Source organism: Ranitomeya imitator, chromosome 1, assembly GCF_032444005.1.
Source record: "Ranitomeya imitator isolate aRanImi1 chromosome 1, aRanImi1.pri, whole genome shotgun sequence".
Taxonomy (NCBI): domain Eukaryota; kingdom Metazoa; phylum Chordata; class Amphibia; order Anura; family Dendrobatidae; genus Ranitomeya; species Ranitomeya imitator.
The window spans coordinates 28,776,349-28,848,437 of NC_091282.1; the positions used below are offsets into that span (position 1 = coordinate 28,776,349).

Sequence of the window (72,089 nt, forward strand, 5' to 3'; positions counted from 1 at the left end):
GTAAATTTTGGCTCCGCGTTAGCCTCATTGCAAACGTTTGCAGAACGATTTTTCACAATGGCAGGAATAGGAGAATTTAGACCAAAATCGTTCATCTCAGCGTTACACTGAACGATGCTGCACATCTTCGGACCCATAATTGGACGAGGATCGTCAGATCTGAGATCCTGACCTCAAATCTGCGATCAGCGATCCAACGATGTGTTCGTCCGGTATCTTCACGTTACACGCAACCATGTGAAAACGACATTGCATGAACGACGTGATCACGTGACGTTTTCAAACGATATCGTCAACGAGATCGTAACGTGTAACTGTACCTTTAGGCCTCAATCACACTAACGAAAAAAAATCGCAGCATGTTCATTCTTGTGCAAATTTGGCGCGAAAAAAAATTCGCACAAGAGGACTGAAATTTTAGTGTGAAAAATATACAAAAGAACAACTGTTATTTGTTTTGATGCTTTTTATTTTTTTTTTAAAAAGCCAATAAGATTTTTTTTTCACTAAAGGGTTATTTCACACCAACATCAAACAAATAGTCACATTTTCAAGATGAGCAGTGTATAAGCGGCATGGCCAAACAAATGCGATCAAACAGTGAACAAGAAAACAATATAATCAAATTATACAACAGGGAGGGATGTTGGTGGAGGAGTGGGAAGAGGGGAGGGGCGAAAGGGTAAAGACAAATACATGGGGGTAGGGGAGTAAAGGAGCACGCATCAAAGGATGCTTTTTATTTTTGTTATAAAAATGTTAAAAAAATACAAGGAATAAAACAATTCCACACATATTTTCCATAGGCTGCAGTGGGGGGCTGTGTGTGTGTGAGTGGCATGTCCTTGTGTGACTAGCATGTCTGAACATGTCGGAACATACCTGGCACTGCCTGGGTATGTCCCTGGTACATTTGCCACACGTGCATTTGTAGCAGTCAACCAGGGGCAGATTATCAGAGGGTCAATATGGGCGGTAGCCCAGGGCCCGGTGGTCTGGGGGGGCCCTGGGCTACCGCACAGATTGACCCTCCGCTAATCGTCTGTGACTGCCCGCCGGGCGGCGTTTATGTGCCCCCGGACCTGGTGGCGGTGGGCAGAGAGAGGGGGCCCGCATCGGGCCCCTTCTCCTCTGCTCACCGGGCCCCTTCCGGCGCTGCGGCGGTTTCCTATTGATGTGCGGGCGCGCGCGCACATCAATAGTTAACAACAACAGCCGCCAGCCAATTGGAGGCTGGCAGCTGAAGTCGGCCGCAGCGCACACGTCGCCGGCATCTGACGTCATTGTCAGTCGCCGGCGAGTGTGCGCTGCTGCAGGGAGCTCGCCGCCTGGAGCGCGGACAGGTGAGGAGAATGCTTGTTTTTTTTTTTTGTTTTTTTGTTTTTTTTTGGCTCAGTTATCGGTGGACACACTGGGGGGGGGGGGGGCAATGCTGGAGGACACACTGGGGGGCAATGCTGGAGACAGTGGGGCAGATTGGGGGACACACTAAGGGCAATGCTGGAGACACTGGGGGGCAATGCTGGAGGACACACTGGGGGGCAATGCTGGAGGACACACTGTGGGGCAATGCTGGAGGACACACTGGGGGGCAATGCTGGAGACACTGGGGGGCAATGCTGGAGGACACACTGGGGGGCAATGCTGGAGGACACACTGGGGGCAATGCTGGAGACACTGGGGGGCAATGCTGGAGGACACACTGGGGGGCAATGCTGGAGACACTGTGGGGCAATGCTGTAGGACACACTGTGGGGCAATGCTGGAGGACACACTGGGGGGCAATGCTGGAGGACACTAGGGGGCAATGCTGGAGGACACACTGGGGGCAATGCTGGAGACACTGGGGGGCAATGCTGGAGGACACACTGGGGGGCAATGCTGGAGGACACACTGGGGGGCAATGCTGGAGGACACACTGGGGGGCAATGCTGGAGACACTGTGGGGCAATGCTGGAGGACACACTGTGGGGCAATGCTGGAGGATACTAGGGGGCAATGCTGGAGGACACACTGGGGGGCAATGCTGGAGGACACACTGAGGGGCAATGCTGGAGGACACTAGGGGGCAATGCTGGAGGACACACTGGGGGGCAATGCTGGAGGACACTAGGGGGCAATGCTGGAGGACACACTGTGGGGCAATGCTGGAGGACACACTGGGGGGCAATGCTGGAGGACACTAGGGGGCAATGCTGGAGGACACACTGGGGGGCAATGCTGGAGGACACACTGGGGGGAAATGCTGGAGGACACTAGGGGGCAATGCTGGAGGACACACTGGGGGGCAATGCTGGAGGACACTGGGGGGCAATGCTGGAGACACTGGGGCAGATTGGAGGACACACTGGGGGGCAATGCTGGAGACAGTGGGGCAGATTGGAGGACACACTAAGGGCAATGCTGGAGGACACACTGGGGGGCAATGCTGGAGGACACACTGGGGGGCAATGCTGGAGGACACACTGGGGGGCAATGCTGGAGACACTGGGGGGCAATGCTGGAGGACACACTGGGGGGCAATGCTGGAGGACACACTGGGGGGCAATGCTGGAGACACTGGGGGCAATGCTGGAGACACTGGGGGGCAATGCTGGAGGACACACTGTGGGGCAATGCTGGAGGACACACTGTGGGGCAATGCTGGAGGACACACTGTGGGGCAATGCTGGAGGACACACTGTGGGGCAATGCTGGAGGACACTAGGGGGCAATGCTGGAGGACACACTGTGGGGCAATGCTGGAGGACACACTGGGGGGAAATGCTGGAGGACACTAGGGGGCAATGCTGGAGGACACACTGGGGGGCAATGCTGGAGGACACTGGGGCAGATTGGAGGACACACTGGGGGGCAATGCTGGAGACAGTGGGGCAGATTGGAGGACACACTAAGGGCAATGCTGGAGGACACACTGTGGGGCAATGCTGGAGGACACACTGGGGGGCAATGCTGGAGGACACACTGGGGGGCAATACTGGAGACACTGGGGGGCAATGCAGGAGGACACACTGGGGGGCAATGCTGGAGGACACACTGGGGGGCAATGCTGGAGGACACACTGGGGGGCAATGCTGGAGGACACACTGGGGGGCAATGCTGGAGGACACACTGTGGGGCAATGCTGGAGGACACACTGGGGGGCAATGCAGGATGACACTAGGGGGCAATGCTGGAGGACACACTGTGGGGCAATGCTGGAGGACACTAGGGGGCAATGCTGGAGGACACACTGGGGGGCAATGCTGGAGGACACTGGGAGGCAATGCTGGAGACACTGGGGCAGATTGGAGGACACACTGGGGGGCAATGCTGGAGACAGTGGGGCAGATTGGAGGACACACTAAGGGCAATGCTGGAGACACTGGGGGGCAATGCTGGAGGACACACTGGGGGGCAATGCTGGAGGACACACTGGGGTGCAATGCTGGAGGACACACTGTGGGGCAATGCTGGAGGACACACTGGGGGGCAATGCTGGAGGACACACTGGGGGGCAATGCTGGAGACACTGGGGGGCAATGCTGGAGGACACACTGGGGGGCAATGCTGGAGGACACACTGGGGGGCAATGCTGGAGACACTGGGGGGCAATGCTGGAGGACACACTGGGGGGCAATGCTGGAGGACACACTGTGGGGCAATGCTGGAGGACACACTGGGAGCAATGCTGGAGGACACACTGGGGGGCAATGCTGGAGGACACTAGGGGGCAATGCTGGAGGACACACTGGGGGGCAATGCTGGAGGACACACTGGGGGGCAATGCTGGAGGACACACTGGGGGCAATGCTGGAGGACACACTGTGGGGCAATGCTGGAGGACACACTGTGGGGCAATGCTGGAGGACACACTGTGGGGCAATGCTGGAGGACACACTGGGGGGCAATGCTGGAGACAGTGGGGCAGATTGGAGGACACACTAAGGGCAATGCTGGAGACACTGGGGGCCATGCTGGAGGACACACTGGGGGGCAATGCTGGAGACAGTGGGGCAGATTGGAGGACACACTAAGGGCAATGCTGGAGACACTGGGGGGCAATGCTGGAGGACACACTGGGGGGCAATGCTGGAGGACACACTGGGGGGCAATGCTGGAGACAGTGGGGCAGATTGGAGGACACATTAAGGGCAATGCTGGAGACACTGGGGGGCAATGCTGGAGGACACACTGGGGGGCAATGCTGGAGGACACACTGGGGGGCAATGCTGGAGGACACACTGTGGGGCAATGCTGGAGGACACACTGTGGGGCAATGCTGGAGGACACACTGGGGGGCAATGCTGGAGGACACTAGGGGGCAATGCTGGAGGACACTGGGGGGCAATGCTGGATGACACACTGGGGGGCAATGCTGGAGGACACACTGGGGCAGATTGGAGGACACACTGGGGGGCAATGCTGGAGACACTGGGGCAGATTGGAGGACACACTGGGGGGCAATGCTGGAGACACTGGGGCAGATTGGAGGACACACTGGGGGCAATGCTGGAGACAGTGGGGCAGATTGGAGGACACTGGGGGGCAATGCTGGAGACACTGGGGCAGATTGGAGGACACACTGGGGACAATGCTGGAGACACTGGGGCAGATTAGAGGACACACTAAAGGCAATGCTGGAGACACTGGGGCAGATTGGAGGACACACTGGGGGGCAATGCTGGAGACACTGGGGCAGATTGGAGGACACACTGGGGGGCAATGCTGGAGACACTGGGGCAGATTGGAGGACACACTGGGGGGCAATGCTGGAGACAGTGGGGCAGATTGGAGGACACACTGGGGGCAATGCTGGAGGACACACTGGGGGGCAATGCTGGAGGACACACTGGGGGGCAATGCTGGAGGACACACTGGGGGGCAATGCTGGAGGACACACTGGGGGGCAATGCTGGAGGACACACTGGGGGGCAATGCTGGAGGACACACTGGGGGGCAATGCTGGAGACAGTGGGGCAGATTGGAGGACACACTAAGGGCAATGCTGGAGGACACACTGGGGGGCAATGCTGGAGGACACACTGGGGGGCAATGCTGGAGGACACACTGGGGGGCAATGCTGGAGGACACACTGGGGGCAATTCTGGAGGACACACTGGGGGCAATGCTGGAGACAGTGGGGCAGATTGGAGGACACACTAAGGGCAATGCTGGAGGACACACTGGGGGGCAATGCTGGAGGACACACTGGGGGGCAATGCTGGAGGACACACTGGGGGGCAATGCTGGAGACACTGGGGGGCAATGCTGGAGGACACACTGGGGGGCAATGCTGGAGGACACACTGGGGGGCAATGCTGGAGACACTGGGGGCAATGCTGGAGACACTGGGGGGCAATGCTGGAGGACACACTGTGGGGCAATGCTGGAGGACACACTGTGGGGCAATGCTGGAGGACACACTGTGGGGCAATGCTGGAGGACACACTGTGGGGCAATGCTGGAGGACACTAGGGGGCAATGCTGGAGGGCACACTGGGGGGCAATGCTGGAGGACACACTGTGGGGCAATGCTGGAGGACACTGGGGCAGATTGGAGGACACACTGGGGGGCAATGCTGGAGACAGTGGGGCAGATTGGAGGACACACTAAGGGCAATGCTGGAGGACACACTGTGGGGCAATGCTGGAGGACACACTGGGGGGCAATGCTGGAGGACACACTGGGGGGCAATACTGGAGACACTGGGGGGCAATGCAGGAGGACACACTGGGGGGCAATGCTGGAGGACACACTGGGGGGCAATGCTGGAGGACACACTGGGGGGCAATGCTGGAGGACACACTGGGGGGCAATGCTGGAGGACACACTGTGGGGCAATGCTGGAGGACACACTGTGGGGCAATGCTGGAGGACACACTGGGGGGAAATGCTGGAGGACACTAGGGGGCAATGCTGGAGGACACACTGGGGGGCAATGCTGGAGGACACTGGGGCAGATTGGAGGACACACTGGGGGGCAATGCTGGAGACAGTGGGGCAGATTGGAGGACACACTAAGGGCAATGCTGGAGGACACACTGTGGGGCAATGCTGGAGGACACACTGGGGGGCAATGCTGGAGGACACACTGGGGGGCAATACTGGAGACACTGGGGGGCAATGCAGGAGGACACACTGGGGGGCAATGCTGGAGGACACACTGGGGGGCAATGCTGGAGGACACACTGGGGGGCAATGCTGGAGGACACACTGTGGGGCAATGCAGGATGACACTAGGGGGCAATGCTGGAGGACACACTGGGGGGCAATGCTGGAGGACACACTGGGGGGCAATGCTGGAGGACACACTGGGGGGCAATGCTGGAGGACACACTGGGGGGCAATGCTGGAGGACACACTGGGGGGCAATGCTGGAGGACACACTGGGGGGCAATGCAGGATGACACTAGGGGGCAATGCTGGAGGACACACTGGGGGGCAATGCTGGAGGACACTAGGGGGCAATGCTGGAGGACACACTGGGGGGCAATGCTGGAGGACACTGGGAGGCAATGCTGGAGACACTGGGGCAGATTGGAGGACACACTGGGGGGCAATGCTGGAGACAGTGGGGCAGATTGGAGGACACACTAAGGGCAATGCTGGAGACACTGGGGGGCAATGCTGGAGGACACACTGGGGGGCAATGCTGGAGGACACACTGGGGTGCAATGCTGGAGGACACACTGTGGGGCAATGCTGGAGGACACACTGGGGGGCAATGCTGGAGGACACACTGGGGGGCAATGCTGGAGACACTGGGGGGCAATGCTGGAGGACACACTGGGGGGCAATGCTGGAGGACACACTGGGGGGCAATGCTGGAGACACTGGGGGGCAATGCTGGAGGACACACTGGGGGGCAATGCTGGAGGACACACTGTGGGGCAATGCTGGAGGACACACTGGGAGCAATGCTGGAGGACACACTGGGGGCAATGCTGGAGGACACTAGGGGGCAATGCTGGAGGACACACTGGGGGGCAATGCTGGAGGACACACTGGGGGGCAATGCTGGAGGACACACTGGGGGCAATGCTGGAGGACACACTGTGGGGCAATGCTGGAGGACACACTGTGGGGCAATGCTGGAGGACACACTGGGGGGCAATGCTGGAGACAGTGGGGCAGATTGGAGGACACACTAAGGGCAATGCTGGAGACACTGGGGGCCATGCTGGAGGACACACTGGGGGGCAATGCTGGAGACAGTGGGGCAGATTGGAGGACACACTAAGGGCAATGCTGGAGACACTGGGGGGCAATGCTGGAGGACACACTGGGGGGCAATGCTGGAGGACACACTGGGGGGCAATGCTGGAGACAGTGGGGCAGATTGGAGGACACATTAAGGGCAATGCTGGAGACACTGGGGGGCAATGCTGGAGGACACACTGGGGGGCAATGCTGGAGGACACACTGGGGGGCAATGCTGGAGGACACACTGTGGGGCAATGCTGGAGGACACACTGTGGGGCAATGCTGGAGGACACACTGTGGGGCAATGCTGGAGGACACACTGGGGGGCAATGCTGGAGGACACTAGGGGCAATGCTGGAGGACACTGGGGGGCAATGCTGGATGACACACTGGGGGGCAATGCTGGAGGACACACTGGGGCAGATTGGAGGACACACTGGGGGGCAATGCTGGAGACACTGGGGCAGATTGGAGGACACACTGGGGGGCAATGCTGGAGACACTGGGGCAGATTGGAGGACACACTGGGGGCAATGCTGGAGACAGTGGGGCAGATTGGAGGACACTGGGGGGCAATGCTGGAGACACTGGGGCAGATTGGAGGACACACTGGGGACAATGCTGGAGACACTGGGGCAGATTAGAGGACACACTAAGGGCAATGCTGGAGACACTGGGGCAGATTGGAGGACACACTGGGGGGCAATGCTGGAGACACTGGGGCAGATTGGAGGACACACTGGGGGGCAATGCTGGAGACACTGGGGCAGATTGGAGGACACACTGGGGGGCAATGCTGGAGACAGTGGGGCAGATTGGAGGACACACTGGGGGGCAATGCTGGAGGACACACTGGGGGGCAATGCTGGAGGACACACTGGGGGGCAATGCTGGAGGACACACTGGGGGGCAATGCTGGAGGACACACTGGGGGGCAATGCTGGAGGACACACTGGGGGGCAATGCTGGAGACAGTGGGGCAGATTGGAGGACACATTAAGGGCAATGCTGGAGACACTGGGGGGCAATGCTGGAGGACACACTGGGGGGCAATGCTGGAGGACACACTGGGGGGCAATGCTGGAGGACACACTGTGGGGCAATGCTGGAGGACACACTGTGGGGCAATGCTGGAGGACACACTGTGGGGCAATGCTGGAGGACACACTGGGGGGCAATGCTGGAGGACACTAGGGGCAATGCTGGAGGACACTGGGGGGCAATGCTGGATGACACACTGGGGGGCAATGCTGGAGGACACACTGGGGCAGATTGGAGGACACACTGGGGGGCAATGCTGGAGACACTGGGGCAGATTGGAGGACACACTGGGGGGCAATGCTGGAGACACTGGGGCAGATTGGAGGACACACTGGGGGCAATGCTGGAGACAGTGGGGCAGATTGGAGGACACTGGGGGGCAATGCTGGAGACACTGGGGCAGATTGGAGGACACACTGGGGACAATGCTGGAGACACTGGGGCAGATTAGAGGACACACTAAGGGCAATGCTGGAGACACTGGGGCAGATTGGAGGACACACTGGGGGGCAATGCTGGAGACACTGGGGCAGATTGGAGGACACACTGGGGGGCAATGCTGGAGACACTGGGGCAGATTGGAGGACACACTGGGGGGCAATGCTGGAGACAGTGGGGCAGATTGGAGGACACACTGGGGGGCAATGCTGGAGGACACACTGGGGGGCAATGCTGGAGGACACACTGGGGGGCAATGCTGGAGGACACACTGGGGGGCAATGCTGGAGGACACACTGGGGGGCAATGCTGGAGGACACACTGGGGGGCAATGCTGGAGGACACACTGGGGGGCAATGCTGGAGACAGTGGGGCAGATTGGAGGACACACTAAGGGCAATGCTGGAGGACACACTGGGGGGCAATGCTGGAGGACACACTGGGGGGGCAATGCTGGAGGACACACTGGGGGCAATGCTGGAGGACACACTGGGGGGCAATGCTGGAGGACACACTGGGGGGCAATGCTGGAGACACTGGGGGAGATTGGAGGACACACTGGGGGGCAATGCTGGAGACAGTGGGGCAGATTGGAGGACACACTGGGGGGCAATGCTGGAGGCCACACTGGAGGGCAATGCTGGAGGACACACTGGGGGGCAATGCTGGAGGACACACTGGGGGGCAATGCTGGAGGACACACTGGGGGGCAATGCTGGAGGACACACTGGGGGGCAATGCTGGAGGACACACTGGGGGGCAATGCTGGAGGACACACTGGGGGGCAATGCTGGAGGACACACTGGGGGCAATGCTGGAGGACACACTGGGGGCAATGCTGGAGACAGTGGGGCAGATTGGAGGACACACTAAGGGCAATGCTGGAGACACTGGGGCAGATTGGAGGACACACTTGGGGCAATGCTGGAGACACTGGGGCAGATTGCTGGACACACTGGTGGTAATATGCTGGACACACTGTCTGGGGGCAATATGCTGGACATACTGGGGCAGATTGCTGGAGACACTGGGGGTAATATGCTGGACACACTGGGGGCAGGACTGGAGGCATGGGCAGAATGTAGACACGGGGCATGATTGGAGACACGGGGCATGATTGGAGACATGGGGCAGGATTGGATCATGGGGCAGGATGGATACGATGGAGACAGATGGGGCAGGATGGGGAGATCATATGGTGTAGAATGGATACTCATGAGTGCAGGATTGGAGAACATATGGCTGGAGCCAGGAATGAGATAAACGGAGCCAGGGTGGGGAATATTATTACCATAGGGGCTAATTAAGGGATATTATTACTGCAGTGATGTATTTATTTTATTTTTTGAGTATACTGTTCTAAATGGGGGGGCGGTCCTGTTACTGTGCAGAGTGACACTATATCGCCTTTTTATCTTCATGTGGTGTAATGTAGAAGTTGTGAAAAATTAAGTAATGTGTTCTGCAAGCGGAGCTCGAGATAACTGTGTTATTTCCTGCAGAAACGAGTCCTGGCTGGAAGAAATGATGGCGGTCTGTGCTGGATGAAAGATGAAGGACTTCACCTAGAGACGTCACTGGTGAGTCAGTGTTACCTATACACTGACACTATACACTGTATACTATATACAGCGGTCCTGTGTACAATGTCACCAGTGATCACTGTATTATCTATACATTATATACAGAGCTCCTGTGTATAATACCACCAGTGATCTCTGTATTACCTCTACACAGACACTGCATACTAAGTACAGATCTCCTGTGAATACTGGCACTTATGGTGATAGTATTGTGGTTTTTTTTTTATTACTGATCAGTACTGTAGTATTCAGTCACTATGTGGTGGTAATATGTGGTCTGGAAATGGTGTTGTGGTATTTGTCCCTTGTATGTGCTATTTGGTCACCAAGTGGTAATATGTGGTCTTGACATGGTGCGGTGGTATTTGTCCCTTGTATGTGCTATTATTCGATCACTGTGGTTGTAATTTGTGGTCTGGTCATGGCGCGGTGGTATTTGTTCCTTGTATGTGATATTATTGGTCAAAATATACCTAAATTGTATTGCAGATTTTAACAAATATTTAATAGGTTACAGTAGAGTAGGGCCCGGCCATTTTTCTGGAATAATCTGGTTCGGGTATATCATGACCCCCGTCACATGACCCCCGTCACATGACCCCCGTCACATGACCCCCGTCACATGACCCCCGTCACATGACCGGGGGGGCCCACAGTGTGTGAACAGCCCGGGGCCCTGGCTACCCTTAATCCACCCCTGCAGTCAACACATCTCTCAGTTGCACAATTGTTCGTGCATCGATGGTTGACCTGACACTTCACCCTTTTGCCAGGGCTGGGTGTGGAAGGAAGTTGCCAAAGGAGTTTCTCCTTGCGTGCCTTCTTTTCAGTCACATGACGGCCACCTAACTCTTTTGCAAGCTCAACCAGGAAGTCCACCCGTCTCTCCCGCACCCCAGTGCATGCCTGATAAAGTACATGAGCATTGAGTGCTGCCATGTCAATCATGTTGTAGAACACGGCGACTGGCCATCTCTGTGTTCCTGCACGCATGCTGTACTCCCGCACCATTTTGTCCATTACATCCACAACGCACTTTGTGTGGTTGCATTGTGTGACCGTGTTTGGCTTCCTTTTGTTGGTATCCTCAGTCTCAACCACGCTGTGCATGCTGCTGAGAATGTAGACGGCCTTCTTTTGTTTGGGTTCATACACTGTCAGTGTGGCACCAGTGGTTGAAAACACCTGAGTGGTGAATTCAGTGCGGTCCATCTGTCTAGCGGATTGAGGAATTTCCCGGCGACTCTTGTTGACTGTGCCGAGGATAGTGGTTTCCCGGCTAAGCGGTCGTTGTGCAAGTGACAATGATGTAAAGAAATTGTCCGTGGTTACAGTTCTGCGGTTTCGGGTCATAGTGGCAATGATCCTTGGGTTTCCCAGGTTTGCTGACCAGCTGTCACGTAGTGATGGAACCTTGGTCACCCCCCGCAAGATAATGACTGAAATAAATGCCATTAGTTCCGGGAGACCCATGAACCAATCCACCTGCTCCATGTGACGTACATGTTGAGTAGTCCATTCTTCAACGCTATGAAGCATGTCAAGACTGATAAAACAGAGGAAGCTCGGATGGCGACTCTGGACACTTCGTCTGGCCTTAGCACTTGGCTCTCCATCTGTAGGGTACGGTTCTATTGGGGTCAAATGGAGATGTTTCCCCACTTGTACTTCATGCCACACTGTGCCATCTTTTGCGGTCTCTGTCGGCTCACTCGCCAACCGAGCTCTCTTTTTTGGTAGAGGCAGAGTCTCCTCATCTGCAAGATAAATAATTTCAAATAAGCATTTTGTTTTGGTTCAAAATAAAAAAGATAGTCAGGAAATAAAATAGGTAACTCACACTGCCTTTTTTGGCATCCTGTTCCGTCCGTTTTTGAGACAAGCAGAACAGGATCACCGTGGGTGATTTTCGTGTGCTATCCATGAATCCACAGATAGCGCTGTCTGCAGTCACCACATACTCACCTCCCTCCAGCGCCTCTTCTCCTCTCACTTCCGGTTCACTCTTGGGCTCAGTGAAGTGAATATTCATAGCCTAATGAGCGGCACCGGAAGTGAGAGGAACTGTCCCTGGACTGAGGTGAATATGAAATTCTTTATTTTTAGGCTTTTCACTTTCCTCCGTGGTCCGTGCACACGGAAGTCACACGGATGACATCTGTGTGCATGGACGTTTTCGGCAAAAAGCGGTCTGTGCTTCCGCAAAACAACGGACATGTCTCTGTGTGGAGCAGACGGACACGCATGTGCTCCACACAGAGACACAGTTCGTGCGGAATGGGGCCATAGGGGAACATGTGTCCCGTATGTCCGTGCCTACGGCATGTGTCAGCACAGACCCCACATGTGCTGGTTGAAGGACTATGTCTTCTCCATCTGAGTCTGAAGGGTTTGTGTTGCTCAGAATCAGTTCCAATGCCTCTTCAATGGTGTACCTTCTCTCCATTTTCTTTCCTGTGAACAAAATAGGTTTCTCCCCCACACTCAGGGAGAAACCAAAATAGGTTTTTCTTGTGAGCAGCAACCCCCACACTCAGGAATAGCTTGCATTATTCTGTTTACACACTCTTATCTTAGATAATCCCCCATGCAGATTCCTCAGGCAAGAGCACATTTACAAATGAAAGGATGCTAATTAAGGTTTCAATATGGACTGAGGGTCATTTGACCCTCTCTCAGGACTTCAGGGGGGATCTTGAAATTCCCAGGACTTCTAGTGTTAATATTCTCCATAGTGCTACTATCTACATATTGTTTATCTCAGCGCAGAGCTGGATTCACAGCTATACTGCTCAGTACTGCTGTATAATGTACTCTATACTGCAGCTGTTTCTGAACATGTGCTACAAGGAGGCAGGAGTACAGGAATATCTAATGTCTATGTGTGCTGTGTATGGGAGACATCATAGCAGCTGGTTTTCACCCACTTGCGCAGAGGCAACTGAACACTAGAGATAGATTCTGCGAAGGGTAAAACATGTAAGATAGAGTGTAGTAATAACAAATACTTTATATTCTCCCATCTCTGTCCGGACATAACGCCATCACCTCTGTTTGTCACCAGATGTTTTCCACTATTACATTGCTTATGCATTTCTGAAAACTTTCCTCAGCAGCGCAGATGCTTTATGTTATTATTTACAGGCGTCACGCACCAGTTCTCGGCCATTATAGTCGCTACTGTGCACACAGTCACTTTACATTCACCTGTTCTTAATTGTCTATTCAAATGGCATCGAAACAGTCACTGCCCGGAATACCGGTGACCCGTCTGCTTGTGGTTACTGGTTTACATTGTTCGCTAAAGGGAATTCTGTTCATTCAGAGAAAATGGAAAATTCCTTTAAATGATCCATTATTTCCCCCAAACTAAACCAGATTACCCCAGTTTCCCTGCGCACACTTTTTGGCTGCAGGGCCACCATCAGGGCATTACTGCCCTGACTGGCGTATGGGGCCCAGTGGGCAGAGGGGCCTCACATCGGGCCCCGTTTCATCTGCTCACCGGGCCCACCCTACAGGCGCTGTGGCACGCTATTGACGTGCGGGCCTGGGATGGGAACTTCAATAGTTAACAGCCGCCAGCCAATCGGAGGCTGGCAGCTGACTTGAGCCGCATCGCGCACTTCGCCGGCTTCTGACGTCATTGTCAGCCGCCGGCGAGTGCGCGCTTCAGCTGCGTGGAGGGAGTGAGCTTCGACCGCCGCAGGAGCGCAGCAAGGTAAGAAGTCGTGTTTTTTTTTTTGAGAGCGGCGATCCAGGGGGCCCCGGGGCAGAATGCTGGACACACTGGGGCAGAAATGCTGGACACACTGGGGCAGAGATGCTGGACACATTGGGGGCAGATTTGTTGGACATTGGGGGCAGAGATGCTGGACACACTGGGGAAGAGATGCTGGACATTGGGGGCAGGGATGCTGGACACGCTGGGGCAGAGATGCTGGACATTGGGGGCAGATATGCTGGACATGCTGGGGCAGAGATGCTGGACACGCTGGGGCAGAGATGCTGGACACGCTGGGGCAGAGACACAATGGGGCAGAGATGCTGGACACACTAGGTCAGAGATGCTGGACACTCTGGGGGCATAAATGCTGGACACACTGGGGGCAGAGATGCTGGACACACTGGGGGCAGAGATGCTGGACACACTGGGGGCAGAGATGCTGGACACACTGGGGGCAGAGATGCTGGACACACTGGGGGCAGAGATGCTGGACACACTGGGGGCAGAAATGCTGGACACACTGGGGCAGAGATGCTGGACACACTGGGGCAGAGATGCTGGACACACTGGGGCAGAGATGCTGGACATTGGGGGCAGAGATGCTGGACACATTGGGGGCAGATTTGTTGGACATTGGGGGCAGAGATGCTGGACATTGGGGGCAGAGATGCTGGACACTGGGGGCAGAGATGCTGGACACACTGGGGGCAGAGATGCTGGACACACTGGGGGCAGAGATGCTGGACACACTGGGGCAGAGATGCTGGACACACTGGGGGCAGAGATGCTGGACACACTGGGGGCAGAGATGCTGGACACGCTGGGGCAGAGATGCTGGACACGCTGGGGGCAGAGATGCTGGACACGCTGGGGCAGAGATGCTGGACACACTGGGGGCAGAGATGCTGGACACAATGGGGCAGAGATGCTGGACACGCTGGGGCAGAGATGCTGGACACCCTGGGGCAGAGATGCTGGACACACTGGGGGCAGAGATGCTGGACACACTGGGGGCAGAATGCTGGACATACTGGGGGCAGAGATGCTGGACACGCTGGGGCAGAGATGCTGGACACGCTGGGGCAGAGATGTTGGACACGCTGGGGAAGAGATGCTGGACACGCTGGGGCAGAGATGCTGGACACGCTGGGGCAGAGATGCTGGAGACACTGGGGCACAAATGCTGGACACACTGGGGCAGAGATGCTGGACACACTGGGGCAGAGATGCTGGATATTGGGGGCAGAGATGCTGGACACACTGGGGCAGAAATTCTGGACACACTGGGGCAGAGATGCTGGTCATTGGGGCAGAGATGCTGGACATTGGGGGCAGAGATGCTGGACACACTGGGGAACAAATGCTGGACATGTAATAGAGGGCAGGGTTGAGTATGTCACCACAGAACAGACAAACCAACTGTTGAGGGGTTTAATAACAGGAATCAGGTGCTCCTCGCAGGGAGGAAGCAGTAGGATATAACTAACAATAAAACAGTGCAAAAAATATTGGAGTCAAACAGTGTAACAGAAGCATGATTTCTTGAGAAAAAGAACACTTATCAGTCTGATGAGGACTTGCTTGAAGGGTCGTCTTCTCCAACGTAGGCGCCGAGAAACAGCGGCACTTGTCGTCCCTCTGTTGTCCGTGAGCTGTGTAGTCTCTGGGAACCCGGAGCCTGGGGTTTCGGGAGTTAATATGATAGACAGAGGGGATGCTAACAAGAATTAGGGGCTCTGCACTGATACCGTGGGTACCAGGGATCACAGTCTCTGCGCGGGCCACTGTCTCTGCACGGGTGTCAAGGCGCCCCTCTCCAGTCACAGCAGAGTCCGCTTTCATATACTCACAAGATGCAGTCTTTCTGGGCATTCTCCTTGAATTTGTCCTCTGACCGGGAGCTCTCTCTCCTCCCCGGAGTGCAGCTGCGCCCTGCTCTGACCGCTGCTCACGCTGCTCTGCTCCTTGCGCGCACGGCTTTCCCACTCTCTGCCCGGCTTCCTTTCTGTCCCAGTCTCTAAGTATGCCCCCTGGGGAACCTGTAGCACGGCTCAATGGTTCCAGGCATAGAGCAGAGAAGGTAACCGCCCTCGGACTCTTCTTGTGTTCCACCTCCTTACATTCCCCCTCTCTTAAAGCTCGCCATTCCACGGGCGAGGACACATCGTGCTTCTCTTTGCTCTTTTGAGGGGAGACAGATTCCTGCAAATCTCACATCTCCTTCTGCCTTTCTCTTTGCATATACTGCCAAACTAAATAGTCTAGGAGGTGTTCATCAGACAGGTTGAGATATGCCTCCTCTACTTCATCGACAACTGCTGGCCTCTTCTTCTTCTTTTTCTTCTTCATCTTAGCTTTGCTGCTAGCAGATGTCTGCGTGGATGATTCATCATTTTCCTTGTCGCCATCGGAAACTCTAGGGGCTTCTTGCTCGGGCTCCTCAGTTTGGGGGCTTAGTACAAGTAATTCTTCTCCATAGCTTCCCATCTCGTTGACAGGAGCATTCTTGTCCAAAGTAGAATCAGATGAATTAAGACCATGCAAGCCGGATTCTTCGTCATCTGCGCCGGGCTCTGCGGGCATCACTTCCCAGGGCTTCTCAGCCACACGCCCCATCCCACACAGCTGTTCCATGTCCTCCGTCCGATCAGGATCTTGTGAGCTGACAGCCAGCACACTTTTCACCTCAGGGGATGATATTAGTGGTTCCTCCTTCTCATCGACGAGGACGTCAAAAACGAGCGTCGCAGGAACACTTGGCACTTTCTCTCCTTCTTCGGGAACTCGTGCTGGGCAAGGTAGTAAAGCACTTCGGTGGCCTTCTCGAGTGGACGTCCCTTTCTTTCCTCCGGACTGAGTCTCACAGAAAAAACCTTCTGACCCAGGCTGGAGTTCCTCCAGGCTCGCCTTCACGCATCGGGACAGCGCAGTCATTCCACCAGAGATGCTTGACACCTTCTCCACCTCTCCTTGGCGTCCAACATTGTGGTACTGTCTTGCCTTAGGTGGAACTCTGCTCTTCCTGTCGAACCATTCTCTCCAGGGGCAACGTTCCCTCCAGTTAGCAGGACCCTCAGAAGGATGAGCAGATCTCTGCCACCGCACTTCTCGGGTAGGGCAATTTCTGGACATGTGTCCCACCCTTCTGCACGACCAGCACTCACATCTACGTCTGTCTGGAGGGCGCTTTAGTCTGGATCGTCGACCTCGGCGGGAGGCATCTCTCATCTGCAGTCGCTCTTCACCCCAGAATATGGAGTTACACTCTGGGGCCACCACTGAAGCCTTCTTCATGCTATGCACCTCTCCTCTATCTCTTTCTGGCGGCTTCCGCACATTACCTCAGGGTATGCCGCTGGTCTCTCTTTCTCACACTGGAGGGCTGTACTCTGCAGCAGGGGTCTTCTTGTATGCAGCCATTTCCTCACGGACTCGCTTAACCTCCTTCTTCAAGTCTTCTACCCATTGAGGGGCAGTTACCTCCCCGCTCCAGACCTTCCCCACTGGCACTATTACCAGTAGCTCTTGCTTGTGCGTGAGTGCCTCACTCCCGACCTTAGAGCAATTCATATCTGTCTTTACCCGCATGCGCTCTCGCAGGGCCTGTTTCATCAACACATCTCACAAGCCTGTCACCAATTGGTCTCGCAGCACAACGTCAATTGACCCCACGCCTACGCCGTCCTTCCGTATGATGGCAGTATGAAGCTCCTGCACAGCATTCATATATTGCGTCACGGTCTCCCCCTCTCTTTGTACTCGGTGGAACAGTCGCATGTGCAGCTCCCCTACGTCAGTGGGGTCCCCATGCGTCTCTTCAAGTATACGTAATACTCTGTCCACGGTATCTCTCGCCTGGGGGGTCTGAGCATAACAGAGTCCCATGCATCCCCTTCTAGGGCCATCACAGTTATTTCCGCCTGCAGAGCCGGCATCATAGGATGCACCCGCATCATCCCTCGGATGCGCTCCGTCCAACTCCACAACATGACATTGCTCCCCGAAAATTTTGGCAGGTTAACTAACATGGCTCCCAGGGAGATGCTAAACCTGGGGCCTCCTCCAACTGCTTGGTCTGCCCTTTCCACACAACCGTGTGACATCCTGCCGACTACGCCATGTGTAATAGGGTGCAGGGTTGAATATGTCACCACGGAACAGACAGACCAACTGTTGAGGGACAGAGGGGATGCTAGGCAAACAGGGTCCCCTCGGCTCTGAGTCTTTAGCTTTAACAGCACAGCCTATCCCGGGAGAACGATGCTCAGTCTATTATTAGGTCTCTTAACAGGAGTCAGGGGCTCTGCACTGATACCGTGGGTACTAGGGGTCACAGTCTCTGCACGGGCCACTGTCTCTGTACGGGCCACTGTCTCTGCACGGGTGTCAAGGAGCCCCTCTCCAGTCACAGCAGAGTCCGTTTTCATATACTCACAAGATGCAGTCTTTCTGGGCAATCTCCCTGTATTTGTCCTCTGACCGGGAGCTGTCATGAACAGGTGATTCAGAACCACAATGGACCTAGTGGTTAAGAGCACAGAAAATGACCTGATAGTTACTAACATAGGACGAGCTCTGAGACGTGGGAACTCTGCTGACCGCAATCCCTAATCCTATCATACCACACTAGAGGTAGCCGTGGATTGCACCTAACGCTCCCTATGCAACTCGGCACAGCCTGAGAAACTAGCTAGCCCTGAAGATAGAAAAATAAGCCTACCTTGCCTCAGAGAAATTTCCCAAAGGAAAAGGCAGCCCCCCACATATAATGACTGTGAGTTAAGATGAAAATACAAACACAAAAATGAAATAGATTTTAGCAAAGTGAGGCCCGACTTACTGAATAGACCGAGGATAGGAAAGATAGCTTTGCGGTCAGCACAAAAACCTACAAACAACCACGCAGAGGGGGCAAAAAGACCCTCCGCACCGACTAACGGTACGGAGGTACTCCCTCTGCGACTCAGAGCTTCCAGCAAGCAAGATAAACCAATATAGCAAGCTGGACAGAAAATATAGCAAACAAAAGTAACACAAGCAAAACTTAGCTTATGCAGGGCAGACAGGCCACAAGAACGATCCTGGAGAAAGCAAGACCAATACTGGAACATTGACTGGAGGCCAGGAACAAAGAACTAGGTGGAGTTAAATAGAGCAGCACCTAACGACTTAACCTCGTCACCTGAGGAAGGAAACTCAGAAGCCGCAGCCCCACTCACATCCACCAGAGGAAGCTCATAGACAGAACCAGCTGAAGTACCACTCATGACCACAGGAGGGAGCTTGACCACAGAATTCACAACAGTACCCCCCCCCTTGAGGAGGGGTCACCGAACCCTCACCAGAGCCCCCAGGCCGACGAGGATGAGCCAAATGAAAGGCACGAACCAGATCGGCAGCATGAACATCAGAGGCAAATACTTAGGAATTATCTTCCTGACCATAACCCTTCCACTTAACCAGGTACTGGAGTTTCCGTCTCGAAATACGAGAATCCAAAATCTTCTCCACTATATACTCCAACTCCCCCTCAACCAAAACCGGGGCAGGAGGATCAACGGATGGAACCACAGGTGCCACATATCTCCGCAACAATGACCTATGGAACACGTTATGGATGGAAAAAGAAGCTGGAAGGGTCAAACGAAAAGACACAGGATTAAGAACCTCAGAAATCCTATACGGACCAATGAAATGAGGCTTAAACTTAGGAGAGGAAACTTTCATAGGAATATAACGAGATGACAACCAAACCAAATCCCCAACACGAAGTCGGGGACCCACACAGCGCCTGCGGTTAGCGAAACGTTGAGCCTTCTCCTGAGACAATGTCAAATTGTCCACCACATGAGTCCAAATCTGCTGTAACCTATCCACCACAGTATCCACACCAGGACGGTCTGAAGACTCAACCTGCCCTGAAGATAAACGAGGATGGAAACCAGAATTGCAGAAAAACGGCGAAACCAAAGTAGCCGAGCTGGCCCGATTATTAAGGGCAAACTCAGCCAAAGGCAAAAAGGACACCCAATCATCCTGATCGGCAGAAACAAAACATCTTAGATATGTTTCCAAGGTCTGATTGGTTCGTTCAGTCTGGCCATTTGTCTGAGGATGGAAAGCCGAGGAAAAAGACAAATCAATGCCCATCCTAGCACAAAAGGCTCGCCAAAACCTTGAAACAAACTGGGAAACTCTGTCAGAAACGATGTTCTCCGGAATGCCATGTAAACGAACCACATGCTGGAAGAACAATGGCACCAAATCAGAGGAGGAAGGCAATTTAGACAAGGGTACCAAATGGACCATCTTAGAGAAGCGATCACAAACAACCCAAATGACCGACATTTTTTGAGAGACGGGGAGATCCGAAATAAAATCCATAGAGATATGTGTCCATGGCCTCTTCGGGACTGGCAAGGGCAAAAGCAACCCACTGGCACGAGAACAGCAGGGCTTAGCCCGAGCACAATTCCCACAGGACTGCACAAACGAACGCACATCCCGTGACAGAGACGGCCACCAAAAGGATCTAGCCACCAAATCTCTGGTACCAAAGATTCCAGGATGACCAGCCAACACCGAACAATGAACCTCAGAGATAACTCTACTCGTCCATTTATCAGGGACAAACAGTTTCTCCACTGGGCAACGGTCAGGTCTATTAGCCTGAAAGTTTTGCAGCACCCGCCGCAAATCAGGGGAGATGGCAGACAAAATTACCCCCTCTTTGAGAATACCCGCCGGCTCAGACAAACCCTGAGAGTCTGGCACAAAACTCCTAGACAGGGCATCCGCCTTCACATTTTTAGAGCCCGGAAGGTACGAAACCACAAAGTCAAAACGGGAGAAAAACAGCGACCAACGAGCCTGTCTAGGATTCAACCGTTTGGCAGACTCGAGATAAGTCAAGTTCTTGTGATCAGTCAAGACCACCACGCGATGCTTAGCTCCCTCAAGCCAATGACGCCACTCCTCGAATGCCCACTTCATGGCCAGCAACTCTCGATTGCCAACATCATAATTACGCTCAGCAGGCGAAAACTTCCTGGAAAAGAAGGCGCATGGTTTCATCACCGAGCCATCAGAACTTCTTTGCGACAAAACAGCCCCTGCTCCAATCTCAGAAGCATCAACCTCGACCTGGAACAGGAGCGAAACATCTGGTTGGCACAACACAGGGGCAGAAGAAAAACGACGCTTCAACTCTTGTAAAGCTTCCACAGCAGCAGACGACCAATTGACCACATCAGCACCCTTCTTGGTCAAATCAGTCAACGGTTTAGCAATACTAGAAAAATTATTGATGAAGCGACGATAAAAATTAGCAAAGCCCAGGAACTTTTGCAGACTCTTCAGAGATGTCGGCTGAGTCCAATCATAAATGGCCTGAACTTTAACAGGGTTCATCTCGATAGTAGAAGGGGAAAAAATGAAACCCAAAAACGAAACCTTCTGAACACCAAAGAGACACTTTGACCCCTTCACAAACAAAGAATTCGTACGCAGGACCTGGAACACCATTCTGACCTGCTTCACATGAGACTCCCAATCATCCGAGAAGACCAAAATATCATCCAAGTATACAATCAGGAATTTGTCCAGGTACTCTCGGAAGATGTCATGCATAAAGGACTGAAACACTGATGGAGCATTAGAAAGCCCGAATGGCATAACCAGGTACTCAAAATGGCCCTCGGGCGTATTAAATGCTGTTTTCCATTCATCGCCCTGTTTAATACGCACAAGATTATACGCACCACGAAGATCTATCTTGGTGAACCAACTAGCCCCCTTAATCCGAGCAAACAAATCAGACAGCAGCGGCAAGGGGTACTGAAATTTGACCGTGATTTTATTTAGAAGGCGGTAATCAATACAAGGTCTCAGCGAACCATCCTTCTTGGCCACAAAAAATAACCCTGCTCCCAATGGCGACGATGACGGGCGAATATGACCCTTCTCCAAGGATTCCTTTACGTAACTCCGCATAGCGGCGTGCTCAGGCACAGACAAATTAAACAGTCGACCCTTAGGAATCTTACTACCAGGAATCAAATCGATAACACAATCACAATCCCTATGCGGAGGTAGGGCACTGGACTTGGGCTCATCAAATACATCCCGGTAATCCAACAAGAACTCTGGGACCTCAGAAGGGGTGGATGATGAAATAGACAGAAATGGAACATCACCATGTACCCCCTGACAACCCCAGCTGGACACAGACATTGATTTCCAATCCAATACTGGGTTATGGACTTGTAGCCATGGCAACCCCAACACGACCACATCATGCAGATTATGCAACACCAAAAAGCGAATATCCTCCTGATGTGCAGGAGCCACACACATGGTCAGCTGGGTCCAGTACTGAGGCTTATTCTTGGCCAAAGGCGTAGCATCAATTCCTCTCAATGGAATAGGATACTGCAAGGGCTCCAAGAAAAACCCACAGCGCCTAGCATACTCCAAGTCCATCAAATTCAGCGCAGCGCCTGAATCCACAAATGCCATGACAGAATAGGATGACAAAGAGCAGATCAAAGTAACGGACAAAAGAAATTTCGACTGTACCGTACCAATGGTGGCAGACCTAGCGAACCGCTTAGTGCGCTTAGGACAATCGGAGATAGCATGAGTGGAATCACCACAGTAAAAACACAGTCCATTCTGACGTCTGTGTTCTTGCCGTTCAGCTCTGGTCAAAGTCCTATCGCACTGCATAGGCTCAGGTCCATGCTCAGATAATACCGCCAAATGGTGCACAGTTTTACGCTCATGCAAGCGTCGACCGATCTGAATGGCCAAAGACATAGACTCATTCAGACCAGCAGGCATAGGAAATCCCACCATGACATCCTTAAGGGCTTCAGAGAGACCTTTTCTGAAAATTGCTGCCAGCGCACATTCATTCCACTGAGTGAGCACAGACCACTTCCTAAACTTCTGACAATATATCTCTACCTTATCCCGACCCTGACACAGAGCCAGCAAATTTTTCTCTGCCTGATCCACTGAATTAGGTTCATCATACAGCAATCCGAGCGCCAGAAAAAATGCATCAATATTACATAATGCAGGATCTCCTGGCGCAAGAGAAAATGCCCAGTCTTGAGGGTCGCCACGTAATAAAGAAATAATGATCTTAACTTGTTGAACTGGGTCACCAGAGGAGCTGGGTTTCAAAGCCAGAAACAGTTTACAATTATTCTTAAAGCTCAGAAACTTAGCTCTATCTCCAGAAAACAAATCAGGAATAGGAATTCTTGGTTCTATCATAGAATTCTGAACCACAAAGTCTTGAATATTTTGTACTCTTGCAGGGAGATGATCCACACAAGAAGACAGATCTTTAATGTCCATCACTACACCTGTGTCCTGAACCACCCAAATGTCTAGGGGAAAAGAAAGACAAAACACAGTACAGAGAAAAAAAAATGGTCTCAGAACTTCTCTTTTCCCTCTATTGAGAAGCATTAGTACTTTGGGCCTCCAGTACTGTTATGAACAGGTGATTCAGAACCACAATGGACCTAGTGGTTAAGAGCACAGAAAATGACCTGATAGTTACTAACATAGGACGAGCTCTGAGACGTGGGAACTCTGCTGACCGCAATCCCTAATCCTATCATACCACACTAGAGGTAGCCGTGGATTGTGCCTAACGCTCCCTATGCAACTCGGCACAGCCTGAGTAACTAGCTAGCCCTGAAGACAGAAAAATAAGCCTACCTTGCCTCAGAGAAATTTCCCAAAGGAAAAGACAGCCCCCCACATATAATGACTGTGAGTTAAGATGAAAATACAAACACAGAGATGAAATAGATTTTAGCAAAGTGAGGCCCGACTTACTGAATAGACTGAGGATAGGAAAGATAGCTTTGCGGTCAGCACAAAAACCTACAAACAACCACGCAGAGGGGGCAAAAAGACCCTCCGCACCGACTAACGGTACTGAGGTACTCCCTCTGCGTCTCAGAGCTTCCAGCAAGCAAGAAAAACCAATATAGCAAGCTGGACAGAAAATATAGCAAACAAAAGTAACACAAGCAAAACTTAGCTTATGCAGGGCAGACAGGCCACAAGAACGATCCTGGAGAAAGCAAGACCAATACTGGAACATTGACTGGAGGCCAGGAACAAAGAACTAGGTGGAGTTAAATAGAGCAGCACCTAACGACTTAACCTCGTCACCTGAGGAAGGAAACTCAGAAGCCGCAGCCCCACTCACATCCACCAGAGGAAGCTCATAGACAGAACCAGCCGAAGTACCACTCATGACCACAGGAGGGAGCTTGACCACAGAATTCACAACAGGGAGCTCTCTCTCCTCCCTGGAGTGCAGCTGAGCCCTGCTCTGACCACTGCTCACGCTGCTCTGCTCCTTGCGCGCGCACCTTTCCCGCTCTCTGCCTGGCTTCCTTCCTGTCCCAGTCTCTAAGTCTGCCCCCTGGGGAACCTGTAGCATAGCTCAATGGTTCCAGGCATAGAGCAGAGAAGGTAACTGCCCCCGGACTCTTCTTGTGTTCCACCTCCTTGCAGACACAATAGGGCAGAAATGCTGGACACACTGGGGCAGAGATACTGGACATACTGGGGCAGAGATGCTGGACATTGGGGGCAGAGATGCTGGACACACTGGGGCAGAAATGCTGGACATACTGGGGCAGAGATGCTGGACATTGGGGGCAGAGATGCTGGACACACTGGGGCAGAAATGCTGGACACACTGGGGCAGAAATGCTGGACACACTGGGGCAGAAATTCTGGACACACTGGGGCAGAAATACTGGACACACTGGGGCACAAATGCTGGACACACTGGGGCAGAAATGCTGGACAGTGGGGCAGAGATGCTGGACCCACTGGGACAGAGATGCTGGACACACTGCGGCAGAAATGCTGGACACACTGGGGCACAAATGCTGGATGCACTGGGGCACAAATGCTGGACATACTGGGGCGGAAATGCTCGACAGTGGGGGCAGAGATGCTGGACAAACTGGGGCAGAGATGCTGTACACACTGGGGCAGAGATGCTGGACATGCTGGGACAGAAATGCTGGACACGCTGGGGCAGAAATGCTGGAGACGCAGGGGCAGAAATGCTGGACATGCTGGGGCAGAAATGCTGGACACACTAGGGCAGAAATGCTGGACATTGGGGGCAGAATGCTGGAGATACTGGGGGCAGAAATGCTGGAGACACTTTGGGCAGAATGTAGATACGGGGCATGATTGGAGACACTGGGCAGAATGAAAGACATGGGGGCAGGATTGGAGACAGACCGTGCAGGATCATGGGGCAGGATGGATACGATGGAGACAGATGGGGCAGGATGGGGAGATCATATGGGGCGATCATATGGGGCAGGATGGGGAGATCATATGGGACAGGATGGGGAGATCATATGGGGCAGAATGGATACTCATGAGGGCAGGATGCGAGAACATATGTGGCTGCCCACTCTCCCTAGTCCCACAAGCTCGCTGTCTTGGGGTAATCCTTGACACCGATCTCTCCTTCAAACAGCATATCCAAGCCCTTTCCACTTCCTGCCGCCTTCAACTCAAAAATATTTCACGGATCCGTACATTACTAAACCAAGAATCTGCAAAAACCCTAGTCCATGCCCTCATCAACTCCCGCCTCGACTACTGTAACCTCCTGCTCTGTGGCCTCCCCTCGAACACTCTCGCACCCCTCCAATCTATTCTAAACTCTGCTGCCCGACTAATGCACCTGTCCCCCCGCTATTCCCCAGCCTCTCCCCTCTGTCAATCCCTTCACTGGCTCCCCATTACCCAGAGACTCCAGTACAAAAGCCTAACCATGACATATAAAGCCATCCACAACCTGTCTCCTCCATGCATCTGTGACCTTGTTTCCCGGTACTTTCCTGCACGCAACCTACGATCCTCACAAGATCTCCTTCTCTACTCCCCTCTTATCTCCTCTTCCCACAATCGCATACAAGATCTTTCTCGTGCATCACCCCTACTCTGGAACCCTCTACCACAACATATCAGACTCTCGCCTACCATCGAAACCTTCAAAAAAACCTGAAGACCTACCTCTTCCGGCAAGCCTACAACCTGCAGTAACCACCGATCAATCAAACCACTGCACGACCAGCTCTATCCTTACCTACAGTATCCTCACCCATCCATTGTAGATTGTGAGCCCTCACGGGCAGGGTCCTCTCTCCTCCTGTACCAGTTGTGACTTGTATTGTTCAAGATTATTGTACCTGTTTTTATGTATACCACTCCTCACATGTAAAGCGCCATGGAATAAATGGTGCTTTAATAAATAATAATAATAATAATAATAACATATGGCTGGAGCCAGGAATGAGATACACGGGGGCCAGGATGGGGGATATTATTACCATAGGGGCTAATTAAGGGATATTATTACTGCAGTGACATATTTATTTTATTTTTTGAGTATACTGTTTTAAATGGAGGGGCGGTCCTGTTACTGTGTAGAGTGATACTATGTCGCCTTTTTTTCTTCATGTGGTGTAGTGTAGAAGTTGGGAAAAATTAAGTAATGTGTTCTGCAAGCGGAGCTCAAGATAACTGTGTTATTTCCTGCAGAGATGAGCCCTGGCCGGAATAAGTGATGGCGGTCTGTGCTGGATGAAAAACAAAGATGAAGGACTTCACCTAGAGACGTCACTGGTGAGTCAGTGTGTTACCTATACATTGACACTATACATTGTATACTATATACAGAGTTCTTGTGCATAATGTCACCAGTGATCACTGTATTACCTCTTCATTATATACAGAGCTCCTGTGTATAATGTCACCAATGATCACTGTATTACCTGTACACAGACACTGCATACTAAGTACAGATCTCTTGTGTATAATGGCACTTATGGTGATGGTATTGTGTTTTTTTTATCACTGATCAGTATTGTAGTATTTGGTCACCGGTGGTAATATGTGGTCTGGTCATGGTGCGGTGGTATTTGTTCCTTCTATGTGCTATTTGGTCACTTTGTGGTGGTAATATGTGGTCTGGTCATGGTGTTGTGGTATTTGTTCCTTGTATGTGATATTATTCGATCACTGTGGTGGTAATATGTGGTCTGAACATGGTGTAGCGGTATTTGTTCCTTGTATGTGATATTATTGGTCATTTTAAAAATTGAAAAATAAAAATATTCCTAAATTGTATTGCATATTTTAACAAATATTTAATAGGTTACAGCAGAGTAGGGCCCGGCCAAAAGTGTCTACCGTGTTATGGTGGCGGCTTAAAAAATCTTTTGGCCAAAACAAAAGCTGCCGGCTATATGTGTGATCTGGTGATGGGAACTGTTAATGTGTGATAGGTGAGAAGTGGAGTTTTTCCAAGAGAGAGCGGTGGGACTGTGGGCAGATCGAGGGGTGGAGAATGGAGGCGGGGCTTGGGTGGAGCCTGGGTGGTGTCTGAAGGGGGGACCCCGAAAAATTTGCCAGTATGGGGCCCGGAAATTTCTAGTGGCAGCCCTGTTTGGCTGTGTAAAATGCACAACGATCCACATTTCTTTTCTTTGCCTTAAAGTGGACAAAAGACAAATGGAACATTGACTCTAAACCAAATCAAGCACATTCTTAAGGGGCTAGTGCCATCAACCACTTTCAGATTGGAAGCAAGGTGATGATCAGCAGGAAACATTTGCAAATGGATGATTTTTTTCAGTGGAAGTAGTCGCTGGACTTTTCTAGAAATTCATTATTCCATGGCAGGGCACATAGGAAGGCAGCCCTATAGACCGATTCTAGCAGGGAATCTCCTGACAGCAGCAATGCTTTGTTTGCTACCAGTCCATGAATCCTGGAAGTCCGTGACACGACAAGTGGAGGTTTTGCATGTCAGTCCACAATGTGATTGAGCAGCTTATTTATAAAATCATTTGACTCCTAATTTGACTCCTGATCTGTCGTCCGCCAAGTAATAATAGATCCTACCATCCTGCTATGATACGCGGTAAGATAAAAGAATATCGCTAAAACAACTGGAAACAATGAAGACAAAAATGAAGCAAATTTGCAGATGAAGTTTTATTGCCAAAACTGCACTTTTGACTTTTTTTTTAAATTTCTTCTTCTCTGTACGATATTTACAACAAATCGACTTTTATGGATGCACCTATTTAAAAATACGATCGCTTGTTTTTTTTAATCATTTTAATTTCTTTGTTTTTAGATGAGAAAAAGGGTAAATAAATTATTAAAATTTGTATGGTTTTTCATTTTTTTTTCAATTAAAACTTTTTTTTAATTTTATTTTGCCGTTCCTTACCTGTGTTTCTTTTTTCATTTTAATAATTTTTATTTGAGGAAATTTTACAACATCAAGGTAGGTTCTCCCTGTGTTACATATACTAAAATTGGATTGTTTTTTGTGCTTCTGTCTACAGAGCTGGACTCTTCTGCTAAGTCTTGTGAGCGATGAGAGGATGTCTTAAGGGCTCTTAAAAAAATAAATGTTTACTTACCCTTTAAGGGTGGCACGGTGCCCCTTAAAAATTTTGAGAACCAGATGATTTTGTGGTTTTACTCTTTCAATTTTTTCTCCCTTTCTTCCAAGACGAATACTTTTTTTGCTTTTCCTCCAACATTGTTTTTTTCGGGTCGGGTTGTAGTTTTAAATGACGACACCCTTCACTTTACCATACATTGTGATGGAAAACGAGAGCAAATTCCAAGTGGGTGAGGAAATGGTAAAATTGACACATTGGGCTCGATTCCGCAAAGTTTTTACCTCCCAAAAAAGTGTAAAAGTTTTGAAAAGTCGAAAAAGTTTGGTTTAACTTGGAGTTATGCCAAAAGGTTCCAACTTTTGGCATTTTCACGACAGTTTCTCCCGGAATGGAAGCACGGCGGAGGCGCTACTTACTCCAGAAATATTACACCGGTCAGGGACTGGAGGAAGATTTGTGATGAGCTCATGAAGGGGCAGGTCGGACGCTCCTGATTCATAAACCTTTTCATTAGGTAGTTGTGGCCAAGTTACTTAAAGGCACAGTTCACAGGCAGAGTCCACTGAGCAAACGGTTAGCGAGCACCGCCGGCCCCTTGTACATAAATAGTCGGCACCGTCACAGCTTCTCCCATAGTTTACCTTGTTCTCTCTCCGGCCGCGGTAGTCCAAGCACAATAAAGTCCAATAAGGCAACTGTTGTCCAACAGGGAATAATGTTTAATGAACAGGGATGCAATAAAATGAAAAGATTAAAACACTGAATTTCCTGATCTCTCCCTGTACTCTCCGTCACCGCACCCACAGCAGCTGCAGCGGCCGAAGATCTTCAGTAGAGTACATGCTGGAATCTGGGCGCTTAAAACCCCTTCAGCGGGGGCCCCTCCAGAGTCCTGGGGAACTTGTTGCAGTCCATAGTTCTCCTTTAGTCCTTAGGGCCTTTTTAGTCCTTGAGGACTTTTTTTTAGTCCTCAGTCTGGGGCAACAGATCTCTCCCCTCAGGGAGTCTGGCAGTGCCCCATCTATTCAGCACGTCTGCTCTGGGCTAGCGTACCCGAGCTTCTGACCGGGGACAGTAACCTCCTCCCGCCTTTCAGCTACTGCTTGCCCAGGCCCCAGTATTAGCTATTCACTGTCCCTATGTACAGCCAGTTAAAGGGGAACATCACAATACATAGTACACATATGCATCATATGGCGGTAAACACATTGCAAACACATCACAGCTTAAAACACGACATTATATACTGCATAACAAATATAGCATAATGGAATAGGAATACATGGCAAACATAATGTAGAAAGGACTGCATAGGCCCCATATGGGGGAGCAGTAAATGAGGGCTCCTGTCACCTCATTACACTAGTACAGTAAGTTACCTGACATACCCAACTCTACTGCACTGCTGGGCTCTGCTATGATGCTCAGCTCTGCTACATTGCTGGGCTCTGCTATCTTACTACAGTGAGTAACTGATATGAACCACTTAGTCAGACAGCTGGGTTGTTGGGGGAAAGACTTTCTGCCCTGGACAGAAGGGACCATGTGATGGCTGGGGGCAGAGAGGAAGAGAGAGGGGTGTGGTCAGAAAAGATCGGGAGAGCAAAGCGCGCGAGACAGAGGGGACAGCGCACCAGAGAGAGAGCAGGCTGCAGCGCCATGTTCCCCGAAAGAGAGTGCTCCCCGTGAGGGCACTGAGTCTGAGATACCAGCCGTAGTGAAGGCTGGATGTGAGAGTGTGGACTTGGAAGCCTCCGTAATCAGAGAAGACGTATCCCCTGACAGTGACCTGAGCACGCAGCCCCGGTGACCGCAGTGACAAACCAGGACCCCTGAGTGTGACAAAGTAAACTGCCTAGTGTGTGTGTAGCATTGCTGCTGCAGAGAGAGAGACTGCCAGCCTAATATACAGAGACTGGCAGCAGAAGCAGAGTGGCTGTGTTACTTCCTGCTTCCAGCTTTACTGGAAGAAAAGACGGCAAAGACTTAACCCCGGAGTCTCCAGTTCCCAGGAGACAGAGGAGAGACTTCAGGATCTTCAAGCGCTGCTGGTGACTGTACCCATGTTGGAATAAGGACCCTCCAGTCAGGACCGCCCTGGACTGATAAGTTACAAGAACATTCGTTAACCGTTTAGATTCCGCTTAACTGTTTACTGTTTTGTTGTGAATTCTGTGGCAGAGCTCCCTCCTGTGGTCACAAGTGGTACTTCGGCTGATTCTCTCTGTGAGCTTCTGTTGGTGGAGGGAAGTAGTACTGCGGCTTCTGAGTTTCCTCCCTCAGGTGATCTGGTGAGGTCGTTAGGTGCTTCTCTACTTAACTCCACCTAATGCTTTGATCCTGGCTTCCTGTCAATGTTCCAGTGTTGGACTTGCTTTTCCCTGGATTATTCCTGTGGCCTGCTGCTCTGCATAGCTAAGTTCTTCTTTGCTATTTGTTTGCTATTTTTTCTGTCCAGCTTGTCTAATTTGTTGCCGGAAGCTCTGGGACGCAAAGGGTGTACCTCCGTGCCGTTAGTTTGGTACGGAGGGTCTTTTTGCCCCCTTTGCGTGGTTTTCTTTAGGGTTTTGTGTAGACCGCAAAGTTACCTTTTCTATCCTCGCTCTGTTAAGAAAGTCGGGCCTCACTTTGCTGAATCTATTTCATCTCTACGTTTGTCTTTTCATCTTAACTCACAGTCATTATATGCGGGGGGCTGCCTTTTCCTTTGGGGTATTTCTCTGAGGCAAGGTAGGCTTATTTTCTATCTTCAGGCTAGTTAGTTTCTCAGGCTGTGACGAGTTGCATAGGCAGAGTTAGGCGCAATCCACGGCTGCCTCTAGTGTTGTTTGGAGAGGATTAGGGATTGCGGTCTGCAGAGTTCCCACGTCTCAGAGCTCGTTCTATGATTTTGGGTTATTGTCAGATCACTGTATGTGCTCTGACCGCTATGTCCATTTTGGTACTGAATTGCCTTTCATAACACTGTTTGCGTTATCTCTATTAACCCCCTGTTTACTCCCTGCGGGGAGAATCTAACTCCTGTTAATAAATTCCCCTCAACAGTTGGTCTGTCTGTTCCATGGTGACACACTCAGTACCTGCATACGATTACAGATATAATCAACTCTACTACACTGCTGGGCTCTGCTATATTAATGCTAATCTGACTTACTCAATTCTGCTGTGTTTTGCTATACTGTTACTCTACATCTCCTTTACTGTCGCCTATACTTTTAAGCTCTGCAACATGGATGAGCCTGCTCTGCTGAGTCGCTTTCTCGCCTCTGCTTCATGGATCTCTGCACCATGTGGACATGAAGTCGCAGTATATAAAATTGTCATCGTGACCCCGGAGTCTGAACCACTTGGCACCACTGGGATTTACGTCTGAACCTCGGTTATAAACCCCACATCTGGAGAACATTTCTGTGAGTGACTGTTTATAAGACGGTATTATTATTATTATTAATGGCTTTTCTTTCTGAATTTTAGCCATCGGACATCTTGCCAGGTTCTTAAGTAAAAAGAGTTGATGGTGGGATTACGAGGAGATGAACCCTTAATGAACAGCTCGAGATACAGCAAAGTAAACCCGGAGAATGAGTAAAGTTTTCCTTTCTTGATACTTTATCAAAATAAGTGAAATGAATCTTTCTTTTTCTCCAGAACAAATATTACATTAAGTAAGATGAGATCCAGAGGGAACGGCTTATATAATGAAGAACGTCTCATAGGTGACAAATCGGGATTTACAGGGTATAACTCTCACTAATAGAGTTAAAAAGTAAAATATGGAGAGATTGTACAGTGAAATTCTATCTATTATCTATCTATCGATCTATCTATCTATCTATCTATCTATCTATCTATCTATCTATCTATCTATCTATCTATCTATCTATTATCTAGAAAAAGAAAGCGAGAAAACAGCAACAGGCAGGCAGCGTACCTGGGTAACGACCAAACCTCTGTATAAAAGACAAAAAATGGAGGCAGCACACCAGTTAAAGGTGGAAAAAAATGCTATTTAATAGCCCAAAGTGGTGACGTTTCCGCTCGAAGATGTGAGCCTTTTTCAAGCAACAAACAAATGACAGTGTCCACCGTATAGGTGTATACATTTACATAATTAATAGATTAGATATGCAATAGTTAAGAAACATCATGAAAAGTTTACATGATATTCGGACATTAGTATAAATGTGTAAGAAGCCATCTACATAGAATACAAAGTGCATGTACGGCCATATAATATCGCGTCATTCTCGGCATCCATTGCCGCCTACTGCGCATGACAACTCCCCTCCAATCAAAGAGCGCTACTCCCGTGCATGCGCGGCAATATCCAAACAGGGACATCGCCATTTGCAAAAAGGGAATAGGCAATACTTAACTGCGCATGCGCTAACCGCGCCGTGCCCCCGGCCAGCAACATAGGCAGATAATAATAGCAAGATAATAATAAAAAAAATAAGATTATGTAAATATATGGACCTACTCATGCAGAAAATACTGCCCTGTGAGAACTGGCCCATGACGGCAACATCACCATCAAACCTGCGGATAAGGGTGGTGGTGTTGTCGTCATTGATACAAAAGACTATATCTCAGAGATAGAATTACAACTATCTGATGGTAATGTCTATAGTAGAATAAAATGCGATCCTAAATTCAAAATTATGGAGAAGGTTGAAGACTTCAGTTATACCAGATAGAGCTAAGAGGGATCGAAATATAGATGATGACTTGTACAAATACTTATTGATTGAACACCCTGTTACACCTGTCACAAATACACTTCCCAAAATACATAAGTCTTTACATAAACCTACGGGATGCCCGATAGTATCGGGTAGTGACTCCATTTTCAGCCGAATAGGTACATTCCTTGACAAAATACTAGATCCTTTAGCTAAAGATATAAATTCATTTGTGTTGGATACAAATGATGAAATAATTTTAGCATCATTTGATGTAATTTCACTTTATACTTACATTAATCATGATAAGGGCTTGGCTGCTACATATAGAATGTTGTGTACTACCTCATATAGCAAAAAGTCAATTGAGTTTCTTTTACAATCATTGGAAGTGGTACTCAGAAACAATTATTTCCTTTTCGGTGACACTTTTTACCAACAAGAATGGGGTACCGCCATGGGTGCAAACTTGGCGCCCGCTTACGCAAATTTAACAATATCGGCCATGGAGGAGAATCTTGCTTGTGTATCACCCCACTTCCATAAAGTCCTGGGGTGGTGGCAGTACATAGACGACATCTTCCTCCTATGGTCTGGCACAATATCTGAACTCCAATTGTTCCATGAATTTCTGAATAATTTGGACAGAGAGATACAATTTACTCTGATATACTCTACAATATTGTAAAGATCATTAGACATCATTGGCCTATGTTAGGTAATTGTCTCCCAAATGTGGAGGAATAGCAATTGTTTCCTTTAAAAGAGCAAAGAACATAAAGGATAGACTGGTACATTATGGTATTGGTAGTAAAGTGAAGGCGCAAACTAATATGATGGGTAGACAAGCCACAGGGTGTTACCCTTACTTGAACTGTATTAGCTACACGGGTATGTTGACGGGCTCCTCCTTTGGCATCCTATATCTGGAGAAACTTTTACTATAAATCACTATTTGCAGGGCCGGCGTCAGCATCCGGCGTACCCGGGCAAGTGCCGGGGCCCTGGCGAGACAGGGGGGCCCATTCAGGGCCGGCGTTAGGGGCAGGCTGCCTGCATGCGGCCCCTGAGGCAAGCATCTGCGGTCCGAGGTGCACGATAGAAGAGAGGAGGCAGCACGGAGCTCTGGGACTTTTGCAGCTGCTGGAGAGCTGCCCACAATCCGTCCCCATGGATACGCAGAGCAGAGTGACTTCCGACCCATCCAGTGCCCGGAGAATGAGCCAAGCATCGCCAAGCAGGAAGTGTGCAGCATCTGCAACCTGGAACAAAGGATTGCGGGGGAATGCAGAGCCTGGCTGGGAGGACAAGGTATGGGCTCATATATACTGGTTGGGCTGTGTTATATACTACGTGGGCTGCTATATGCTACGTAGGCTGCTATATACTATGTTGGCTGCTATATACTACGTGGGCTGCGCTGCTATATACTACGTGGGCTGGGCTGCTATATACTACATTGGCTGCTATATACTGCGTGGGCTGTGCTATATACTACATGGTCTGTGCTATATACTATGTGGCCTGTGCTATATACTATGTGGCCTGTGTTATACACTATGTGGCCTGTATTATACACTACGTGGCCTGTGTTATATACTGCGTGCGTGGTACTGCGCGGGCTGTGCAATATACTACGTGGGCTGTGTAATATACTACATGGGCTGTGCAATATACTACATGGGCTGTGCAATATACTATGTGGGCTGTGCAATATACTGCGTGGGCTGTGCAATATACTCCGTGGGCTGTGCTATATACTCCGTGGGCTGTGCTATATACTCCATGGGCTGTGCTATATACTCCGTTGGCTGTGCTATATACTACGTGGCTGTGCTATATACTACTTGGCTGTGCTATTTACTATGTGGGCTGTTATATACTATGTGACTGTGCTATATACTACGTGGCCGGCCGCGAACAATCAGCGACAGGCGCAGTCCAGCCGCGAATTGGCGCGGGATTTGAACCACGCTTCGCTAATTGGTCTCGGCCGGCCGAATCCTGTGTATCCAGTGTATTATTCTAAAATTTTCATAAATAAACTACTTACATATTCTAGAATACCCGATGCATTAGAATCGGGCTACCATCTAGTATATATATATATATATATATGTACTCTTATATTATTTTAGAACTTTGCACTGCCCTGAATAAAGAGAGATCGGGTCACTTCACTTTGTTCTGCTGTAGCCAATGACAGGTCGACTTGGCCTTGTGTTTTGGATCGTTGTCATGTTGGAACGTCCAAGTACGTCCCATGCGCAGCTTCTGGGCTGATGATTGCAAATTTGACTCCAGTATTTGCTGATAACATGCTGCATTCATCTTTCCTTCAACTTTGACCAAGTTTCCTGAGCCTTTGTAGCTCACACATCCCCAAAACATCAGCGATCCACCTCCATGCTTTACAGTAGGAATGGTGTTCCTTTCATCATAGGCCTTGTTGACCTCTCTCCAAATGTAACGTTTATGGTTGTGGCCAAAAAGTTCAGTGTTGGTCTCATCTCTCCAAATTACCTTGTTCCAGAAGTTTTGAGGCTTGTCTCTGTGCTGTTTTGCCTATTGTAGGTGAGATACTCTGTGGCATTTGCGCAGTAATGGCTTTCTTCTGGCGACTCGACCATGCAGCCCATTTTTCTTCAAGTGCCTCCTTATTGTGCATCTTGAAACAGCCACACCGCTAGTTTTCAGAGAGTCCAGTATTTCAGCTGATGTTATTTGTGGTTTTTTTTCTGGATCCCAAACAATTTTCCTGGCAGTTGTGGAGCATTTTTGTTGGTCTACCTGACCGTGGTTTTGTTTTTACAGAGCCCCTGATTTTCCATTTGTTAATCACTGTGAACGCTGCTGACTGGCATTATCAATTCCTTGGATATCTTTTTGTATCCCTTTCCTGTTTTATACAGTTCAGCTACCTTTTCCTGTAGATCATTGACAGTTCTTTAATTCTTTTGCTTTCCCCATGACTCACATCCAGAAACGTCAGTGGCTGGATGAAAGATGCAAGAGTCTGTCTGGATCCAAGAAACTCACTCAGCTTTTATGCACACACTGATTACAAGCAAACAGGTCACAGGTGAGGATGTTACCTTTAGTAGCCATTCAAACCCATTTGTGTCACCTTCTGTGCATGTTATCAGGCCAAAATCACCAGGGTGTGTGAACTTTTGATCAGGGTCATTTGGATGTTTTGTGTTGTCATTATGATTTAAAAAGAGAAAACACAGTAGTCTGACAATAAATGGCTTCACCCAACCACTAACCATGAGTGGAGAAAAAGTTTTGGTATTATCATTCATATTTTCTGAAAAAAAGGCCAAGAAAGCCAAAATTCTGCTGGGGTAAGTAAACTTTTGAGCAAAACTCTCTATCTATCTATCTATCTATCTATCTATCTATCTATCTATCTATCTATCTATCTATCTATCTATCTATTATCTATCATCTATCTACTATCTATATATCTATGTATATCTATCTATTTAGACAGTATGAGGAAGACAAGTGGGAGGTGGCACAGTATGGAGACTGAGTCGTATGGAGGGATGGTATAAAGAAGAAATGGTAGGAGAATGTAGGAGAGGAAACAAGTAAAAAAATCAAATAGAAAAATAAATTTAAAAAATCAAATAAAAAATTAGTAAAAAACTTTAAAAATAAATTAAAAATCAAATAAAAAAATAAGTAACAGATCAAATAAACAAATATAATTAAAAAGATATAGAAAATGAATTTAAAAAATCACACTATACTTACCCTTCCTAGGCCCTCGCCTGATTTCTTATGCTGGTGCCGCCTCTGTAGTCATTGCTATCAGTGTCGTACCTCGCACTCCAAATGCTCCATGCAAATGAAATCCTGAAAATGAAGATATGAACATATTTAATATTTTACAAATCGATTCACTCATCTCTATTCAGCTCCATTGAAATTAATAGGGCTGAGCTGCAGTACCACCAACGACCTGTAGACAAAAGTGGTGCTGTTTTTTAAAAAGTAGCAATGTTTTTCTGATGCTGGACAACTTCTTTCCCATTGTTTTTCCTTGGTGATTTTTTTCTGTCCCTAAATTAGGGGACATCGCCTTCAAAATCTCATGACAGTGGCAGATGTGGGTGGTGGAGACGCTCAGATGTTCCTCCGGGTGTTTTGTTTACATGATGCATTGAGGACAGATGGGAAATTGTCTGTGATTCCCATATTCCAGGCAATATTATTGTTTCTAAATTCCTCCTGATTTCCTTCCAGCGGGGATTCTGCCTACGGACTGCGCCAAATGAAAACCGCCTGTTCCCCCGACACCGAGCTGCAGACATTGAGGAAAGTCGCATGTTCTAATAGGAGCAAAGAATCGGAGCGGGACTCAGGGGAAGAAACCACGAGCGGACGATGCAGTGTGGGGGTGACACTTCTTACTATTATCACAGTATATAGGAGACCCCGACTTCCTCCCCAATTCAATCCCTGGCACAGTTTCATTGTTTCTCATACCTGTGGTTTTAAGGCCGTACATTTCTTAATTGTTCGGATGTTGAAATAAATATTGCCTCTTTTTTGTGACATGTGGGAGCTAATGTTTGTGTACATTTTATATTCAGATTCTTTTATATTTTGCTGATATCTCTGTCTCTCTATCTCTTTCCTTCTTTTTCCTTCTTTCCCTCCGTTGCTTCCTTTCATCCCTTCTGCTTTTTTATTTTCTTCCTTTTTCTTTCTCTCCTTCTTTCTTTCCTTCCTTCCTTCCTCTCTCTTTCCTTCTTTGTCTCTTTCTTTCCTTCCCTTCCTTCCATTCCTTTCTTCTTTCTTCCCTTTGTTTCCTTCCTTGCCTCCATTCCTTCCTTATTTCCTCCCTCCTTTCCTTCCTTCCCTTCCTACCTTATTTCTTACCTTCCTTCTTTCCTCCTTCCTTTGCTTCCTTCCATCCATCCCTTCCTTCCTCTTTCCTTCCGTTCTTCTTTCCTCCCTCCCTTCCTTCCTTTCTTTTCTTTTTCCTTCCTTTATTCTTCGGTCCCTTTGTTCCATCACTACCTTTATTCCTCCTTCCCTCCTTTGCTTCCTTTCTTCCCTTTTGCTTTTTTATTTTCTTTCTTTTTCTCTCTCTCCTTTCCTTCCTTCCCTCCTACCTTCTTTCCTCCCTTCTTTGTTTCCTTCCATGGATTCCTTCCTTCCTCTTTCCTTCCTTTCTTCTTTTCTCCCTTCCTTCTCTTCCTACATTTCTCTTCCTTCTTTCTGCCTTTCTTCCCTCCCTTCTTTCCTCCCTTCCTTCTTTCTTTCTTCCCTTCTTTCCTTCCTTCTCATTTATTCCTCTTTCCTCCCTTCCTTCCCTCTCTTCTTTCCTTTCCTCCCTTCTTTCCTCCCTTCCTTCCTTCCTTCCTTCCTTCCTTCCTTCCTTCCCTTTCTCTTTCCTTCCTTTATTCTTTTGTCCCTTTATTCCATCCCTACCTTCTTTCCTCCCTTCTTTCTTTCTGTACTCCCTTCTTTTTTCCTTCCTCTTTCTTTTCTTTCTTCTTTACTCACTTCCTTCCCTCCCTTCTTTTCTCTCTTCCTTCGTCCTTTCCTCTCTTCATTCCTCTGTCCTCCCTTCCTTCTTTCCTTCCTTCCATCATTTCCTTCCTCTTTCCTCTCTTCATTCCTCTTTCCTCCCTTCCTTCCTTCTTTCCTTCCTTCCTCTTTCCTTTCTTCTTTCCTCCCTCCCTCCTTTCCTCCCTTCCTTTCCTTTTTCGTACACTTTATGCCTAGTATTTCTGTAGTAATTGCCAGAATGCCTTTCTAGTGACTATAGGTCGGTTGTGCTCTTGTGGTGGACCCTGTTGCTCTGCTCGTTACCAGACACAGTTCTGATACGGTAACGATCCTTTCCCCTGTGTGTCCATCACGTCACCGTGTCCTGGACAGACGGTTTTTGCCAGAATTCTGATGTAGTATACAGAAGGTTTTGCACTATTTGATGTCAGGCAAAAATGTGGCAAATTTTGTTACTTTTTTCAACAGTGTTTGTCAGTTTCGACAACTTTTTGAAAAGTGGTCGGAGCTTTAGAGGGAAAGGGCGTAATGTAGTCAATCATTGAAACTACCGATACAAATGGACGTCCCACTGGCCGGTGTCCATCTGTGGCCTTGCGTGGAAGATGCACTCTCCTCATTGAATCACATCTGTCACGGGGCTACCGTGACAGAGAGGTTCCAGAGAACCGCAGCGCTCTTGGCCTCGTTCACACACAGTGAACAGACGCTCTTCACCTGTATTCTGACCTAGCTGCTTTGTGCCAGCAGTGCAGGAGTTAACCTTATTGTTAAGTTGCTGAGAGCTGGGTCTCTCAGTTGAAGTGGATTTTGTAATCTGATCCTCTATATAGACCCAGTCCTGACTTCAGCTAGTGTCAGTGATCAGTTCTACTGCCTGGCTTGGAGGTTGAAGGAGCGTAGTGTTGGTGTTGGAGGTTTATTTACAGAGATTGGTGTCTGCAGTTTTGGTTGCATGTTAAACCTGTTTTCCTTCCTAAGTTTATTCCTTCTCTTCCCACTCTGTGTTTCCTCTGTGTGGTTGTGTGAGCATTTGGTGAGTTTGAGTCTTTTAGTTACCTTGTCTGTATACCCTGTTATTTGTTGTATTATTACACTGGTGCAGTCCACCTCCTTTGGGGGGGAGAGGGGGCCCCTGATAGGGCCTGCACAGGAGACAGAGATACGCTGGCGGCTCGGGCCTCCTAACCATCATAGGTACCCCCGAGATAAGGGAAAGCCAGGGCCCATTTAAGTGGTAGGAACAGGTGCGGGTTCCAGTACGCCGTCCTGCCCCTTTATTGCCGTTTACCGGGTGACAACATCATTGTAGGCTTTAATGATTCATATTGTAACCAAATCCCAATGTACACAGATACTTTGATGTTGGATCTTCCCTGGGAAAGTCCCGCAGTTTTAACGATCAGTAACAAATCAGGCAAAACGTAACAGGAAAGTTTTCTCTATCTTCACAGTTGTGTGATGGCGGCTGTCACACGTGAAATGGCACAGGAATGTTAATGGGATAAAGTCTGCGCTTTGTGATGCCGCCTATTACATCTTTATACTTCTGCCATCATTTGTTTTCTTTCCTAGAAAATATAGATGAATCTATTAACAAATCATGCAGCGTTTGCCTTCTACAGCCTCTACGTTCTCTAATGCAAGTTAACTGAGAATATGTCAGTGAGCTCATTCTGACGGGGCTGCATGTAATGCTTATGATCCATCCTCTGAGCTGCTCTCAGATGATTTATGACCACATGAAAATTGAGCTGAACTTTGGCTAGCTGAGAAGTAGGAAAAACACGTAATAAACTGATTGATGGATTCTCATTTAACTCTTTCTGCAGCCAGCAATAGACAACTCAATACAGAGGCTGCAGAATGCAAAATAATGAAAGAAATCCAACTGCAAAAAAAGTATTTTTAGCCAAAAATAAAAGCATTTAAAGGATAACCGTAGTTTTAAGTGATTTTTCATGATACGCTGTCAAGTGTGTGTACATGAGGAATAACATGATATTTGACACCGGTCTGGAGAAGACAAACTGTCTCCCATACAAAGGACAGACAGACATGAGAGATTCCTGCTCTCCTGTCTCTATGTAGCAGTAACATGAAAGACATTATCCAGCAGTAATCAGCTATGTAGATGTGTATACAGCTCTGGGGTGAGGTAAAAGACTTGTTGGAAAGCTCAACATGATTTTTCAGTGTTTCTCTCTGCCTGTTTCCTCTCCCTGCTCCTCCTTCCTTCCTCTCCATAGAGTATAATAAAATGTGTCACATGACTCCACAGTAAGCTATATGTTCGTCATGCCTAAACAAATGGGATATAATCTGAAATATCACGGCACTGACAAAATGCAGGTGAAAAACGTACTTCAATGCTGCAAAAGTGTCTGTACAGGAATCAGGACAATATATACTTAAGAATATTTATACCAGTGAACTTGACATGATAAATGCTTATAGCTTACAGTGCTGTCAGAGTTGAAAAATTGAGTAAAAACAAAATTGCAAGTAATTGCAACAGAAGAAATGCATAAATAAAAGTGAAATTAATAAAGACAAACTCTAATTCATAAGAATAACCACAGAGCCCAAAAAATAATAAATTGAAAGTGAGAAGTAAAAAATTAAGAGAGTTTAATAATTAATAATGATGAGACAAAGGAACAGTATGATATAGAAAGAGGGCAGTGTGTAGGGTAGGTGTAAAGAGAGAAAGAGAAAAGAAAAAAGGAAGAAAAAGAAAAACTGAAAAAAAAAATGGATAAAAGATAAAAAGAAAGGAAGAGAAAAAGAGAAAAAGAAAAAATTAAAAAAGAAAAAGGAAGAAAAAAAGAAAAAAACGACCATACTAAGGACCAGAGGGCAGACATTACGGGTGGAGAAAAGACGATTCCGACAGCTAAATAGGAAAGGGTTCTTTACAGTTAGAGCAGTTAGTGTAATGGTTCCACCCCTCAGTGTGTCTGTGATGCAATTACTGACAGCTCGGCTATCCAATATGGTACAGGGGCGTGCTGAAGCTGTCAGTACTGTTATGATAAGGTAATTCAGTACCACAATGGACATAGAGGTCAGAGCACATACAGTGACCTGACAATAACCCAAAAACATAGAACGAGCTCTGAGACGTGGGAACTCTGCTGACCGCAATCCCCAATCCTCTCCAACCACACTAGAGGCAGCCGTGGATTGCGCCTAACGCTCCCTATGCAACTCGGCACAGCCTGAGAAACTAGCTAGCCTGAAGATAGAAAATAAGCCTACCTTGCCTCAGAGAAATACCCCAAAGGAAAAGGCAGCCCCCACATATAATGACTGTGAGTTAAGATGAAAAGACAAACGTAGAGATGAAATAGATTTAGCAAAGTGAGGCCCGACTTTCTGAACAGAGCGAGGATAGGAAAGGTAACTTTGCGGTCAACACAAAACCCTACAAAAACCACGCAAAGGGGGCAAAAAGACCCTCCGTACCGAACTAACGGCACGGAGGTACACCCTCTGCGTCCCAGAGCTTCCAGCAAGCAGGAAAAAACAAATAGACAAGCTGGACAGAAAAAAACAGCAAACAAAATAGCAAAGCGAAACTTAGCTATGCAGAGCAGCAGGCCACAGGAACGATCCAGGAGGAAACAGGTCCAATACTAGAACATTGACTGGAGGCCAGGATCAAAGCACTAGGGGGAGTTAAATAGAGCAGCACCTAACAACTTCACCACACACCTGAGGAAGGAAACTCAGAAGCCGCAGTACCACTTTCCTCCACCAACGGAAGCTCACAGAGAGAATCAGCCGAAGTACCACTTGTGACCACAGGAGGGAGCTCTGCCACAGAATTCACAACAGTACTGTGATTGACAGCTTGGCCATCCAATCTGGTACAGGGGCGTGCTGAGTTGTCAGTGTGTTGATTGACAGCTCGACTAGCCAATCTGAGACTGTGAGGCATCGGTTGTCTCAGCTGTTCATTATGGCCATGCTTCTTAACTGAGCTGAGTTTCCCAGACCACTGCCAGACCTACATTCATCTTGTGAGGTTTGTGCTGTTCTCTCTGTGCCTTGAGTTCTATATGTTTGATCTGTTGCCTGACCTTGGACCTTGTTCTGACCATCCGTCTGTTTAACCCCTTCTGCTCTGATCCGTTATCCTCCCGGTACTCTGACCTCCGACCGTTACCTGACTATGCTTTTGTCTCTTCCTTCTGTTTATGACGTCCCCTCCTGGCTTCTGACCTTGGACTCCTTGACCACTCTGACTCACGGCTTGGCCGTGAGAAGTAACTAGTATCACATTACGTCTGGCCTCCACGTTTTTCTTTTTCGCCAGTATTGATCTTGTTCACACGCTTTGTGACCAGGTGGCAAATTTGATGCAGATGGATCTGGCAAAGATTGCCAGAGTCTGGAGTCATCGTAATATCAGTTGTAGGGTCGGACAAATAATTTGATGAAGACCTCCCATAGACCCCAACTGCCAGCAGTGGCTGTGACGTCAGTACCTTCTGATGTACAGTTGGTCTCTCCCAAACCTGTCACATCCCTCCCTGATAAGTGTTTGGGAGAGAAAGACCAGTTTAGGGTATTCAGGGAGAGCTGTAAGTTATTTTTTTACTCTGCACCCCCGGTTGTCAGGGGAGGAGTTCCAGTGGGTGGGAATAATCATGTCCCTACTGTGAGGGGGTCTTCAGACCAGGTCATTTTCTTTGTCCCCACAAGCCCCAGAACGGTTTTCCGTTGATGCCTTTTTTGACAGTTTCGGTCTGATCTATGACGAACCAGACAGAATCCAGGTCACGAGGCTATGATCATGAACCTGGCACAGGGGGGTCGCACAGCTGAGGAATACTGTACTGAGTTCTGGCAGTGGTCTACTTAAATTCTATGGAATGATGCTGCTCTCAGGTTGCCAGTTCCAAAGAGGACTTTCTGAGACACTTAAGGACGCTCTGGTCCTCCATGACGCCCCTTGTTCTCTAATGGAAGCCATGACTCAGGCCATACGAATGGATCGTAGAATCTGTGAGAGACATGCTTAACAACAGGCCACATGTTATACTTCACCGGAGCAGGTCCACTTACCTGAGTTTAGAGTTGCCAGTCTTCGTGTTACGGAAAGAAGACGGAGACAAGATCTCGGACTCTGTCTATACTGTGGACTTTTTTAAAGAATTGCCCAACTCGTCCTCAAGCCACCAAAATATTGGTAGAATGTCTGAGTCTGGGTGAAGACCGAGGAGGTCACCCAGACTCCCAGGTACCTTTTTCTTCCTCTGATAACGTTTGAGAGCCAGGTGTTATCAACATTGGCATTCATTGACTGTGGGTCTGCTGATAACTTTATTGATTCCAGACTCATTTTGAAGTTAGGGTTAAGGATAGTTAATTTAGAAAGACCCATTCAAATTATCGCCCTTGACAAGACACCTTTTAGCTCACAATTTGGTCAAGAAAGCAATGGTGGATTTCACTCTCCACGTGGGAGCATTCCACTCTGAGTCCATCTCCTGTTTTGTGTTGTATAATTTACCTGCTGGATTGGTACTGGGGTTTCCATGGTTGCAGACTCACAATCCAGGTATTGATTGGTGTGTGAAGGAGATAGTAAAATGGAGTCCCAAATGTTCCAAGAAATGTCTACAAAATGTACAAATATGCTCCACTAGTCTGGAAGGTCTTCCAGGGTACCTGAAGGACTTCGGAGATGTGTTCTCAGAAAAAGAGGCAGAGATACTACCTCCCCAACATCATCCCTATGATTGTGCTATTGACCTTATTCCTAGATAATTGGAGGTATTGTATGAGTCTTGCCATCTGTATACGTGATTAAATTGGTAATACTCGGTGTCACGTAGGAACTTTCTTCTTTTGATATTTTCAGTGGTCTTTCGATGTTTGTTTCATTTTTTAGCTAAGACAGGTCGGACACAGGTAAAGTTGCTGTACGTTGTTGCTCTGTAGTCGTGATCTGCTGCTTAGTGTTATTAATTGTTTGCTGTAAAAATCCAATATTCAGCAGAATCAAACCAAAGGAACATTTGTTAAGAATACTTTCTACCTTATTACAAAAGTCAGCATTGTCAGAGAACAATGATGGTCGCAGGTTGACTCTGAGGCCTCTTGGGACCCGTTTTATGTTCTCTCTTTCATATTATCTTGTCTCCTGCTGCCACACTTCTGTCCTGTGCGGTGCGCTCTTTCTGCCCTCTGCCTCACTCCTGTGCTGCGCAGTGTGCTCTCTCTGCAACACTTCCATCCTGCGCGGTGCACTCCCTGTGTCACACCTCCATCCTGCACGGTGCGCTCCCTTTGCCACACCTCCGTCCTGCGCGGTGCGCTTTCTGCCACTCTCCTGTCCAACGTGGTGCGCTCTCTCTGCCACATTTCTGTCCTGCGCGGTGCGCTCTCTCTGCCACACTTTCGTCCTTCGTGGTGCACTCTGCCACACCTCCGTCCTGTGTGGTGTGCACTTTTTGCCCCACTCCCATCCTGCACGTTGTTCTCTCTCTGCCCCACTTCCGTCCTGTGCGGTGCGCTCTCTCTGCCCCACTCTCGTCCTGCACAGTGTTCTCTCTCTGCCCCACTTCAGTCCTGTGCGGTGCGCTCTCTCTGCCCCACTCTCATCCTGCACAATGTTCTCTCTCTGCCCCACTTCTGTCCGTGGTGCGCTCTCTCAGTGCCACATCCATCCTGTGTGGTGCGCTCTCTCTGCCACAGTTCCGTCCAGCGCAGTGCCTCTCTCTGCCACACTTCTGTCCTGTGCGGTGCGCTCTCTCAGCCCCACTTCCATCCTGTGTGGTGCGCTCTCTCTGCCACACTTCCGTCCAGCGCAGTGCCTCTCTCTGCCACACTTCTGTCCTGCGCGGTGCACTCTCTCGGCCCCAGTTCAGTTTTGCACGGTGTGCTCTCTCTGCTACACTTTTTGTCCTGTGCAGTGCGCTCTCTCTGCCCAACTTCCATCCTGCGCGGTGCACTCTCTTGGCCCCAGTTCCATCTTGTGCAGTGCGCTCTCTCTGCCACACTTTTGTCTTGCATAGTGTGCTCTCTCTGCCACACTTCCGTCCTGCGCGGAGCGCTTCATGTTGTGATCATTCCTTCCTTTTTATTACTCTCTTTTGTTATTTCCAACCCTCTTTTCAGTCCACCCGATCTGATCCCTTTCTCCTATATGTTTTTCAGTATATTTTTTTCCTTTCAATATGGCTTTCTCACCACTCAACCTGGCTTTTTTCCTTTTCCCATTTTTTTTTCTCTTTTCTCTTTTTCTGCTTCTTTTTTCTATTTTCTTTAGTTTTCTTTTTTCCTATTCTTTCTTTCTTTCTTTCTTTCTTTCTTTCTTTCTTTCTTTCTTTCTTTCTTTCTTTCTTTCTTTTTCTTTCTTTTTTCTCTTTCTTCCTTTTTTCTCTTTCTTTTTTCCTCTTTACACCTATCCCACCCACTGCCCTATTTCTATATCATACTTTTTCTTTGTCTAATTATTAATTATTATCCTCATATTTGTTTGCAGCAATCAAGGTCTGAGAACCAAAACATTGTCCTGTATCCTGTGCAAACACTTTAGCAACATTGAAATATGTTTTTTTACGTACATTTTGTCTATGCCGTGGTACTTCATATTATATCCTTTTTGTTTAGACATCACAAACTTACAGTTTACAGTGGAGACATGTGACGCATCCCATTACACGCTATGAAGCAGGGAGAGGAAACAGGCAGAGGGAGACACCAAAAGATAATGTTGAGCTTTCCAACAAGTCTTTAACCTCATCCCAGAGCTGTTTCCACAGCTACCTAGCTGAGTACTGCTGGATAATGTCATCCATGCTACTGCTGTATCTGAATATGTGCTACATAGAGACAGAAGAGCAGGAATCACTTGTGTCTGTGTGTGCTCTGTATGGGAGACAGTTTGTCTTCGCCCCAGTTCTGAGTCAACTGAAACTTAAGCTAAAGCCCAAAGACTGATGGGAAATGCAGGATACAAATCACCATAATGTCCTCTAAACAAAAGAGATTTGAGCTGTTTTTCACACTGGATGATAAGTTCAGTAGTTGGTGGGAGGGGAAGAAGTGGCTCATAAGTGGAGAAAGAAGCTGATTTCTCTGATAAGATAAATGACAAAGTTTCATATTTTCATCTATACTATTGATTTATTCAAAGTTTGTTGAAAGTACAGTTCCTTTTTAAGCAAAAGAAAAAAAAACAGCCTCTGCAGGTAAGCATATCCTTAAAGGGGCAAAATATCAAATAAACCCCAGGAATTAATGCAAACGTGGGGGGCAGAGACACAGACGAGGGCTCCTTTCTTTCCCAGCACGGCAAGGCAGGAGTCCACAGACCGATAATTATTAATGACCTGTTATTCTGCATGGCGTTTTCCTCTAATTTGCGATTAATGGATTCTCTCTTTTTTCCTTTATTTGTAGCTTTTTTGTAATTTATTGGCTGATTGCGTGTTGCAGTATTGGATATGCCCGGTACTAAATTAGCATTAAATTAGCCATAAACCCGATAAGTGGAAGAAGGGGAATACGATTTAATTGGCGAAATGAAGAGGTTTTAATTTGCATCTTGTAACAATTCCGAGGATTCTTCATCCAGGGGGAATATCATCATGGATAATCCACAAAACTTCTGGAAAAGCAGGAACTTTATAGTCCAATCCCAATCCTACCAGAGTTGTATTCCTGACATCGGAAGACCCCTGTATAAACAATAAACTCATAACCTGATGTCCAGGGCAGTAAAAGGGGTTAATGACAACAGCCCTGGTGGTCTAGTGTATTTGTGTAATTATTAATAACATATGAGATCTAGGATAGTGAGTGCATTAATTATAACATCCCTGTGAGGTAGGGCCATGAAGTAGTTAATAATAACATTTTTGTTGATCTAGGGTAGTGAAATAATTAATTATAACACCCCTGGTGGTAGCAGGTAGTGAAGTTGTTCATGATGTCACCTTTGTTCCTGGTGGTCTTGGGGTGGTTAATTTTAACATCACTGGTTGTGTAGGTTACTGAAAGTGCATTATATCACATTCCTAGTGGTCCAGGTTAGTGAAGTAGTCAATGATACCATTAATGTTCTTGGTCGTATGGAGAAGTGAGGTGGTTAATTATAATATCCCTGGTTATCTGGTGTAGCGTATGAATTATAACATCTCTGAAGGTATCGGGTAGTGAAGTAGTCAATGATAACATCCCTATTACTGATGGTCTGGCATAGTTAATTATAACATCCCTTGTGGTCTAGGCTAGTAAAATCATTAAATGTAGCATCTTTATATTACTGGTGGTCTGGTGTAGTAAGGTAGTTATTTATAACATCCCTGGTGGTATGGAGCAATGACGTGGGTATTTATAACACCCATGGTGGTCTAGGGTAGTGAAAGTATGAATTATAACATCCCTGGTGGTTTGGAGTAATGACGTGGGCATTTATAACATCCCTGGTGGTCTAGGGTAGTGATAGTATTAATTATAACATCCCTGATGGTATCAGATAGTAAAGTACTCAATGATGACATCCCTAGTTACTGGTGGTCTGGAGTACTGATGCAGTTAATTATAATATCCTTAGTGGTCTAGGGTGGTGAACAAGTTAATGGTAACATCCCTGACATTCTGGGGAAGAGCTGTGATGGGATTAAGCCTATGTGAGGGATCCAAGCTGACTGACAACGTCTCATATAAACACAATCTCATTCATCAGCCAATCACAGATCATAAGGAGGTTGATTGAGATGAAAGACCCAGGGAGGGCACTGGAGAAGCAGTTTACACCCCATAACCCAAGGCACAAATGGCCCCAGACCTCTATGCACAGAATACAGATGTGTGTCTGCACCATGTTCAGGTTGATTAACGGCATAAATGATAATATTATATGACCAGAACATACAGCATTAAAGAAGCCCTCCTCATCCTCTTTCTCCTCGTCCTCCTCTTCCGCCTCCTCTTCCTCCCTCTCATCTTCCTCGTCTTCCTCCTCCTCCTCATCCTCTTCCGCCTCCTCTTCCTCCCTCTCATCCTCCTCCTCGTCTTCCTCCTCCTCCTCATCCTCCTCCTCCTCCTCTTCCTTCTCATCCTCCTCCTCTTTTCCTCCTCCTCCTTCTCCTCTTTTTCCTCTTCCTTCTCTTCTTCCTCCTTTTCCCATCAAAGTTTTTATCCTCCCAATATACTACAGCCATCATATTATACAGCTCTGTGTACTTACAATTGCTCTTTTTGCCTTTCTACCTGGCTAATTCTTCTCTCTTCCAAAAGGTCTATGACATCACGTGATTAAACACCGACTACCTAAATACTTCTAATCTTTATGTAGAAACAGGAGGTCAAGTTTCCCTGTATGAGTCATAAGTCACTGCAAAAGTCAACGACAGGGAGAGGAGAGAGCAGCTGGGTCAGGAGATGAAGAGGGAAATGATAAATGCAGGGGCAATTACATAGAGCAGAGAAAAGAGACAAATTAGCCAGGTAGAAAGGCAACATGAGCAATTGTAAGTGTACAGTCCTACAATTGTGCTCAAAAGTTTACATACCCCGGCAGAATTTTTTCTTTCTTCACCTTTTTTTCAGAGAATATGAATGATAACACCAACATTTTTTCTCCACTCATGGTTGGGTGAAGCCATTTATTGTCAAACTATTGTGTTTTATCTTTTTAAATTCTAATGACAACCCAAAACATCCAAATGACCCTGATCAAGAGTTCACATACTCCATTTCTTAATACCGTGCATTGCCCCCTCTAACATCAATGACAGCGTGAAGTCTTTTGTGGTAGCTGTGGATGAGGTTCTTTATTTTCTCAGATAGTAAAGCTGCCCACTCTTCTTGGCAAAAAGCCTCCAGTTCCTGTAAATTCCTGGGCTGTCTAGCATGAACTGCGTGCTTGAGATCTCCCCAGAGTGGCTCAATGATACTGAGGTCAGGAGACTGAGATAGTCACTTGTGATGAGCAAAAGTACTCATTACTCGAGTTTCCCGAGCATGTTCTGGTGTTCTCCGAGTATTTTGGGCGTGCTCGTAGATTATGTTTTAGTCCCCACAGCTGCATGATTTGCAGCTGCTAGACAGCCTGAACACATGCAGGGGTTGCCTGTTTGTTAGGGAATCCCCACATGTGTTCAGGCTGTCAAGCAGCCGCAAATCATGCAGCTGCGGTGACTTGTTGACCTCTCTCCAAATGTAACATTTATGGTTGTGGCCAAGTTCAATTTTGGTCTCATCACTCCAAATTACCTTGTTCCCTATGTTTTGAGGCTTGTCTCTGTACTGTTCTGTGTATTGTAGGTGAGATACTCTGTGGCATTTGAGCAGTAATGGCTTTCTTCTGGCGACTCGAACATGCAGCCCATTTTTCTTCAAGTTCCTCCTTATTGTGCCTCTTGAAACAGCCACACCGCTAGTTTTCAGAGAGTCCTGTATTTCAGCTGATGTTATTTGTGGGTTTTTCTTTGCTTCCCGAACAATTTTCCTGGCAGTTGTGGATGACATTTTTGTTGTTCTGCCTGACCATGGTTTTGTTTTTACAGAGCCCCTGATTTTCCATTTGTTAATCACAGTGTGAACGCTGCTGACTGGCATTATCACTTCCTTTGATATCTTTTTGTATCCCTTTCCTGTTCTATACAGGGCAACTACCTTTTCCCATAGATCCAGTGACAATTCTTTTGCTTTCCCGATGACTCACAATCCAGAAATGTCAGTGGCTGGATGAAAGATGCAAGAGTCTGTCTGGATCCCAGAAACTCACTCAGCTTTTATGCACACACACTGATTACAAGCAAACAGGTCACAGGTGAGGAAGTTACCTTTAGTAGCCATTCACACCCATTAGTGTCAACTTCTGTGCATGTTATCAGGCCAAAATCACCAGGGTATGTGTGGAGCGCCCCCAGACACAGGGCCACAGGTACTCGGTACCGGTCCTCTCTGTCTCGGTGCTGGGGTTGTCACGGTGGCTGGACCCGGTCCGTGACCCTGCTAAGGGGCGTCCAATGAAAGGGGTGATGATAGTTTGTCAAGGGTTCGTGACGCCACCTGTGGTATTCGGTCAGGGTGACCGACGCTGCTTAGGGGTCCGCTGGGGTGATGGAATGGCAGATAGATGATATACCTTCCCACAGGTGAAGTGTGTCCCCAGGGCTTCCCAGTAGTGTAGGTGGCGATGGTGTGAGGCGCAGTTAATAACAAGGACACAGGGTTGCAGTCTCTTTACCTTTTACTGAAGACTTCAGGATCCTCAATCCAGAGCACTGCTAACTGGGCTGGCTGAGTCCGGCCGGTCCGAAGGCACATCCAGAGTTCCCTTTGCAGGTGAAAATCAGTGCCTACCACTAGCGCCTGTGTGTTGTAGTTCTTCCCTGCTGAGCATTCGGGATAGTCCTCACAACTCTCGTGTTCGTTCTTTCTCTCTCTCTCTCTCTCCGTCCCCCAAGTTTATCTGGATAGGACGCACCCATTTGATGGGAAGGCTCAGAGCTATTCTGGGACCCTAGAGACGCCCCTCTCCATGCTTGCCCCCTATGTCTTCTTAGGGGATGTATGGTAGACAGCCAACCTATAATCAACTGTCCTGCGGTATTTGAAGTAATGCTTGAAGTCAATTACTCCCTCGGTGTTCCGGTCACCGGCTACGCGCCTCAGTAGGATGTTGCCATTCTCGGGGCACGACTCCTACTGGCTCTCCTTTGTGCTTTGATCTCGTTTCTCATTTTTCCACAATATCCTTCTCTTCATGTCCTTCCTTGGAATACCGCCGCAAGGTAGTGCAGGCGCGGTTCCGTCACTCTCTATCCTTTCTGCAAGGCCCCTTTCAGGAACCCACCCCTGACAGGTCCTCCCTGGAGCTCTCCCAGGCTGCGTTCTGTTCTAACTTCCTATCCGACCCCCAGTTTTACCAGTGTGAGGAGTGGCCTAATGCATAGTGCCTTTTGCTCCCCCTGGCAGCCGGAGTGTGAAGTGTAACGTGTGCTTGTGATACCTGGTCAGATGAACTCCTTTAGTGCAATCAGACATAACATCACTCCCCTTAGTGGCAGAGCGACATTACTGCAACGACCAGGACTCTGGGGCTCTGCATGTGAACTTTTGATCATGGGTCATTTGGATGTTTTGAGTTGTCATTATTATTTAAAAAGTGAAAACACAGTAGTTTGACAATAAATGGCTTCACCCAACCAATAACCATGAGGGGAGAAAAGGTTTTGGTGTTATCATTCATATTCTCTGACAAGAAAGCAAAAAATTCTTCCGGGGTATGTAAACTTTTGAGCACAACTGTATATAATATAATGACTGCAATATATTAAGAGGATAAAAACTTTGATGGTAGGAGCAGGAAGAGGAGGATGAGGATGATGAGGACAAGGAGAAGGATGATGAGGATGATGAGGACAAGGATGAGGGTGAGGAGGACGCGGAGGAGTACATCTTTAAAACTCTACACTATTGGCATACAAATTGCTCCCAAATACGACACTGGAGTGTGGGAATCAGGATCCGCGTCCGCGTTCTGACTCTTCCCCTACTTGCACATCCATTATATCCGCCTTGCGCTTCTTGTGTTTTCTGTTTGTTTTCCCGAGCTAATAGAGCAGGTCGTCTATCGGTGGGAGTGTTGTCCTCCTTTATTTTCGAAGTTTTTGCAAGTTCCAATCTGCCGTGGAGCGGGTACGTGATTAATGTCGGATTTGTCCCTCCCATGAATGGAATGCATCTGTATGAGAACATGTAACCGAGCAGCGCTGACACAGCATTGTGCGAACACGACCGTACAGACCGATACAAATGGGGTAGAAATAGTAACAATAGTAGCAATTACTGATAATAAATGACTGCTATAATTAAATCATCCGCTCTCCCATCTACGAGAAATATCAGCGGCTGCAAAGAGATTCGCTTTGGCATCCTGCAAAATGGCATTCATGCTGCTTCTATAAAGGGGCTCTGTTGCGATTTATAAGGACATCTTTAAGGCAAATTTATGTACTTTTGGCTAAAAAGCATTTTTTTTTCCAGTAGTGTTTCATTAAAAATATTGGTGCATTGGCTTTCTACATCCTTTATGTATCAGCGCACATAACAGACAGCAGAATGTGTTACCAGTGAATCCTTCAGAGATTGCATTCCCACTAATCTGATTTATGACTAGAGATAAACTATGGATTATGATTTGTCACGAGTTTCCCAAAATGTTGTATTTGGTTGAAATCAAAAAAATAAAAAAAAGTTATAGCACTGGGAAGAAGGGGAGAAAAAAACAGAAACGCAAAAACGGAAAATGGACAGGGGTTGAAGGGGTTAGAAAACGCTCTCCTCCTCCTGATATTTTGTTTTTGGTTCTTTAGAGACCTCAGAGTAGAATACTTTTACTTCCAGAAATTTAGGAACTTTTGATTCTGAATTTATTTACTGTCTACCGAATTGAACAAATTTTCCCAAATTAAATTTTCGAGATATTCCGTCATCTCTTGTTATCAGAGACATAAGGATTAGAGACCAGAGAACGAGCTCACTGACAGATCACCGGTATCTCCTTCTGTGCTCTGCTATGTACTGTGATACATAGAGGATGCAGAAAACAAAACCCGCCAATTTTTTTTTTTTTTTAATATTATTGTAAAAATGCTTTTTTGCTAAAATTTAAGACAAAAGTTATTAATTTTTTAATGGATTAAAATAAAAAATATTGTCCCCAAAGGTGGACAGCCCCCTTTAGATTAGAGCTTTTCTCTTGTGGTATGAGTGACTGGTGGGGTCTTAAGACTCGAAACCCTAGAGAACAGCAGTGGTTAATAGGGGAGACATTGTATAATCAAAACAAATATATTAAACTTTAGTAAGACATTAAAAGTAGATGACAACAAGCTGAGTTCTTAAAAATGTACAGAGAATACTGGAAAGTTGTAAAACTTTTTATAATGCAGTTATTTTTTTGTGGTCCCAAAAGAATTTTTTTAGGAAATATATTGTAAGTCCCAATGGGGACAGGGACCGATTAAAGTGATGACAATCTTTGAAAAGTGGAATATCGTATGTTGATGCCACATAAATAAAAAAAAGTATAAACATAAAAAAAACCATACTGTGCCTTTAAGGTATAAAACGTCCTCATATAACTTAACAATGATCTTGTAGAACATTATTGAAGTTGTGAGAGAATGCTGGAATCCCCCAGAGAAGGCAGAGATGGTTTATTATCACCTCTGCCTTCCTGATCGCTGCATACACAGCACAGAACAAACACTTTGTATACCACTACTTTCTCCCCTCATCTTTAAGATCATGTGATCGCCGGGGGTCAGGAAAGAGTAACAGATCCTAGGTGCTTGCAGTCCTTGATCAGCTCTCCCCAGGACTCAGGAGGGTGAATTTTCCCTGTAAGGCTAGTTTCACATTTGCGTTTAAAAATGCAGCGTTTTAAACGCAAACGCAGGTGGTGTTAAAAATGCATGTAAACGCGTGCAAATGCTGCGGTTTTTAGACGCGTGCGTTTTTGCATGTGTTAAAAAAACGCGGCGTTTTGACGTGTTTACATGCGTTTTTTCCTGCGTTTGCGTTTTTGAAACGCATGATGAGAAGTGTGTGACAGCTGCCAATCATCAAAATCAACTAGAAAACCCACTATAAACAGAAATAGCTAGGGTTAGGGATAGGATCCCTAAGGGTAGGGTTAGGATCCCTAGCGTTAGGGTTAGGGTTAGGATCCCTAGGGTTAGGGTTAGGGTCCCTAGGGTTAGGGTTAGGATCCCTTTAGGGTTAGGGTTAGGATCCCTAGGGTTAGGGTTAGGGTCCTTAGGGTTAGGGTTAGGGTTAGGATCCCTTTAGGGTTAGGGTTAGGATCCCTAGGGTTAGGGTTAGGGTTAGGATCCCTAGGGTTAGGGTTAGGATCCCTTTAGGGTTAGGGTTAGGATCCCTAGGGTTAGGGTTAGGGTTAGGATCACTAGGGTTAGGGTTAGGGTTAGGATGCCTTTAGGGTTAGGGTTAGGGTTGGGGGGTGGCTTATCAGTGTGTATTCTTGTGTTTTTCTATTGAAACACATGCATTTAAAAACGCAAGCAAACGCATGTGCTTAAAAACGCATGCGTTTACATAGACAGCAATACGTTTTTTTGCGGCAAAAAAAGCCTCTAGAAATTACTACATGTTGCATTTCTGCAACAAAACACAAGCATAGAAACGACGCATGCGTCGTCAATACGCGGCAAAACGCATGCAAAAAAACGCATGCGTTTTTAATGTTAAGTATAGAAAAAAAAACGCATGCTTTTTTTGCGCTAAAACGCAGCGGCAAAAAACGCAAATGTGATACCAGCCTAACTGGGGCTTGTATGCCAACCCGAGTTACAGGGAAAGCCATTAATATAAAAATGTATTTATATGCTGAAATAGCCATAAAGAACTTTTATGTCTTAAAATTGGAAATAAAATGAATAAAAAAAAATAAAAACAGGAAAAAAAACAAACAAATTTTAAAATGAAAGAAACAGTTGCCAAGTCCAAATCAATGTTACTAGCCCTTTAAAAAAAAAACACAATTTAAAAAGTTCGGTGGTCCATTGAGGTTGTAAAATAAAAAAAAAAGTAATGAATGTAAAAAAAAAGTAGCAACACTTTTACATTCTACCTATGGATTTTGCCTGATGTCAGCAAAAAGAAAAAGAATATAGAAATGACATAAAAAGTAGGTGAAAAAAACAACAACAAAAAATCCATGAATATCTGGAAAAAAAAATAAAAAAATTTGCCTGATCAGGAATGGGTGAAAATGGCCCCATCTTGGACGGGTAAAACACTTTTCTCTCTGTGGCCGCAGCACAGTTTTGTCTCGAACGCTTAACGACCTCCAGAAAAATGTCTTCGGCTCTTGTGAAATATTTTCGGGACGTAATTTAAGGCTTTCACCTAGATTAAATGCTGCAGATGCAAAAGAAAAAGAGGCGACGTTGCGCTGCTCGCTGTGATCGATGCGGAGCCCCTGACATCAGCACATTCTCACTTGTAAGTTACAGATGTATCCGGCTCTCGTATCGTCTGCATGATTGTCACCTTCCGTATTGACACATTACATAATGAAACACGTCTTATTCCGAAATAACGAATCAATAATTCGAGTGAGATGAGCGACGACATCACCTTCTATCTAGAAGGAAACAGGGATGACACAAAGGGTATAATGAGCTTCCTCCATACAAATATCTTCATACACATGAAAAAAGTGCACAAGAGCAGCCGGTATCTGGGGGAAGACAAATCGATGCGTTAGGATGGAAGGAGCGGGGGTAGTACAGCTGAATAATGGTGATAAAAGTGCAGGAGCCAATTTAAGAAATGCGATAACACTGGTTTAGGGCAAAATTAAAACTTTAGACATTGGGAATCAATCTGATAGTCCGGGGTAGCGCATTCCAGAGAACTGGTGCAGCATGAGAAAACATTGGGTCAAGAGAGAGAGAGAGGAGTATATTAAAGAGAGATTTTTTTTCAGCCTGCACCTTTGATCAGATGGCTTCGAGAGTGAATCGCGCATGATCCGATCTTCTGATTCATCTTAGGTCATTAGTGGAACTTGGGGCACAGGTAGCGTAGTATACAGGAGAAAGGGAGGAGATATAGGACGACAGATGGAGATCCATGCAATGATTCCTTTGTCAACACAGAGACTGGAAGGGCTGTTGTTTCAAACACAGTAGCCACATTTTGAGAAGTAATTTATTATTCATTAATAATGTTGGCCATTGTTTTTGAGTTAAAAGGCACTGATGAGGGGCAAACACCCCGAAACACGTGCCTGCTAATGAAGCTTCTGGTTTGGTTTCTTATCCTAAGGCTACTTTCACACTAGCGTCGGACCCGGCCCGTCGCAGTGCGTCGGGCCGAGGTTCCAACGCTAGCAGTGAAACAGAGGCACAACGGAGGCAGCGGATGCATTTTTCCTGCGCATCCGCTGCTCCATTGTGAGGTGCGGGGAGGTGCGGGCGGAGTTCCGGCAGCGCGTGCGCGGTCGGAAAAAGCGGTCTGTCGGCAGCAAAAAATATTACATGTAACGTTTTTTGCTCCCGGCGGTCCGCCACAACACGGCGCAACCGTCGCACGACGGTTGCAACGTGTGTCAATGCATCGCAATGCGTCGCTAATGTTAATCTATGGGGCAAAAACGCATCCTGCAAACAACTTTGCAGGATGGGTTTTTTCCCCTAAACGACGCATTGCGACGTATTGCAAAAAACACCAGTGTGAAAGTAGCCTAAGGCTAGTTTCACATTTGCGTTTAAAAACGCAATGTTTAAAACGCAAACGCAGGTGGTGAAAAAAACGCATATAAATGCGTGCAAACGCTGCGTTTTTTAGACGCATGCGTTTTTGCATGTGGTAAAAAATGCGGCGTTTTGAGGCGTTTACATGCATTTTTTTCGTGCGTTTGCGTTTTTGAAACGCATGATGAGAAGTGTGTGACAGCTGCCAATCATCAAAATCAACTAGAAAACCCACTATAAAAAGAAATAGCTAGGGTTAGGGTTAGGGTTAGAGTTAGGATCCCTAGGGCTAGGTTTAGGGCTAAGGTTAGGGCTAGGGTTAGGGTTAGGATCCCTAGGGTTAGGGTTAGGGCTAGGGTTAAGGTTAGGGTTAGTGTTAGGATCCCTAGGGTTAGGGTTAGGATCCCTAGGGTTAGGGCTAGGGTTAAGGTTAGGGTTAGGATCACTAGGGTTAGGGCTAGGGTTAGGGTTAGGATCCCTAGGGTTAGGGCTAGGGTTAAGGTTAGGGTTAGGATCCCTAGGGCTAGGGTTAGGGCTAGGGTTAGGGTTAGGATCCCTAGGGTTAGAGTTAGGGTTAGGGTTTGGATCCCTTTATCACCTTTATGGTGGGGGGTGGCTTATCAGTGTGTATTCTTTTTTTTTTCTATTGAAACGCATGCTTTTAAAAGTGCAAGCAAACGCATGTGCTTAAAAACGCATGCGTTTACATAGACAGCAATACGTTTTTTTGCGGCAAAAAAACGCCTCTAGAAATTACTACATGTTGCATTTCCGCAACAAAACGCAAGCATAGAAACGACGCATGCGTCGTCAAACGCGGCAAAACGCATGCAAAAAAACACATGCGTTTTTAATGTTAAGTATAGGAAAAAAAACGCATGCGTTTTTTTGCAATAAAACGCAGCGGCAAAAAACGCAAAATGTGAAACCAGCCTAAGTCATGTATTGAGGCTCGTTAAAGGGTCGATATTGACTTTTAGGATTGAAACTTCTAATAGTTGTAGATATCTACAACATAAGTACGGTTTGGGCACCTACTTGTGCCTACGGCTATCTTCCACATGAAACTTCTAATAGGTGACACTAGAGTTCCTGTGCTCTTCCTCTCTGAAAAGGCTATTCTCAGAGGAGCATTGAATGGCCTATAAGTCTCCTTACGTCAGCTTGGCGCTCTCCACAAGGAGAAACTTCCCCCTTAGACCTTCAAGGTAAAGCTTGCAATCAATGCAATTAATTTTACACTTTGTTCCTAATTCACTTAGAGGAAGGTCATGGTCTGCCATACTGCACATACAGTGGAGCTGCAGTCCGGTCATGGCTACTGTTACAATTAGTCTCCAATTAGAGGGTATTATTGTATGCAATGCTGAGGTTCCAGTTACTCCCAAGACTAATTAAAGGTTTATTATGCCACATATGAGGATTGCGGTGCTATACATTGCACTTGATGTAACATACATACTAGTAATTGCTGAATTTGCGAATACAGCCGTTCACCCAAATTTGGCAAGGAAATGCAATTGGCATCCCAGAGCATAAATAAAATATGTACATAAAAATAAAAAAATCATACTTACCCATCCCACACCTTTCTAGTCATGCAGCCCCACTTTGGTCTGATTGTGCTCTTTGTTCCCATCACCAGTAGGGATTAGGGAACCCGAATTGGACACTTAGTGTCCGGTACTGAACCCAAAACACGAACCTCTTACTGTACGTCCAGTTTCCTCTTTGGATTCAGCAGACTAATAAAGCTTGTTGAAAGGCTGCAAAACAGCCAATCAAAAAGCTTTTCCAGTTTGGACACTTCCGGCACAATCACACCCATGTCAAGTTTTGGTATAGCTGTGATTGGCAAGCACACCATGTTTGAAAAAAAATAATAATAAAAAAATGTGGAGTTCCCCTATTTTTATAACAAGCACAGGTAAAGCAGACAGATGCGGGCTGCAGCCCCCAGCTGTCTGCTTATCTTAGCTGGTTATCAAAAATAGAAGGGCTCCCACACCATTTTTTGAAAAATGATTTAAACAAATAATTTAAAAGATGGCATGTGGTCCCCCCATTTTTGATAATCAGCCAAGCTCAAGTGATCAGCGGGGGCTTGTTTTCTCAGGCTGGGAAGGTCCATGGATATTTGGCCCTCCCAAGCCTAAAAATAGCAGCCTGCAGCAGCCCCAGAAAAGGTGCATCCGCTAGATGCACCAATTCTGGCGTTTGCCCTGGTGCGTGACAAGTGGGGTAATATTTTGCGGTTGATGTAAGTTGTGTAATGTCCGCTGACATCAAGTCCAGAGGTTAGTAATGGGGTGGTGCCTATCAGACACCCCATTAGTAGGGTTGAGCGAAACGGGTCAAAATTTTTCAAAAGTCGCCGACTTTTGGCAAAGTCGGGTTTCATGAAACCCGACCCGACCCCAGTGTGGGGTCGGCCATGAAGTCGGCGATCTTTTGAATCTGGAATCGGAGTTCCGATACCGATTCCCGATATGTTTAAGATATCGGGAATTGGTATCAGAATTCAGATTTAAGTGTAAAATAAAGAATTAAAATAAAAAATATCGCAATACTTACCCTCTGACGCGCCCTGGTACTAACCGGCAGCCTTTCTTCCTTAGAATCAGCCTTCCAAGACCTTCGGTGACGTCGCGGTGACGTCGCGGCTTGTGATTGGTCTCGCGGCGGTCACATGGGCGGCCGCGCGACCAATCACAAGCCGCGACGTCACCGCGACGTCACCGAAGGTCCTGGAAGCGCTGATTTTTAGGAAGGACCTTCGGTGACGTCGCGGTGACGTCGTGGCTTGTGATTGGTCGCGCGGCCGTCCATGTGACCGCCGCACGACCAATCACAAGCCGCGACGTCACCGCGACGTCACCGAAGGTCTTGGAAGGCTGATTCTAAGGAAGAAAGGCTGCCGGTTAGTACCAGGGTGCGTCAGAGGGTAAGTATTGCGATATTTTTTATTTTAATTCTTTATTTTACACTAAAATATGGATCGCAGGGCCTGAAGGAGAGTTTCCGCTCCTTCAGACCCTGGGAACCATGGAAACCCGATGCACTGCATTGGGTTTCGCGTTTCGGCCGACCCCGACCCCGACTTTTTTATAGGATCGGCCGATTTCACTCGACCCGACTTTTGAAAAAGTCGGGTTTCGTGAAACCCGACCCGATCCTATGAAAGCAAAGGTCGCTCAACCCTACCCATTAGTAAACTTTATTTGAATAAAGTCCCCTACACTCTGTGTTTATTTATTTTTGCTACTAGGTTAGTAATGGGGTGATTATCAACCCGAAAAACAATTACCACTGCACCAGTGCAATCGGGAACAGCCTAGGTAAAGCGACAGAATTGGCGCATTAAATATAATGCACCACGTCTTTGGTGGCTGCTGGCTCATATTTGTAGGTTTGGGATGGCGCAATAACATGGGCATTTAATATCAGACCAAAGCTGTCTGCTTTCTCTTAGCTAGTTATTAAAAATAGGTGACACCTCATGCCATTTTTTTCATTCATTTATTTATGACCATTAAATGAATAAAATATGAAAAATACTAATAAATTAAAAAAAGACGTAGGGTCCCCCTTATTTTTAATAACAAGCCAATGGAAATCAAACAGCTGTTAGCTGGTCTTATTATTCTGGGAAGAGGCCAATATCCGTGGACTTTCCTGAACTATTAATATCAGCCACCAGCTGTCTGCTTTGTCTTTGCTGGTTATTAAAAATGAGGGGACCCCACACCAATTTTTTAGGGTTTCCCTTATTTTTAGTAACCAGCTAAGGCAAAGCAGACAGCCGGGGGCTGATATTAATAGGCTGTAAAGGGCCATGGAAATTGGCCCCTTCCCAACCTAATAAGGCCAGCCCTCAGCCACCCCAGAAATGGCACATCCAACGGCACCAATTTTTTAAGCAAGAAGAATGTTAGTTAAATTCTGAAGAAATTAAAGTCTCTCTTCTCTCTCTGCCAACTTGCAAGGATGTCTGTTATTAGAGCTGTATGGCTGCCATAGAGACTAAGCTCCTCTTCGCCACCTCCACAATTCCCACTGCTCCATTGACTTCTTTAAGAAACCTTTTTTTTTTTGCTGAGATCTTGGAACACACCTTTATGATAAATGATCTTTGTTGGAAAGTATGAGAAATCGCACATTTCTATCTACATCCGTGGGAAGAGTGTAAACCAAGCAAATAGCTGCGTGTTATGTGCTCTTATGGGTTTGTTTGCTCTTTTTTACAGAAATAGAGTCCCACAGGTTAAGATTATAATGACACTTAATGCATATAGTACCAGATTAGAATTTTTATGTGCAAACATATTATTACTCTTAATTTTTGTTTTCTTATGTTAAACCTTTATTTTTAGCTCGCTCTCCATTGAGTGACCTCTTACACACCCAGCATGCCCACTATATTCTACCACAGAATGATACTTCTGTGTTTACTCTCAAAGGCCATAGCCTAAGAAAATCAGGTCCAATGGACATCCACAGAATGTTATTGCCCAAGCCACTAACATGGGCTCAATGCTGTTAACACTTTCAACACTATATGGTAATCTTGTCTTCAGAAAGAACAACTGAGGTGTTTGAAACATGTTGCTGCTACTCTGGTTATGTGAACCATGTCCTGCCTAATCCTGTTTTATCTGTGGACCAATAAATCTTGGAGAAAAATACTTTGGAAGCTGGTTCACCTTGAGCCACTGGGTTGCATACATGGAGTAGCTGCTGGTTATTAGAATGAGCTAAAGGAAAAGGGTTCCCTGGGTTGCATCCATGGAGTAGCTGCTGGCTAATAGAATGAGCTAAAGGAAAAGGGTTCCCTGGGTTGCATCCATGGAGTAGCTGCTGGCTAATAGAATGAGCTAAAGGAAAAGGGGTCCCTGGGTTGCATCCATGGAGTAGCTGCTGGTTATTAGAATGAGCTAAAGGAAAAGGCTTCCCTGGGTTGCATCCATGGAGTAGCTGCTGGCTAATAGAATGAGCTAAAGGAAAAGGGTTCCCTGGGTTGCATCCATGGAGTAGCTGCTGGCTAATAGAATGAGCTAAAGGAAAAGGGGTCCCTGGGTTGCATCCATGGAGTAGCTGCTGGCTAATAGAATGAGCTAAAGGAAAAGGGGTCCCTGGGTTGCATCCATGGAGTAGCTGCTGGCTAATAGAATGAGCTAAAGGAAAAGGGGTCCCTGGGTTGCATCCATGGAGTAGCTGCTGGCTAATAGAATGAGCTAAAGGAAAAGGGTTCCCTGGGTTGCATCCATGGAGTAGCTGCTGGCTAATAGAATGAGCTAAAGGAAAAGGGTTCCCTGGGTTGCATCCATGGAGTAGCTGCTGGCTAATAGAATGAGCTAAAGGAAAAGGGTTCCCTGGGTTGCATCCATGGAGTAGCTGCTGGCTAATAGAATGAGCTAAAGAAAAGGGTTCCCTGGGTTGCATCCATGGAGTAGCTGCTGGCTAATAGAATGAGCTAAAGAAAAGGGTTCCCTGGGTTGCATCCATGGAGTAGCTGCTGGCTAATAGAATGAGCTAAAGGAAAAGGGTTCCCTGGGTTGCATCCATGGAGTAGCTGCTGGCTAATAGAATGAGCTAAAGGAAAAGGGCTCCCTGGGTTGCATCCATAGAGTAGCTGCTGGCTAATAGAATGAGCTAAAGGAAAAGGGTTCCCTGGGTTGCATCCATGGAGTAGCTGCTGGCTAATAGAATGAGCTAAAGGAAAAGGGTTCCCTGGGTTGCATCCATGGAGTAGCTGCTGGCTAATAGAATGAGCTAAAGGAAAAGGGGCCCCTGGGTTGCATCCATGGTGTAACTGCTGGCTAATAGAATGAGCTAAAGAAAAGGGTTCTCTGGGTTGCATCCATGGAGTAGCTGCTGGCTAATAGAATGAGCTAAAGAAAAGGGTTCTCTGGGTTGCATCCATGGAGTAGCTGCTGGCTAATAGAATGAGCTAAAGGAAAAGGGGTCCCTGGGTTGCATCCATGGAGTAGCTGCTGGCTAATAGAATGAGCTAAAGGAAAAGGGGTCCCTGGGTTGCATCCATGGAGTAGCTGCTGGCTAATAGAATGAGCTAAAGGAAAAGGGGTCCCTGGGTTGCATCCATGGAGTAGCTGCTGGCTAATAGAATGAGCTAAAGGAAAAGGGTTCCCTGGGTTGCATCCATGGAGTAGCTGCTGGCTAATAGAATGAGCTAAAGGAAAAGGGTTCCCTGGGTTGCATCCATGGAGTAGCTGCTGGCTAATAGAATGAGCTAAAGGAAAAGGGTTCCCTGGGTTGCATCCATGGAGTAGCTGCTGGCTAATAGAATGAGCTAAAGAAAAGGGTTCCCTGGGTTGCATCCATGGAGTAGCTGCTGGCTAATAGAATGAGCTAAAGAAAAGGGTTCCCTGGGTTGCATCCATGGAGTAGCTGCTGGCTAATAGAATGAGCTAAAGGAAAAGGGTTCCCTGGGTTGCATCCATGGAGTAGCTGCTGGCTAATAGAATGAGCTAAAGGAAAAGGGTTCCCTGGGTTGCATCCATGGAGTAGCTGCTGGCTAATAGAATGAGCTAAAGGAAAAGGGTTCCCTGGGTTGCATCCATAGAGTAGCTGCTGGCTAATAGAATGAGCTAAAGGAAAAGGGTTCCCTGGGTTGCATCCATGGAGTAGCTGCTGGCTAATAGAATGAGCTAAAGGAAAAGGGGCCCCTGGGTTGCATCCATGGAGTAGCTGCTGGCTAATAGAATGAGCTAAAGGAAAAGGGGCCCCTGGGTTGCATCCATGGTGTAACTGCTGGCTAATAGAATGAGCTAAAGAAAAGGGTTCTCTGGGTTGCATCCATGGAGTAGCTGCTGGCTAATAGAATGAGCTAAAGAAAAGGGTTCTCTGGGTTGCATCCATGGAGTAGCTGCTGGCTAATAGAATGAGCTAAAGAAAAGGGTTCTCTGGGTTGCATCCATGGAGTAGCTGCTGGCTAATAGAATGAGCTAAAGAAAAGGGTTCTCTGGGTTGCATCCATGGTGTAGCTGCTGGCTAATAGAATGAGCTAAAGGAAAAGGGGCCCCTGGGTTGCATCCATGGTGTAACTGCTGGCTAATAGAATGAGCTAAAGGAAAAGGGGCCCCTGGGTTGCATCCATGGAGTAGCTGCTGGCTAATAGAATGAGCTAAAGGAAAAGTGACCCCTGGGTTGCATCCATGGAGTAGCTGCTGGCTAATAGAATGAGCTAAAGGAAAAGGGTTCCCTGGTTTGCATCCATGGAGTAGCTGCTGGCTAATAGAATGAGCTAAAGAAAAGGGTTCCCTGGGTTGCATCCATGGAGTAGCTGCCGGCTAATAGAATGAGCTAAAGAAAAGGGTTCCCTGGGTTGCATCCATGGAGTAGCTGCTGGCTAACAGAATGAGCTAAAGGAAAAGGGGCCCCTGGGTTGCATCCATGGTGTAGCTGCTGGCTAATAGAATGAGCTAAAGGAAAAGGGTTCCCTGGGTTGCATCCATGGAGTAGCTGCTGGCTAATAGAATGAGCTAAAGGAAAAGGGGCCCCTGGGTTGCATCCATGGTGTAACTGCTGGCTAATAGAATGAGCTAAAGAAAAGGGTTCTCTGGGTTGCATCCATGGAGTAGCTGCTGGCTAATAGAATGAGCTAAAGAAAAGGGTTCTCTGGGTTGCATCCATGGAGTAGCTGCTGGCTAATAGAATGAGCTAAAGGAAAAGGGGTCCCTGGGTTGCATCCATGGAGTAGCTGCTGGCTAATAGAATGAGCTAAAGGAAAAGGGGTCCCTGGGTTGCATCCATGGAGTAGCTGCTGGCTAATAGAATGAGCTAAAGGAAAAGGGGTCCCTGGGTTGCATCCATGGAGTAGCTGCTGGCTAATAGAATGAGCTAAAGGAAAAGGGTTCCCTGGGTTGCATCCATGGAGTAGCTGCTGGCTAATAGAATGAGCTAAAGGAAAAGGGTTCCCTGGGTTGCATCCATGGAGTAGCTGCTGGCTAATAGAATGAGCTAAAGGAAAAGGGTTCCCTGGGTTGCATCCATGGAGTAGCTGCTGGCTAATAGAATGAGCTAAAGAAAAGGGTTCCCTGGGTTGCATCCATGGAGTAGCTGCTGGCTAATAGAATGAGCTAAAGAAAAGGGTTCCCTGGGTTGCATCCATGGAGTAGCTGCTGGCTAATAGAATGAGCTAAAGGAAAAGGGTTCCCTGGGTTGCATCCATGGAGTAGCTGCTGGCTAATAGAATGAGCTAAAGGAAAAGGGTTCCCTGGGTTGCATCCATGGAGTAGCTGCTGGCTAATAGAATGAGCTAAAGGAAAAGGGTTCCCTGGGTTGCATCCATAGAGTAGCTGCTGGCTAATAGAATGAGCTAAAGGAAAAGGGTTCCCTGGGTTGCATCCATGGAGTAGCTGCTGGCTAATAGAATGAGCTAAAGGAAAAGGGTTCCCTGGGTTGCATCCATGGAGTAGCTGCTGGCTAATAGAATGAGCTAAAGGAAAAGGGGCCCCTGGGTTGCATCCATGGTGTAACTGCTGGCTAATAGAATGAGCTAAAGAAAAGGGTTCTCTGGGTTGCATCCATGGAGTAGCTGCTGGCTAATAGAATGAGCTAAAGAAAAGGGTTCTCTGGGTTGCATCCATGGAGTAGCTGCTGGCTAATAGAATGAGCTAAAGAAAAGGGTTCTCTGGGTTGCATCCATGGAGTAGCTGCTGGCTAATAGAATGAGCTAAAGAAAAGGGTTCTCTGGGTTGCATCCATGGTGTAGCTGCTGGCTAATAGAATGAGCTAAAGGAAAAGGGGCCCCTGGGTTGCATCCATGGTGTAACTGCTGGCTAATAGAATGAGCTAAAGGAAAAGGGGCCCCTGGGTTGCATCCATGGAGTAGCTGCTGGCTAATAGAATGAGCTAAAGGAAAAGTGACCCCTGGGTTGCATCCATGGAGTAGCTGCTGGCTAATAGAATGAGCTAAAGGAAAAGGGTTCCCTGGTTTGCATCCATGGAGTAGCTGCCGGCTAATAGAATGAGCTAAAGAAAAGGGTTCCCTGGGTTGCATCCATGGAGTAGCTGCCGGCTAATAGAATGAGCTAAAGAAAAGGGTTCCCTGGGTTGCATCCATGGAGTAGCTGCTGGCTAACAGAATGAGCTAAAGGAAAAGGGGCCCCTGGGTTGCATCCATGGTGTAGCTGCTGGCCAATTGATTGAGCGATTAGAGTTCACAAAGACCCATTTTGGCTTCTGAATTCTTCTTGATAGTGGTTTGATGGCCGGCCGGACTGTGGCTTAAACTTTTTTATTTTATTTTTTTGACTAGGTGAAGTGCATGCATGACAGATACTGAGATCACTCCCGTTTCAGAGGAAGGGTACCTAGTGTCTCCTACATAGACGGCAAGTGCACCGCCAGCATAAAGAGGAATCACTGCCCCCTCAGCTGCCAGAGCGGCCCACAGGTGGTATCTGACAGCAGAGACAACAGGAGCAGAGGCAATCACGTTCATTACATATGGAAGAGTCTAAGAGTCTCAGTAGAATTAACTTTAGTTTGGAGCGAAATCTAGAGCATGGACTTAAGAAGTATTAGGATTTGCATTATAAGACAATGATCACCAGATTTTATGGTGGAAATAAGACTTACAGAGACCTTCTGAGAGACAAAGATGACGGTAAATCTTCCTGGGGAAGAGAAGATTATTATTGTATGGATCGATGACTCAGGGTTGTCAGCAAACATTTCAGTGATTGTGTAAAATTCTCCTTATAGGTTTAATGTTTACTTATCTTTACAGATAAACGAATCTTTTCAAATTTCGGAACTTTGGCAAATTTTACAAGGAAATTTTATTTATGGCGAATTGATCATCTACGAATTGAAACTACTCCAAAACTTTAATTGCCCTGAAAAGCTGAGTATGACACTTTGACTTTCCTATCTCTCTCTTTATTAATTAAATCTGTATTCATCGTTTCCTCGTACACTAATCTTCTTCACTGCTGGGCTGTCAAACACTATGGTGTATGTACAGTTTCATGTTTTAGTCTTCCTCTCCCTATCTCTATGGCTCAGCTGTGATCTGTGACATCCCATAACAATTCAGATTATCTACAAAGTGGTTGCTGCATTCCCTGCCTCTTCTTTTATACTGACTACAAAAATTATTTCTGATTGGCTGCGCTATACCATGTGATGTCATAGATGGAAGACATTATGGGAAGCTCAAGTGGCCACAACCCAACAAAAGAGCATTTTTCCAATCATTGGGTAATCGGCCGCCTGTCTCCTAGGAATTTACTGATTATCGGTCAGTCTAAATAGTCTTTAGCTCAACAATAATATCAAATAATTCTCTCATTTTGATCTTTTTAGATTTCTCAACCTTACAAACCATATAACATCGAGTGATTCATTTCCACTCATTTGCTTTTTTTCCTGTTTTGTCCACTGGAATTATCCAGAGAGCTAAAAATAAATGGCGACCAAGAAGATCTAACGGCAGGAGCCTCCGATACAACGGCTCGGACAGCCGGCGACACGTGGATTTGGTAATTACCATTCCGAAGGTTTTCACGCCAAACTGCATCTATTTTAATTGAAAACTACAATGTCTGAGGCTGTAATTGTCTTTATAGAGCCGCATCCAGCCGGATTAAACGGTGATTCTAACGACTCTGGTAGATTTCCATTGTTATTTGGATTTTTTACAAACTGGCTTTTTCCCTTATTGAAGATGAAGTTTAGTTAGGGCAGACTTGGAGGTGCAGGTGGCGTAAGAACCGGTGAAAAAGGAATCGAGAAAAATTGCAGCTTGGTTTCTTAGAACTGAATCCTGCAACTTTCAAATTCTGGTGAATACGAATTTTTCTAAAACTTCGTAACAAATTTGTAATGGATAGAAGACGGCATGAAACTTTTCTTCTGTTCAGTAATCACGAAGTTTGCTCTCATAATACAGCTATACAACGTGTCATGCAGAAACATGTCGCGCCCAGCCGGTTTATCGTGTTTCCGTTTCTATTCACCTCTGCATTTAGGTGTGGTCTGGCCACATGAATTCAGTGGCACCATCTGGTCGTACTATAGAGGAGACGTAGTTTGTGCTAATTGGCTGAAGTTGGTGCTAATTAGCTGCATGCAGGTGATTTGTTGGTGAGTATTCCAGAATGTTCTTGCAGTTTCTGCTGTGAGAGGGGGGAAAGAGCAACTCTATGCCACCTTCCAAACATCGCCCAGTCCTTTGTAAGCTCCCACACAGAAATGTGTTCCCTCTGTAAGGCAGCGGTAGCACCGTACGCAGTGAAGAGGCAGTGACCCATAAAGTTCAAACACAAAAGTTTCTCTAATGTGTTACTTCACACATAAAGGTGCATAGCATTTTATAGTACACGAAGTCAATGTTCAATATACACCGTTGCATCTCGTCTCAGTGCCCGTTTCATAAAACTACACATCATATGGCTTTAGATTTCAGTCCCTAAACACGCCAGACCTCTCTTTGTCTAGTATCCGTGGGGCGACCGCACGCCATATTACAGTCTCCAAAACCAGCACCACATACTATGATGTTCTCACAGTACCCCAGAATATGATGCCACCCCATAACTCACCCTCACACATTATGTTGCCCTCCACAGCCCCCCACACAGTATGATGTCCTCACAGTCTCTTATACAGTATAATGCACCCACAACCCCCCACACAGTATGTTGCCCTCCATATCCACCCCTTACAGTTTGATGCCCCAGCACCCCTCAAAGTATGATGCCCCCACAGTCCTCCATACAGCATAATACATCCACAGTTCATGCAAACATATTGCCCTCCACAGCCCCCTCACAGTATGATGCCCCCACAATTCCCCATACAGTGTAATGTACTCATAGTTCTCACACACAGTATATTACTCTCCACAGCCCCCCTCACAGTATGATGCCCCACACAGTACTCCATATAGTATAATACACCCACAGGTCAAGTACACGGAATATTGCCTTCCACGGCCCCTCACAGTATGATGCCCCACACAGTTCCCCATACAGTGTAATGTGTTGTGAATTCTGTTGTCAAGCTCCCTCCTGTGGTCATGAATGGTACTTCAGCTGGTTCTGTCCATGGGCTGCCTCTGTTGGTTGTGAGTGGGGCTGCGGCTTCTGAGTTTCCTTCCACAGGTGACGAGGTTAATTCGTTAGCTGGCTGCTCTATTTAACTCCACTTAGATCATTGCTCCATGCCACCTGTCAATGTTCCCGTATTGGTCTAGTTCACTCCTGGATCGTTCTTGTGACCTGTCTTCCCAGCAGAAGCTAAGTTCCTGCTTGTTTTTCTTTAGTTTGCTATTTTTCTGTCCAGCTTGCTATTTTGATTTTTGTCTTTCTTGCTGGAAGCTCTGGGACGCAGAGGGAGCGCCTCCGCACCGTGAGTCGGTGCAGAGGGTCTTTTGCGCCCTCTGCGTGGTCTTTTTGTAGTTTTTTGTGCTGACCGCAAAGTTACCTTTCCTATCCTCAGTCTGTTCAGTAAGTCGGGCCTCACTTTGCTAAATCTATTTCATCTCTGTGTTTGTATTTACATCTTTACTCACAGTCATTATATGTGGGGGGCTGCCTTTTCCTTTGGGGAATTTCTCTGAGGCAAGGTAGGCTTTATTTTTCTATCTTTAGGGCTAGCTAGTTCCTTAGGTTGTGTTGAGTTGCATAAGGAGCGTTAGGAGCAATCCACGGCTATTTCTAGTGTGTGATAGGATTAGGGATTGCGGTCAGCAGAGTTCCCACGTCTCAGAGCTCGTCCTATATTATTTGTAACTATCAGGTCATTCCGTGTGCTCTTAACCACCAGGTCCATTATTGTCCTGACCACCAGGTCATAACAGTACAGGTGGCCCAAAGTATTAATGCATCTCAATAGAGGGATAAGAGAAGTTCTGAGACAATTTTTTTTTCTTTGCAGTGTGTTTTGTCTTTCTTTTCCCCTTTACCTCTGGGTGGTTCAGGATACAGGTGTAGCTATGGACATTCAAGGTCTGTCCTCTTGTATGAATAATCTCACTGCAAGGGTACAAAACATTCAAGATTTTGTGGTTCAGAATCCGATGTTAGAGCCTAGGATTCCAATTCCTGATTTGTTTTTTGGGGATAGATCTAAGTTTCTGAATTTCAAAAATAATTGTAAATTGTTTCTTGCTTTGAAACCTCGCTCCTCAACAAGTTGTTCAACTAGTGAAAATCATTATTTCTTTGTTACGTGGCGACCCTCAAGACTGGGCATTTTCCCTTGCGCCAGGAGATCCGGCATTGCGTGATGTTGATGCGTTTTTTCTGGCGCTCGGATTGCTTTATGATGAACCAAATTCAGTGGATCAGGCAGAGAAAATCTTGCTGGCTCTGTGTCAGGGTCAGGATGAGGTAGAGATATATTGTCACAAGTTTAGGAAGTGGTCTGTACTCACTCAGTGGAATGAGTGTGCCCTGGCATCAATTTTCAGAAAGGGTCTCTCTGAAGCCCTTAAGGATGTCATGGTGGGATTTCCCATGCCTGCTGGTCTGAATGAGTCTATGTCTTTGGCCATTCTTATCGATCGACGCTTGCGTGAGCGTAAAGCTGTGCACCATTTGGCGGTATTATCTGGGCATAGACCTGAGCCTATGCAATGTGATAGGACTTTGACCAGAGCTGAACGGCAAGAACACAGACGTTGGAATGGGCTGTGTTTTTACTGTGGTGATTCCACTCATGCTATCTCCGATTGTCCTAAGCGCACTAAGCGTTTCGCTAGGTCTGCCACCATTGGTACGGTACAGTCGAAATTTCTTTTGTCCGTTACTCTGATTTGCTCTTTGTCATCCTATTCTGTTATGGCATTTGTGGATTCAGGCGCTGCCCTGAATTTGATGGACTTGGAGTTTGCTAGGCGCTGTGGTTTTTTCTTGGAGCCCTTGCAGTATCCTATTCCATTGAGAGGAATTGATGCTACGCCTTTGGCCAAGAATAAGCCTCAGTACTGGACCCAATTGACCATGTGCATGGCTCCTGCACATCAGGAGGATATTCGCTTTTTGGTGTTGCATAATCTGCATGATGTGGTCGTTTTGGGGTTGCCATGGCTACAGGTCCATAATCCAGTATTGGATTGGAAATAATAATAATAATCTTTATTTTTATATAGCGCTAACATATTCCGCAGCGCTTTACAGTTTTGCACACATTATCATCACTGTCCCCGATGGGGCTCACAATCTAGAATCCCTATCAGTATGTCTTTGGAATGTGGGAGGAAACTGGAGTGCCTGGAGGAAAACCACGCAAACACGGAGAGAACATACAAACTCTTTGCAGATGTTGTCCTGGGTGGGATTAGAACCCAGGACCCCAGCGCTGCAAGGCTGCAGTGCTAACCAGAAATCTATGTCTGTGTCCAGCTGGGGTTGTCAGGGGGTACATGGTGATGCTCCATTTTTGTCTATTTCGTCATCCACCCCTTCTGAAGTCCCGGAGTTTTTGTCGGATTACCGGGATGTATTTGATGAGCCCAAATCCAGTGCCCTACCTCCTCATAGGGATTGCGATTGTGCTATCAATTTGATTCCTGGTAGTAAGTTTCCTAAGGGCCGACTGTTCAATTTATCTGTGCCAGAGCACGCCGCTATGCGGAGTTATGTAAAGGAATCCTTGGAGAAGGGTCATATTCGCCTGTCGTCGTCACCTTTGGGAGCAGGGTTCTTTTTTGTGGCCAAGAAGGATGGTTCTTTGAGACCTTGTATTGATTACCGCCTTCTTAATAAGATCACAGTCAAATTTCAGTATCCTTTGCCGCTGCTGTCTGATTTGTTTGCTCGGATTAAGGGGGCTTGTTGGTTCACCAAGATAGATCTTCGTGGTGCGTATAATCTTGTGCGTATTAAACAGGGCGATGAATGGAAAACAGCATTTAATACGCCCGAGGGCCATTTTGAGTACCTGGTTATGCCATTCGGGCTTTCCAATGCTCCATCAGTATTTCAGTCCTTTATGCATGACATCTTCCGAGAGTACATGGATAAATTCCTGATTGTATATTTGGATGATATTTTGGTCTTTTCGGATGATTGGGAGTCTCACGTGAAGCAGGTCAGAATGGTGTTCCAGGTCCTTCGTGTTATTTCTTTGTTTGTGAAGGGGTCAAAGTGTCTCTTTGGAGTTCAGAAGGTTTCATTTTTGGGTTTCA

General features: G+C 47.3%; 1 long non-coding RNA gene across 1 annotated transcript; it reads left to right on the forward strand.

The window, feature by feature from the left end:
- The first annotated feature begins 31,441 nt into the window (after positions 1 to 31,441).
- On the forward strand, positions 31,442 to 37,651 carry LOC138657588 (uncharacterized). The gene is made up of 5 exons (XR_011317077.1): positions 31,442 to 32,029; positions 32,110 to 32,199; positions 34,105 to 34,454; positions 36,127 to 36,225; positions 37,398 to 37,651. It is a non-coding gene; the product is annotated as an uncharacterized lncRNA (long non-coding RNA).
- Positions 37,652 to 72,089: the final 34,438 nt, after the last annotated feature.